Source organism: Alosa pseudoharengus, unplaced genomic scaffold (assembly GCF_046254945.1).
Source record: "Alosa pseudoharengus isolate Yale_2024_CS ecotype anadromous, Long Island Sound unplaced genomic scaffold, YU_APseudo_1.1 YU_APseudo_1.1_scf_5, whole genome shotgun sequence".
NCBI lineage: Eukaryota > Metazoa > Chordata > Actinopteri > Clupeiformes > Clupeidae > Alosa > Alosa pseudoharengus.
The window spans coordinates 30,236,473-30,295,549 of record NW_027468837.1 but is presented as its reverse complement, the minus strand read 5'-3'; the positions used below and the strand labels follow the sequence as shown (position 1 = coordinate 30,295,549).

The following is a 59,077-nucleotide window of genomic DNA, read 5'->3' as shown; positions in this document are numbered from 1 at the left end:
TCAAATGAACAAAGGGATCAAAGAGCAGAAGTGAATGGCTACTGGTAGTGCCCCTCTGTTTACCACACAGCAAGACACTACCGCAGTCTGGAACTGGGATACTGATGGTGTGCTGTGGGGCTCGTTGCTGATGCCACCACAGACAGCAGAAGAATGAGGGCGAATAACATGTGAAAATAACATGCTATAATTTCAAGGGGACTAATATGCAAGGAGTATTATGTCATAATATGTTTAATATTTATGTTTGAAAGAGTGTGTTTGCATGTGTGTGTGTGTGTGTGTGGTCTTTTCTGCAGTGAGCGCTCAGTCCAGATGGCTGTGATTTCACTTCCTGCTGTCTCCAGCATGATTGATCCAGGTACGGGAGTAAGAGTGTGAGATGGACGCTCTCTTTCCTCTGGAGATGCAGAAATAGCCCCCGCCATCCCCCATCTCCTGTCAAGCTCTCCCAGATAACCACCCCCCACCCCCCCCCCAACACCACCACCACCACCCCCTCACTCCCCCATCCCCAGTCAATCTCCCCCAGATACCGCCAGATACCCCCCTCCCCTTGTTCCAGATAACAGATACCATTTACATACAACGTACGTCTATTTATCTAAAGACAAATTCCATAAAAGCTCCACACTGCAGTTTCACCTGTTATCATGAATCCCAGGTGCGCGCCACTTGCTCTATGACCTTGAGAGTGCTAACACGCTCCACCTTCTACTGAGGCTGATTAAACGGCTCTGCCTGACTGGCTCGTTTAGGCCCTTCTGCTTGTCACGCTGCACCTGTGGACGTGTTTGCATGTGGGCGCCTACAACCCAAACCACAGCCACCGCTGGCTTGGTTCAGACAGTGTGAATGAAGACGATTCCACGGTGCGCGGATCGTCCCGTGATGGTCATGGCTAATGTGCGGCTGGTCAAGGGTATCAGGAGAGGCTGAGACGGAATCGATTTTTTTCTTTATTTGTCCTGATGGGGCTCACCGGCCAATTCACCTGTTATTGACCCAAACGCATCTCTCATTTTCTGATCTCACTCCACTTGCTTTATCTTTTACTTACATTTCCCTCTCTCTCTCTCTCTCTCTCTCTCTCTCTCTCTCTCTCTCTCTCGTTTTCTCTATCTATCTATCTCTCTCGTTCTCAATGCTGATGGCATCCCCTCCCTGAGCCCTCCCCCTCTCCCCTCTCGCCTCTGCCTGGGTCCTTCGCTCCGAGGCTGGGACTTGCAGGGCTGGAGTGGGAAATCATTTTCAGGGGGTGAGTGAAATCTATAAATAGAGGATCAGCCAGTGGCAGGCGGATCCTCCCCTGCACCGTGCCGGGAGACTACTGGAGTGTGACCGCGCCACTTCTCCTCCTCCCGCACTGTATCCCTTCATCGCTCCGTCTCCTCCTCTCTCTTCCTCCAGGATGATCTCTTCTCTCTTTCTCTCTCTCTCTCTCTCTCTCTCTCTCTCGCACTCAATTTCCCTTCCCTTGCTTGCTCTCACCATCTCTCGCCGATCTCATCCTCTCTCTCTCTCTTTCTCTCTTATTCTCTCTCTCTCTTCTCTCTTCTTCTTTCTCCTTCTTTCCTCTCTTTCTGTTTAATTTCTCCTTGCTCTCTCCGCTCCCCTCTCCACCTCCGTCTCATTACTCTTTCAGCCCTCCTTCTCTGTGTCTGTCTTTTTCTGCCAGTTTCATCCATTTTCCCCTCAGGGATAAATGCTGGTTAAGGAACAGGGAGCATGTGGTGGTTTCAGCAGCACCGGTCCTCTCTAGGAGAGCCAACATTAGTCATGACCTGTGTACCGACACCCACATACAGTACATCCACTACACACACATCCTCCACTCTAAAAGCACATGTTTAACTCCGCTAAAGACTCCACTACAAAACAAAATGTTCTTTCTTAGTTCTATTTAAAAATGCATTAACTCAACGGCTAATAATCTCACTCTTAACTATAATCAAAAGAGCAAAATTAGACAAGCTTGAACTTCCAATCAGAACAATCCAATCAAAACAGGTAATAAAAAACATACTTACAGTACAGTCAGCCTACAGCCTAAATGTTCTCACGTCGTTAATTATACAGGAAATGGCTGTATATTATACAAGACAAAGGTGAAGTGCTACCTTTGTGAAAATATCTGGCTAATGGCTCTGAGGCAGCCAAATTATTCTGTATTATACATTTTGCCTTCTGCAACCAGTAATGTTTAGAGTACCCATGTTCTTCATTTGGCAAAGAAATGAAGGCCACTGACCATTAAGTGTAGGAATAAAACGAGCCCAAGAATAAAACAACCATTTGACAGGATTGCAATTTGCGCACAGACGTCACATGGTGACAACATACCATTACTGAACTGTAATCACGTGTCAAATCCATCATCAACGAGCAGCAGGTAACGTGGACATTTGTGCTGCACTGTTCAATTTATTACATTCAATTATTAAGTGTGGGTGTGTGTGTGTGTGTGCGTGTGTGCGTGTACGTGTGTTTGTGTACGTGTGTGTGTGTGTGTGTGTGTGTGTGTGTCTGTGTGTGTGTGTGTGTGTGTGTGTGTGTGTGTCTGTGTGTGTGTGTGTGTGTGTGTGTGTGTGTGTGTGTGTGTGTGTGTGTGTGTCTAAGAGTGACGGGAGCATGGGAGCTTTATGTACCGCCTGAATCAGCTGCATTTCAATCTCTGAGAAGAGAACGTTCTGGAAAAGCGAGGAGTGGAGAGAATGGCAATGTTGGGGAAAGTCAATAAATAGAGGTGGATGCAAGCCCAGAAGAGAGAGAAAGAGAGAGAGAGAGAGAGAGAGAGACCAGTGATAGGAGAGGAGAGGAGATGGGAAAAGGAGGGAGAGAAGTGAGAGAGGGGGTAAAGGGTGATGAAAAGAGAGGAGAGATTAAAGAAAGAGAGAAAGGACAAAAAAGGCAAAAGGTAAAAATGAGAATGGAGAAAATTGAAGGGGAAAGTAAAGCAGAGGAGAATGGAAGGGGAGAGATTACAGTCAGAGGTGTGGAGTGTTATTCTTCTGCCTCGACGCTCTCTTTCTCCTTCTCTCTCTATCTCTCTCTCTCTCTATCTCTCCCTCTCTCTCCCTCTCTCTTTCTCCTTCTCTCTCCCTCTTTCTCTCTCTCCCTCTCTCTTTCTCCTTCTCTCTCTCTGTCTCTCTCTCTCTCCCTCTCTCTCTCTCTCCCTCTCTCTTTCTCCTTCTCTCTCCCTCTGTCTTTCTCCTTCTCTCTCTCTCTCTCTCTCGCTGAGTAATCTGAACAGCACACTCATCTCATCTACCTCTGTCCCTGTCACCCAAAGACAAGCTGGAAGTGACAACACTGAAAACCAACAGTAGCCTTTCCCAGTCTTTCTCTCTCTCTCTCACTTCCTCTATCTATCTTTCTCATTCTTTTTCTCCATATCCACATTTTTTTCTATCATCTTACTCAGCTTACCACCTCCTGAGACTTCTCTTTCTCTTACTCTGCTTTCTCTCTCTCTCTCTCACTTCATCCCTCTCTCTTTTTCCTGTTTTCACTTTCACACACAAACTCTCAGTACACCAAAACATATTCACACCTATTCACACACACACCTACTGCCCTCTCCCTTAGGAATGCATTTGGAGCATCTCCCCTGCTGGACTAGACTGTGCCGGGCGCTGGGTCAGTGCCAGGTGGAGCGAGTGAGAGAGTGAGCCGGTCCAGGCAGGGCATCCATTACCCCCAGACACAAGTCCTCTCTAGAGAGCCGCACTGCCCACCCCAGCTCTCCCATTAACACTGCGGTTTACATGCGGTTTGTCTTCTGTTCATCTTTCTCTCCATCTCCCCTCTTACTGTGCCTGTGTGAGTGTGTCTCTACCTGATGGTGTGTGTGTGTGTGTGTGTGTGTGTTTGTGTGTGTGTGTGTGCATGCTTACCTCTGTGAGGTGAGGGTTGGGGTTGAATCCACATTGGTTGCACACTAGGGAGCTGCACTGCGTGCAGGTGTTTCCATGCGGCTGGCCAGTCGTGGGGTCTGTCAGGTCCGCGGTCTTGCAGACAGGACACAGCTTGCTGCTGGGCATGGGGGCGATCTGGGGTACGGAGTATGGCGAGGACGGAGCGCTGCTGCTGCGGTCGGGGGACGCAGACGGAGAGCGCCCCGTCTTACTGCTGCCCACGTCCACCTGGAGGGTCTTTCTGGCTACGTGGCCCTGCTCGGAGGCTGCAGTCTGTGCAGGGGCCTGCTGAGGGGCCCCGGGCCCTGGACCGGCTGGAGATGGAGCACCCGGTTTAGGACCGGCACCAACACTGTGCAGAGAGAGAAAGGACCGTTCAGTCAGAAGACCATAGCACCAACACTGTGCAGAGAGAGAAATGACCGTTCAGTCAGACCATAGCACCAACAGTGTGCAGAGAGAGAAATGACCGTTCAGTCGGAAGACCATAGCACCAACACTGTGCAGAGAGAGAAATGACCGTTCAGTCAGACCATAGCACCAACACTGTGCAGAGAGCGAAAGGACATCTTAGTCAAACCACATCAGTTACGCTAGAGATTGCTAATGAGAGAAATGAGATTCTCTAACATTATGAAGGTGCTATATGGACCCAAAGAACTGGCTCTGAAAAATTGACTGAAAGTTTCTGATTGAAAACCACATTGAATGCTTAGGTAGCCATAGGTGATACTGCTTATATAATTTTAATGTGGTAAACAAGTGCTGATAAAATCCCTGGATAAATATATCTGTTACTGTGCTCATGAACCTTTATGAAGTGCTCCTGGGAAATTCCCATTCATAAATATTTTACTATATCATAAGTCACCAAAATCTCCTACTAGTCTGCACAATATTTAAAAAGTCATCTGTAGGCATACTGAAATATGTAATTCAAAATCTATTAAAATGTCCAATAGTCCAATAATATACATCAAATGATTAAATATCCATATACATTCTTCTATTCCCACACCACTTATTTGTACAAGGCTCAAATAACACAAGATTCCAAGTCTAAATGATTTTCAAGATACCTGAGGTAGGTTTCTGTCAGTCACATACTGCAATGTAATATTCATAACAAATGCCATACATCCAGGACAAACTGTCTGAATTGTGGCCATTTTATCCTAAGGGACACTACACACACCTTGCAACCTTTTTTCCATTGGGCTCATGTTTTCACTGTGGCGATGCACCCACTCAATGCACATTGTTATTAATTTCCATACTTAGAGACGGTATAGTACTGCTGTTGCTATAGGCCCTACCACAGCTCAGCTCTCTGCAGGCCCCCATCTCTCTGCATGCCCCCAGAGAGCCCTCCTGCTGGACACCAGGTGCTTCACTGGAAAGCACCAGTGGAAAAAAAGAATCCTTTTGGCAGCATGATGCTTGGAATTAAAGCCATTCATTCTCTCAATAGTCACAGTCACACAAAAAAAAAAACATGAACGTGAAAACTGACTGGTTCTGTTTTTTTATTTATTTTGCTTTTCTACATTTCACTACGAAATATAACACACCAGTCAGTGTATGGTCCACAAGGCTTTAGTCAAGGAGGCTGTATACTGTAGTGGACTAGCGATGGCATGGGAGAGAAACACATCAGTGGTCCCTATCAGCATCTAGGGTGTGTTGTGCTGTTCAGGAGCACTTAAGCACCCTATATGAAGCCACCAGTGCTCCTTCTGCCCAGATAGTCACTGCAGGCACAAAGAGGGGGCCGTTGCACGGCGCCATTACCTGGTCGCTCTGCGCTTTATTGCATTCTCAAAATGGGCTCCTCCATCGGACACAATCTGTTCTCAGTACAGCCATGACAGTTTGTGCTCTGACTGTGAAGCATACACCCTCTGCTTTGTGAGTGAATGTAGCTATGCAGTATTCACTGGAGACTCAGATAGCTTTATACCGTGGTTCAGTATGGCTATGTGTGTTGTATTGCACTGACTTTATTTCCGAACGATTTGTTTATGTGGCAGGCCCTGTAGTTTTATATTTCTATCTGCTTCCTATTCAGACTCATTTGAGTTGGCATTTATGCTGTGTACCCTCGCTACTGTCGACAATTTGGCTAATTAGCTTGTGTTTACACAGAGCCTGGAGTCTGTACTTCAGTGCTATTTACTCTCTTCGCTTGCGGTCTGAGTTGTTGTTTCACAGGAGTTTCTCCACGCAGCTTCCAACGTTGCTGTTCCCCCTCTCTGCACTCTGCCATTTCTCTTGGTAGGATGCTGAAGCTGTGGTGTGTGTGTGCGTGTGTGTGTGTGTGTGTGTGTGCGTGTGTGTGTGTGTGCGTGTGTGTGTGTGTGTGTGTGTGTGTGTGTGTGTGTGTGTGTGTGTGTGTGAAACTGTGGTGTGCTTTGAGTCCCCATTTGGAAGGCTACTAAAAGGTGGCTAGGTTGAGATAGGTTGAGTCAGCTGCTGTACCCTAATCAACATAACATATCAACCGTCAAATGACCCCCCCTTCCCCCCACCTATCACCCGACTCTGGCCAACACTGTTTCTACTCTCACATTAGCATGTATAGAAAGCCAGGTCACTTTAACATTATATAGGTTGCTCTGGTGCCTTGGTTACATATAAAAAGAGGAAGAGATGTTGTAATGTTGTAATAATATTCTGTAAGTCGCTTTGGACAAAAGCATCTGCTAAATACAACCACCTTGACCATGACCATGTCCATAAGAGATGCGCAGGCACAACTACAGAGACAGCTCAACTAGCTCAGACGAGTAAAAACACACAAAAAATATGTGTATTTGTCCCTTCTGATGTAACAGGCCTTGTTGCTTTGCAGTCATAGGATTGGGGTTCACCTGGCACATGATCAATCCCATCACCCTCAACTTGCCTGCTCTCTCTCTCTTACTCTCTCTCTATCCCTCTCTTTCTCTCTCTTTCCCTCTCTCTTTTCTTCCCTCTTGCTAACTTGGACACGACCGTTAGCGTTAGCCGCAGAGCCCTTCAGCTGGCTACAGCAGTGCCCAACGCAAGCATCTCATGTTCAGACTGACTCAGCAGCCCCGCTGTTAGCGGAGCTAATACAGTCCCACTGACCACGAGGGCAGCAGGCAGAGATGGGTTTCGAGTGAGAATGAGGCTCTGTGATTTGAGACCAGAGTATTTCAGCCCTTCTGACGCGTGACACTAATACAGACAAATAGCTGGACTGTACCATTCTCAGGGTCAGGCACATCATCACCCTGACATCAACCTGCCAGTAAGAACAATGAGATCACCCATCATTGCCACACCAGGACTCTTTCCTGGTGCTCTGTCTGCTCTGACAGGAAGTGTGACTGCTCTTGTTGAGGTGGCTGATTACTGCTCTGTCACTGGGATGGACTTCAGCACCTGGGTGATCATTTCCCTCTCAGTTGTCATGGCAATAGAGAGCTTGTTGACTGAAAGACCAGGCTCCCTACTCAACATGGCCTGAATAGGAAGTCAACTCTTCCCAGAAGGGAATTGATAAATAAGATTACTCTGATCTCCATACCCCACTCCAGGAAGTAATGTGAAAATAGAAGAATACAACAGCTCAATGGCAGATTTGGTAGTCTATCTTAAATAAAGCAAACACAATTCAAGAATTTAGCAACTAAGGGGTGAAAGGAGAATTACAAAAGCAAAAACTGAATTAATTATTTTTATCAATTCTTGAGGAGGACAATGGGGGAGGGGTTACAACCATGACATTGAACTGGGATCTTACAATAAAGGTCAGTTTTGACATTAAAGACATTTGAGTGAAAGTGATAACCTAGACACTCTTCAACGTTATCCAAATCCATCCAACAACGGATCAAAAACGTTCATTGTCAGCCACCCAGATGACCACCTACAAAAAGGAATTCTCAGGACAGGACTAATAGCTGACTATTTATCACTATTTATCATCCTTAACCTTTACCCTGTGTACTGTATATGATATGTGTGTGTGTGTGTGTGTGTGTGTGTGTGTGTGTGTGTGTGTGTGTGTGTGTGTGTGTGAGAGAGAGAGAGAGAGAGAGAGAGAGAGAGAGAGAGAGAGAGAATAATTGTCAGCTCAGATCTGCTCAACACACCACATCTGTATATTTCAGCTGGGACAGTCACACCTACATCCCCATGGTATTCTCTAGCCAAGAGCAGCACTGTTTAATTGTGTGACAATCAAATATGTACGAGTTTTATAAGCGCATGGGAGCGTTTGATAGCAAGGCACTGCTGTGACCATGACAATCGATTGCTGCAGCCCGACTCCGTTCTGGCGAAGCCAGGGGACTGTACACTGGGTCGACTCAGCCTGAAATATGCTACTCGTATGTCGCCCAGTTCTGTGAGATGAAAATATGTTATGCCCCGACATCCACTTATATATCTAGCCCTTAACAGTGTGTATATACAGAGTAAATTAAGTCAAAATCAGAAAACACAAATAAACCAACGAACACATAGAATAGATAGACACATACAAAGATGATTAAGCCAGTTACTGTGACGGTTTTGATTTCTGTCATTGATTTATTCAGTCATTCATTCCTTCTGGTTGCGGTGTTCTCATTATCCACTCGCTTGCCTCTTTAGACCTGTCACTCCCACCTGCCCTGATTTCCTGCCTGGCCTGCTACCTCAGCTGGATTGGGGTCAAGATGGACAAAACCTTGCAAAGTGTATGATTCAACAAAAACGGTGGTGCATTGAACACACATTATTGAAGCAAGCGCTGTGAGAAGGCTATTGTTTGCTTTTCTTTTTCTAAATTGATTTTGAGCTTATTACATCAGTTTCACCATTGCGCTCAAACATGTCGTTCAATCTGGAAACCATAGCGAAATGCCAAATGTTTCAATTTTGTCTGTGTCTTTTGTCTCTCTCTGCTCACCTGTTTCCAATCAGCCCAGTACCCTACAGCCTCCCATTACTCAGTAGTCACATTGTCTTTTGGTGCGATCCATTTGTCCAATGTGCTCATCTTACGAGTAGTACCGGTAAGTTGTCCGAAAAACATGAAGTTATGCAAAATTACGCAACGGCACACCCCGCTAAACTCGTCTGACGAGAAGCGATCTCGTACAAGTCAAAGGACCCCAGTTCACGGTGAGTTCTTACGACAAGGAAGTTACATCATTTCACAAGTTACGAGTTGTCACAAGCGTGTAAGCACGTACAAATGGAACCCACGGTTTGTACCACAGCTTTCCAGCACTATTTCTTTGCCTACTCATTTTCATTCTGGTTGGTGTTTTTGAACCATCATGCACCACTGCATGTACTTTGGATCTTGTCTCTACCATTAACTACTCCTTGTGTTAAATAAAACCCACATTTTTGAACCCTAACTGATCTCTACCAGTGTCTGGACTGTAAAGAGCCTCTCTTTCTCTCTCCCTTTCTTTCCCTCTCTCTCACACACACACACACACACACACACACACACAGACACATCTGAATTTAATGGAGACTGCCAGACCTTGTGTGTAGGTGAGTGTATGTGGCGGAGAAGAGGCATTTTGAGTATTTATGACCACATTATGTAAATGTGTCTGTTTTATTTCCCTGCCGCTAATGATGAACTGAACTAGACCGAGGCATTCAGACAATCCTCTCCCTCGTTTAAATTTTGTCTGTCAGATGTCACACTTTCTCTCTCTATTCTGCCTCCAGCAACTTAAAAGGAGCATTTCAAACATATGCATGCATACTGCATACAGTCAGGGATATGAATACTTCATTAATACATACTGTATATGAATATGAGAGCAACAAACCCAATACAAATGCAGACAGCTAGAAAAGGGCCCTCTCTTCACACCTCATTTCAATCCCAGCAGTTAATCCAAAACACTGGTTAGCATTCATAACTCAAACTAGGACACATTCCACAGAGGACAATGCATGAAGGACCAAGCCTCGGAGTGGTCAACCTTACAGTGCCTGGTCAGTGTGCGAAGCAGCTGTGGTAAAGGAGTCATTCATGATTGGCTATGCCAGCCAAAAGGATGTTTGACCTTAATCCAGCTAGTTTATTCATTCCCCTTTTGTTGTGTAAACGGATAGGAAAACTCATTTTCTGTGACCTTTTTGCAAAAAATGAATTTCCTTAGCTGACAAAACCGGCAAGCACAACAATCATTTTTCAACGAATGTCCAGAACCATTCAGGTAACTGCAACAGAAGAATCGCTGACTGGCTTTACCAGACAAGAACAGGCAGATCTGTAAATATTAAGCAAATTCTTGGTTGTTTCTCTGGACCACTTCTCTTACTGTTGTCTTCTATTTCTTTAAATCATGCTTAATTTCCCCTGCAGCCAGTACAGTCTAATAGGTGCCTATTGTGTATGTGGGAAGGTTGATTTGGCAGCACAACACTCTTCTTTCTTCTTTTTTAAAATACAATAATTAGCTCAAAGATGTTTCATTTCGGCAAACAATCTGCAGCAATAGACTAAGATCTGTTGGCTGTTCTCTTTCTTCTTCGATACATAATCACATTTGAATGATTGTTTCTGTTTGCTTACATCCACACTGTAACCATGGCTACTACACTGGCATCCAAACCTGACCATAATTACTTTTCTTTGTTTCACTTTGTGATTAGTAGATATGGGTAGATGTCGATACCAGCTAAAAATCGCATATATTGAAGGGTGAAATCAGACGGTCTAGAACACTGGGTTGTGCATTACCCTGTAGTGTAAACTAATGCATAAGGTTCCAGGTGGAGATGGGAAACCTGGCTTCAGAAGGTAAAAGTCCTACCATGTATTGGTTCAACTTGTGCATCTAAAGGAGGTGATAGCACTAATTAGCTCATCTACCTAGCTGAAGAGTTGAGCTGATAAGAATGTTTGGTACAAATATGTGGTAGGACTTTGACTTTCTGAAGCCGGGTTTCCCATTTCTGGTCCCAGGGTTTCTGCAGCGGAACAGGCCAGTGTCTGTAGTGTAACAGAGCATCGCTGCTTACTTTTACCCACTGTTCTGTTCTAGTCACAGCTCGCTAACACACTGCTCTGCTGCACAGCTAACTTGTGCATGCACACAGCTAACTTGTGAAGGAGAACAACGAGCCTGCCTGATCAAATGAACATTGAAACCTCGTTCCCAGAGGTTAGCCTCAATGCTGAGTGACAGTGCGACAGAGTGGGCGCTGGGAATTAGCAGCGAGAGAGAGAGACGGTGAGCGGAGGAGTGATGAGGCCATGTGACCCAGCATCAAGGCCCGGGACAGCGGGACCCAACAGGGAGTCCTCTTTGGGCTGACATATGGGGAAAAGGTAGAGATGAGAGAAGTGTGTGTGTGTGTGTGTGTGTGTGTGTGTGTGTGTATGTGTGTGTGTGTGTGTGTGTGTGTGTGTTTAAAGGTAGGGTTTATAAATGGGCAGCACTTACTAGCACACCATAACAAAAAATCACATTTATCAACCTACTGTACCTTCCTTCCAAAACTGCTCTTAATCAATATTAAAATGTTTATCTAAACACCTTCATTCTTTTAGGACACCCACCCTAACCATCCATTCAGTTCTGCTTAATATTTAAAGTGCTCCTGGACCTATCTCCTCTGTTTGTGTTCTGTCTTGTACCACTGTGTGTCATTCATCTGATTCCACCCTCTGCCTGATAAATTGATCCATTAGCGGTTGCCAATTGCGGTGAATAAGAGTATAAAATGCTAGTATAAAAGTCCGGAGGCCACCTTGTCACAGATGTTGTACTAGTTGTACCGTAGCGAGGGGAGATGATGGTGGTGGTGTGTGTGTGTGTGTGTGTGTGTGTGTGTGTGTGTGTGGGTGGGTGGGCTGAGGTGATAAACGGAGCTTCTACCAAGACACCACAGACAGAGAGATCACAGGGCTCCTGCATACATCACCTACTGAGTGCTGAAAAGAGACATCACTTCTCTCTTTCTCTTTCTCTCTCTCTCTCTCACAAACACACACATTCCTTCCCTCTGTCTGAATTTGCACCTGGCCTGTATGCTTTTCCCTCTCTGGCTCACACCATATCTCTCTCCCTCTCTTTCTCTCTCTCTCTCTTGTTTTTCTCTCTCTCTCTCTCTGTCTCTCTGTCTCTCTGTCTCCCTCTTTCTCTCTCTCTCTGTGTCTCCCTTTTGCTCTCTCTCTCTCTGTCTCCCTCTTGTTCTCTCTCCCTCTCTCACTCTGTTTCTCTCTTTCTCTCCATCCACCCACACGTAGCCCGCTCTCTCCAGAACACACGCAGGCACGCGCTCGCTCGTTCACTACCAGCCAGCTTGCCATGGGCCTGTGTGGGCTTCTGCGGTTGGAGGAATACCAACAGCGTGGAAGACGGAGGAGAGAACAGCACCAGCCGACGGGCCCATCTGGACCCTATCCCCCTCACACCAACATCCTGTCACACACACACACGTAGATCACACTGAGACAGAGAGAGAATGTGACAGACAGATGCACATCACAACGTCACAGGAACATGACACACACACACACACGACACACAACACACAGCACAAGTGACCTGGCATAGGTGTAAAAAACATTATATATTATTTATATTTACGTTTACCTGACCACTGTCATAGGGGATGACACAAACAAAAAATACATTTAAGACAACAATTTTGCTCATAATGTTTTCGGAAAGCCTCTTTGTGTTTTCTTCTCAAGCTTGGATGTTGATGAATATGTTCCTGTGCAACATTTTCAAAATAATGCTTGTGTTGCTGACTGTGCTGGAGGATGTACACTGTCTTTCACACATCCACGTTTCAAACACACACATAACATGGGAACAGAAAACAAGGCATTTGAGAATTGTCGTGTTGATAGACAGACTGAACCGAAAATGCTTTACAAAGAGGGGTGAGGTTGGAACACAACAAGGATGCTGAATGTGGTCCAGAAATCGATCACAGGCAGCACATATGTAGTTCCCAAGAGCTGCTGTTGTGCTACCCTGTGCTCTCGCAACCGAACACAGCACATATTGTGCAATTTGAGCCAGAAAATATCAAAACACTATAGATATTTACTGCTTTGTGGTTAGGCTACTGTAATTTGCATTGTGTAGCCTACTCACTCTGCTGAACATTATTATATGTAGCCTATATGGGTTTTTTTTTCACAAGCATTGAGACACCACTGGCTTAAAGACAGCTGAGGCACTGTATAGTAGAATCAACATCAACTCTGACTATTCAGTTCACCACAAGCTGTACTGTAAGCTCCATGGTGAAGAAATAACAAAGACTACGTGAAAAAACATTAGGAGATTATAGAAAAGAAAACCTCAATCAAATGTGACTGCCGAATGCATAATTTATGTGGGTGTGAGTGAGTGTGTGTCTGTGTGCGGGTGATGGCGTGGGAGAAAGGGAGCTAAATATTCCTAGCACGTGAAACAAATGGTTAACATCTTCTGCAGCATTTCAATGAATTGTTCACGAGGTAGGCTTCGCATGTATCTCGGGAACGCTGGTTTTGGAGGCGTGTTTAGCCTACTATTGCATCTGGGCGAATATCGCCATCCATCCCTACACAAGCAATAACATCGACCATTCTGATAGGTGTGGCGGTAGCTGGAGCTCCATCTAAGCGTTACTCCCATTCACGATGGAGGCGTATCCTTCGACAAAACCATGTTTCATGCTACCATTGCGGTGACCATGGCCATGATATGCCTATATAGACTAATGTGTCGTCCACATACTTTTAAAATATTATGTGATGCTACAGCAACCTTTTGAGATTTTCGTCTGACAACGAGGAATTGCTGCCTTTTTTCTCTGATTTGTATCGTTAATTATGTAGCCTAACTGATGACGAATAACGTCAAATATAGCTGAGAAAATAATTGAAAACCACCTAAGGCATAGGCAATGGGCTTATTTACGTGCACTTTCGCAATTCAGTGAGTAAGTAGCCTATCTGTAGTGACAAGGTGGGTGTAGGCTACTACTAAAGGAGAGGAGCACCATGGAAGAAGACTGCATACAGAGTGTTCAACTTTATAAGACAATTAACTTGCAATAGCTAGTTTACACCCTGCAACCTAGATAGCCTATTAGATCTGAGATCAGCCCACCATAAGAAACTTCCTTGCAGGAACACATCTCAAAACCCAGTAGTTTGAGAGGGTGTGACACCTATGTTTTCAACAGTTCCGTGAGGAGTAGCCTACCTTATGAGCATAATGTGTTATTAAGAGAAGAAAAATCACTCATTACTTGTCCTCTGTCATTAGCTGTAGCGTTTTACGTGATGGCCACGTCCATACCCCGAAGGTCTGAATACAGACTAGCATATATTCTGCTATGCTAATGTGGCAACTAAAATACACTATTTTATATGCTTTAAGAAGACAGCATACTGTCCTGTTAAACGAATGCGAGGCTGTTGCAGGGGCTTTCCACATTTTTAAACAAAATGCCAACAGTTGCTCTTGCACAAATGCAACCAATTCAAAGGCTACGAATAGCTAACAGGCTACAGAGTGTTTTGTGAAATATGTCTGTTGAGGACACATACCACAAAATACATGTTATATTCACCAAACTGTAAAGAACCGTCCTAGGAGTACCTGTTAATCCCCGGGCCGGGTCCGCTACCGGTGCCACCGACTGGCGCACCATTGCTGGGCTTGATGAGCTGTCCAGCGCCCGCCGGTGCTGAAATAGAACCCGGAGCCCCCGCTGTAGGAGCGACGGAGCCAGGTTGCCCTGGCTGGCCCTCCCCTTCCATGCTTGCTTCGTTCCCCATGATTGCGGGATACGAAACGGAGGGCAGTGACGATATTTACTGTGAGTTTTGTGTTGTAATAATAAAAACTCAAAAGAGCTCAACGTAGCTCCTCTTCCGCCATCATCGCTTACAATCCAGCATCCTGCACGGAACACGCACGCGCGATGGTGGGAAGGCCGATAGAGCACGCGCGCAGACTCAAGAAGAGGCGAAAGAGGGAGGGGGAGGGGGGCGAGTACGCGCGCGTGTCCCAGATCTCAGTTTCTCTGGTTTTATTCAGAGTGGACTGGTCACGCGCCTGGCTCGAAACTGATAAACTGGGTGTGAATTAGACCTAGCCTGCCAGATCGTCATAAAACTTGAAATGTTCGGTTCACTCATCAATAGCCTATCCTGGTAAATTAAAGGCGTAGTCCGGAATCCTGTACAGTTTTTGTCAAATGTAAGGAATTGAGCAAAAAGAAAATCCTGTGTTCAGCACAGTCTTGGCTCTGTAAATGGGAAACAAACATAGCTGCTCGGACCCAGCCATCAAAAATCCCAGCCAATCAACGTGGACCCTGTATGGCATGGACATTCTGTTCAATTTGTCTACCCAGAAAGTTCTGCAGTAGACTAGATAACATGCACTCCACACTGCGCACTGATACACCTGAGACTAGCTAGCCATCATTAAAATGCGTCTGAAACAGCTTGGACTGCTGCGGAGCACTTTGAAGTAAAAAGTGCACTTGTTTTATCCGCTGGCTTATGCATAGTGATGGAGCGAGATGAGGAGCCTTTGTTGTGATGCCAGTTTTCCTGCGCAGCACATATAAGAGAGACCATCCTCAAGGTCAGAAGAATTTACCTCTAAGCAACTTTCCCCAGCCACCAAGCCCTAGAGGCAGAAACAAGGACTGACTGGATTATTGATCAGAGACGGAAGAGGGTCTCCTATTGTTGAACTTGACACTTGTGTTAAGAGTTGTTTAAGAGCGCAGATTTGCAGCCCTACAGACTAGAAAGGAGATAACTAGACAGATGGATATTACAAAGCACAGACAGAGAGAGAGAGAGCAGCATCCTCACTACTAGCAACTGTACTGAGGAAGTGGCAGGAGGCTGCAGGCAAGATTAGAGGTTCATTCTAGTTCAGGAAGCAAGTCCTCTTTAATAGCCATTATGTTAAGGTCGATATTCTGGACAGGTGAGAACCAGTATGCCTCACTGTGTATTGTATTTAGCTTGAATATTGAAATAAAATTGATTGACTTCATTGGCTGGGTGTCAAGGTGTGTTTGTGAATGTTAAAGGTTATTGTTGGATAGAATGTTTGTGTTTTATGAGATTTGTGGAGATCTTGAAGCAAGAATTACTGAGGAATGGTTTTGGGATTTGCTATGTGTGTGTGTTCATATTGAGTAGAATTGGTACAAAACCTTAGGACTGTTGTTTTCTGGAATATCATGCCTACCATATCCTGAAAAGAGTCAGTCTCACTCTCACAGCAGAATCTGGATTTGTGGAGATCTTGAAGCAAGAATTACTGAGGAATGGTTTTGGGATTTGCTACGTGTGTTCATATTGAGTAGAATTGGTACGAAACCATAGGACTGTTGTTTTCTGAGAATATCATGCCTACCATATTGGTACTGAAAAGAGTCAGTCTCACTCTCACAGCAGAATCTTAACTCCGAGGGAGATGTACTCCACATGCTTAGTGGAGAGTTATACACTCTGTGTTTTGGTTTTTCAGTTATCAGGTCTTCTTTCAGCTTAGGGCCAATGGGTGGTATGTATCAGGAAACCAGCTTCTTTGCAGCCCCAAATCCCCACGAAATCTGGCAGTTCTCCGCGACTAAAACCCATCAGTGTCAGACTTGAATGGACAAAAAGACTTGGGATAGAAAATCGGTAGCAGTAAAATGAGATGCCGCAGAAGCACGGCAAACAAAACCAAAAGAAAATGACATCAGGGAAATGGCTGGGGCATCTATCCGGGCACTGACACATAAAGCAATACAGAATCAATGGAGTTCTGGAATCCTGACAAGAATGCAAACTCAACCCACTGGCATTTGGCACTCAGAAAGAAGGACATTTCAGCAGCAGACAGTAAGTCAAGCACTGGCTCAACGCCTGCGTCCATCTCTAGGCATGCAGCTCCGCAGCAGACTACTTCAGCCACTGGCAGACGAGAGGGGCCCAAACAACAAATACGCCATTTGTTCTGCTGTTTAAACAGTGTGTTGCCAGGATTCAGTTGTACCACAAGCTTGTTGACTTTCGGACAAAGCTGTGTTGTTGAGTTTGGACTGAATGGTCTCTTACTTCCAGGTTTAGTGTTCAGCTGTTCTAATTGAGAGTGCGTATGAGAATGTGTAGGGTCAGCAATGTCACAAGTGTTTGGGTTGTACGATGAAGAAACCTTTGTATCTCACATTTTATTGTTTTAAATTAATTTACTACAACTCAACAGTAGGACATCCTCTGTGTGATTCACATCACATGTATGTATAGTCATCCTGGTGGCAAAATTCACACCAGGATGAAGGATGCCTTTGTATAGACTAGTAGTGTATTACATGATGTTACAGCATGGTTGAGAAAGCGAGAGTTGATTTAAAGACTGTGTGTGTGTGTGTGTAGTAGTAGTAGTGTTAGGCACAAGGGAAATCCTCTGTGTGACAGATGGTGTGGAGTGGTAAGTATATCAACATACACACATACACGCAAACCCAGTCATTGCAAAGCCTAGTGATTCCTGAGTTTGTTTGTTTTTTTTGCTGATCAAGTTTGTGTTTGTGTGTGGGATAGAGTCAACCAGAGCCATTGAATACCCGGCTTTGTCATTATCAAAGGTTAAAAGAGCTACATTAACCATTCCATATCACTTATCAACAGTCATAAAATAATCGCTTATATTCATATTCATTATTATTGTTTCTTCATATGTGCATGAATTTCCACTTAACCCCCGATGTCCTGGAAGATGATAATTCCCTTTTGGAAACCTGTGAGCAGGTGCTCATTTTTAACATACTTCTCCACCTAGTGGACAGCCCACGCTACTGCACCTGCCCTATCTCCTGTCAGTTGTACCCTAATTTGCCCTTGACTGGCCCCCCTTCAGCTCGCTGAGCAGGTAAAACCCAACAAATTGCAGCTTCAACCAGACCAGGTGCAAAGAAAGCACTGCTGTGCTGGGTGGCCCAACCTGCCCACAGCGGTCACCTTCTGTTGAGTTAGGCCACATGGGACGTGTTTTGAGCCTATTCCTTTCAGCGAGAAACAAACAAATGATTAGCTGGAACAACTGGATGCTTTAATTACTTTTTTTCTTTTTATTACTTTGTTACAACACTTAAATTCTCAACAGACAGCCCCAGAGCAAGGAGACAGTAAGGAGCTGACATACAAATACATATGTACAGAAGCCGTGTCTAATCACACACACACACACACACACACACACACACACACACACACACACACACACACACACACACACACACACACACACACACACACACACACACACACACACACACACACACACACACACACACACACACACACACACACACACACACACACACACACACACACACACACACAAAATGGTGAGAGCAAGAGGCAGAAAATCTTGTGGCTTGTAATAAAACACTGATAATGTACACATCAAAAGTTCAAGACTACAACATTCCAGCTCCCTCTCTTTCAAAAACAGCAAGGAGAGCAAGGCTTCCATATTATCAACGTCCACACACTACATCAACACGTCCTGTCTTTAAATCTTAGAAAAATTAAGCACAGCTCAACAATAACATCAACAGGTTTCATAAAAAAAAGCGAAATATTTTCATTGGCATTTCTCTGAATGGGATCCACCATTAGCTACTTCAGAGTTTTGAAGTGGTTTTCTGCAGGGCACCTGTACAGATCGACATTCCCAGCAGCAGCAGGAGCAAGGTTTTAAAGTATAACTGGAAACAGTTCTTCCCATTCTCATTTAAACTGCCTCTAGGAGTTTCTTTCCTTTTCCCCTGCTCTCATCAATGTGATTGGCACAGACAGGACATGCAGAAAACATTCATATAAAAAGTATGGATGACTGTCATAGCATTAACACCTGACTGTAAAAAAAAAGGGAAATAGAATTTCGCTCTGCTCTTCAAATTGTTCACGCTGAAAAATTCACAGATAAGATAATTATTCTATAAAATCAGCCGGTAGGACCACTCATACATTTTGTTGTTTTCTGGTTTCTGCTTTTTTTTTTTTAGCCAATCACAGAGCTGGGATGATAGGCTGCTATATTGAACTGCCCGCAGGTGCTGCGACTGATGAATCACATGGTCCCCATATCACTGAGGAATCTAGGGGGGTCTCTGGTTTCTCCTCAGGCTATTCACTGGCGCTTAGCTTTGTATGGTCGCGAGCGTTTCCTGCGGTCGGGCTTCCGCTGCTTGTGTAACCGGCCAATGCTCACTCCCTGACGCCGGCGCACGGAGATGTTCTGCTCCACAAGGTTGGCCAGCATACCTGCGCACAAGTGGTCAGCACGAATCAGTACAAAGAGGAAAGCAGAAGGGAAAACCAGCAGCCATACCTGACGAAGACCTCTGGTCGAAACATTGTTAATAAACCACTCTGGGAGCTTATAGAACAGTGTGCGGGTATCTTTTTATTTTTCAATTGTCGGCTAAGCCTTATACCCAGCACCTGTTTAAATTTTGCAGATGTGCGTGCACTCCACTCTTTGAAAACCAGCAGCCAATCACAAAAAACAGGGCTCGGTTTTCAACGATGAAATTTAAGGTTGGAGTCAGGTTCTTCACATGCTTCATCTGTGGGGACTGTTCTGCTGTCAATACTGCAGAATTCTCTAATGACTCCGGAAAAGCATTCATAAACACGTCAACAAAGAAAGGTCTACAAAAAGTAGCTAGCTTTGCCACAGGGGGACATCTCGTTTTATTTCGCCATATAACCAAAATGAGGAAAAGGAAAAGTGCCTTGACAATGTCTGAGCCTTTGAGGATTGTTGCCCTATAGGCAGACCAGTTTTGACACCAGAATCAGATATCTCAGAGCTTCCTATACTGAAAATGTTTTTTTTTTTTTTTAAATGATCGGAAAGCGCACATCATATTGTGCACAGTAACAGAAAAGGAACTATTTCAGTTCGGCAGCTTTGGCAAGAAACTCATTTTGGTGATAGCAGCAGCAGCAGCTCCAGAAAAGCCATGGAGGCAGCAGGGATGTGTGCGTGCAAAGCCAGCGAGAGAGCTGACATCACAGGGACAGAGAGAGAGAGAGAGATGGAGAGAGAGCGAGAGCGCAGAGAGCTGGAGTGACAGAGGGAGAGAGTGAGGGGGAGAGAGAGAGAGAGAGAGAGAGAGAGAGAGAGGAAATGGTGAGAGGAGGGTGAGAGATGAGAGAGGGAGCAGATTTTTCGCTCTAATCTCCTCAGCTGTGGGTGTCTCGCACAGTAGGGAGCTGAGGCCCAGGCTTCAGGAGATTAGGGCACTCATAAAAATCCCATTTCAGGGGAGCCATGGGGAAGGGGTGAGGGGGCGTGGGGGGTGGGACTGATAACAGGAAGTCCAAGCTCATTTAACAGCATCTGGACATGACGACGAGAGAGAGAGAGAGAAAGGAAGAGACGGCGACGGACTCTTACCCTCCTGCGCCAGCATGGTGATGAAGGTGCAGATGAACTCGTCGTAGTTGTGTGTCCTCCGCTGGTCATCAATCTGGGGAGGAAGGAACACCTGAGTGTCAATTCTATCGTCATAGTTACCACAATGCTTATTAACATCACACTATTTGTCATCTCAAAAGGTAGACTGAGGAGGCTCTTTACGAAGCCTTCAGTTCGTTTAGCACTGCTCAACTGTATTCAGGACATGTACTGATGGTGAACCCAGTTATACAGCGCTCTCCTGCTGAGTTAGGCCTGCTAGGCCCATATCAATGCTCAACTGGGACACCAGGAGGAAAGACGTTTAAAGATGCTGTGTGGGTTTTTTCAGGATCGCTCACTGAAAAGAAAAGACCAATACATATTACATTATTGTTTATACAAATACTATATTAGGGCCGTCATCACTAATGGATCACTAGTGGAGTACTTCCAATCCAAACGCAATATTCTGATGGAAGTGTGGATACTTCCATCCATACTGGATATTTTTACTCCATTTCTATACATTTTTTATCTGATATGCTAATGAAAGACATCTTCAGCTGAGACCTGCGCTGCTTAATAGGAGGAGATGTCAGCGCGAGAGCATCAGTGCGGCACTTCAGAAGGCCGTTTGTTGTGCTGAAATGAAGTCCCTAGAGAGAGAGAGAGAGAGAGAGAGAGGAGAGAGAGAGAGAGATCTGGGCTCTCGTGAGCACTTGAGCAGAGTCTACACTGCATGGCTGTCTGAGACATCTTGCCTTATATTTCTTCCTCTTCTCAACTTCCTCCCGCAGACACTGCTCGTAGTTGGCAATCTCTGCCTCCACGTACTTCAGCAAGGCCAGCAGCTCCTGTAATGGGGCCAGCAAACCATTAAAACTTGCACAGCCTGCAGACTTCACACGCCAGCGATAACCAAGCTGGAAAAGAACACAAATGCAGGGAGGAAGCAAACACTTTTGTGGACACAAAGTGTGGACACTGTGACAAAAAACCAACAATGAGAGGAGGGCGAATGCATGAACATTAACGTGTGTGTGTGTGTGTGTGTGTGTGTGTGTGTGTGTGTGTGTGTGTGTGTGTGTGTGTGCGTAAACCAAAAATAAACAGGAAATGTCAGGGGAAAAGAAAACAACTTGGCACTTTCCCTTGTAATGGTCTAAAACTAAAACTTTTAATAGTCAGGATATCACCCAACATTCCCAGTTCCAAAGGATGCAAGATATCAAGACCAATACACATTGCTGAGAAGTCAATAAAACCACACACAGCCCCACAGAAGCTGCTAACCACATGATAAAAGTCTATTTAAACCTACATCTACACTGCCGTTTTGCATCACATGCAGGTCTGACACACATCAAAACTAGTATTCAATCCACACACTTACCGTACACTTCCCATGCACTTACCGTACACTTACCGTACATTTCCCATGCACTTACCGTACACCTCCCATGCACTTACCGTACACCTCTGATGCACTTACCGCACACTTCCCATGGACTTACCGTACACCTCCCATGCACTTACCGCACACTTCCCATGCACTTACAGTACACTTTCCTTCTTCCCTGCTTCCCCTTCTACCACTATCTCCTTTGATACATTTAACTAATACTTATACTGCTGCATGCTCATCCTCTAGTAGTACTATGTATTGTTGCAGAATTTATTGTTTCCAAAGGTCTCCTCTGTAGCGTAGTAATATCTATTGTTACCCAAGGTCTCCTCTGTAGCGTAGTAATATCTATTGTTACCCAAGGTCTCCTCTGCATTGTAGCTTGAATGTTATTCCTCTTTTGCAAATGGCTTTGGATGAAAGCGTCTGCTAAAAGAATATGGTCAATGTAATGTAATGTAGTAGCAGCTAGGAAGGCAGACCTCCTCAGAGTGAAACCGTTTGCTAAACGAATACGATAAATGTAATGTAATGGAGTAGCAGCAGCTAGGAATCCAGATCTCCTCAGACTGAAAGCGTCTACTACAAGAATACAGTAAATGTAATGTAATGTAGTAGCACCAGCTAGGACGGAAGACCCCCTCAGAGTGGACGCCACTGGACTGACCTTAGGAGAGTACTTCTCCCCCTGGGGCTTGCTGCTCTCTGGAGAGATGAGAGTGTCTTTGCTGGGCTTGACGTCCGCTGGTTCTGCTCCTTCCTCCTCCTTCACCTCCACCGAGGGTCCCTCCGTCCCCTCCTCCTTTGGGGCAGGGCAGCTGGCCGCCGCCTTCTCACCATTGCCCTTCTCCACAGGGCTCCCCCTCTTGGTGCCCTCAGTCACTGCGTCTGTGGGCACAACACAAAAGCCACCATAGTGGATTTACTCTAATGGGTTTACAACTGAACTGCTTTCCATCAGGGAAATTGCAGCACAATCCAGTTATAGATCAGGTTTGTGCAGATATACTGTGCACAGTCATAAATATATAATGACATCTTAAAATCTATGTCTGTGGTTGTGTGTGTGAGTTTGTCTATATTTATGAGTAAATATCTGAGTATGCATGTATGACATGAGCAGGTTTCCACCCATTTTCAAGGACAAAATTTAAAAACCTTTCCATGACTTTTCAATGACCTTGAGTGAGATGTCCATGACTTTTCACAGCCTATGCGTATATAAGTGCTTACTTTATGCCACAGGGACTGATTATGAAATGTGATTTAAACAATGAGATTGGATAAAATGTGTTTTCTCCTACACCAGACACAACACTAATAGTTGAAAACATTCGGAACAGTGCAGAGGACATTTTTTAAAACACTGTTTCAGTACACTTTCAGACAAAGTAGGGCCTATGCCCTATGCCTAAAACATGTATCCATGATCTGTCGTGAGACTCCTGAATATTACCCTACTTATTATCTACCATCTGCATTAAACATTTAACTGAGAAGGGAAGTGGTCATAGCCAGATCACTCAAACATACTGTGAAAAAACTTGAAATTGAAATTCCATGATTTCTCCAGGCCTTGAAAATGGGATTTTATGATTCCATGACTTTACCAGGTTTTCCATGACCATAGGAACCCTGCATGACTAACAGCAGGAGTCTACCTGAGAGCTAAACAGTCATGTGACGACCTTGATCCTAGAAGTCTACCTCTAAATCCCAGAAATCATTGGTTAGACCTCTGTGAGGGGGGAAACTGTGCTCTTCTCTATCAACATGGAGAGGTATGTACTAGGAGAGCCCTAGTTGTACATGTGAGAGTTAGGGTTGTGCACAATTCGAATTGCAATTCTGTTTCCTGTTTGCTACCTCAATTGAAATGCAAGTGAAATTCCAGAATTGAATTGGAATTTAAGAGCCAGTTTCAATTCAATTCTGGAATTTTGCACAAGCCTGGTGAGAGTGTGCATTTGTTAGCTTATGCTGTATTTGGTCACACACAGATGTAAATAGAGGTCGATGTGTTTGACTGTGGGACTGTGTGTCTGTGTGTGTATAAGTGGGCATGAGTGTCCGTACCTGTGGCGGGCATGGTGTAGATGACCCCGTCCTCCTGCAGGTGGAGCAGAGCGGAGCTGACGTTGGGCCCCAGCTCCCTGACGGCGCGGTTGTGCCTGGCGTCCAGCCGCAGAAGAGCCGCCTCCTCGTCCCCGAAGAGGGCACGGGTCAGCTGGGCGGCCACGGGGCTGGAGGGCCGCGTGGTCGCCTGGGAACGCGCCGGCGAGCGCAGCGGCGAGTTGAAGGCGCTGCCGATCTCCGACGCCGTGTCAGTGCTCTCGTTGCTGGGCGTGGGCGAGGGTTGCGAGCCGGCCGTCACGCACACGCGCCCCTCCGTGCGCACAGACAGCGGGGTGCCGCCCCCGGTGCCGCCCGCTGCGCCCGAGGCGGTCGCCGTCGTGCCGTCCTTCCGCAGTGCCTCCTTCTTGAGCTTCTCCGCCAGCACGCTCGCCAGCTGCCCCTCCATGGCCGCCCCAGCACGACTGACTCCGCCTCGCGTTCGCAGACCTGCCTTCCGCCGGAACCTGACCGAGAGGAAAGACGCCGTGAGTCCGGGGTGACCAGCCGGCGAGCTCACTGACAAACATCTGAGAAGCTCTGAGATGACGAAGGGTATCGGGACAGATTCTATATCTGTAGCACACAGCGCTTGGCCATGCACGTAACTGAACCTGCAACAATTAGCTTCCACTATAATCAATGGAACTGGCTGCACCAGATGTGATAGTGGCACACACTGTCGAAAAAACAATTTTTACGCTCCTTGAATGGAGTGCTTCAATTGCACACCCAGTGTAACCCAGCTGTCAGGAATAAGCTTTCCTCACAATATTCTCTGGTAGAAAAGCAACAAAAGTACTAAGCTTGACCGTCAGACGATATTCACGTAAACCTGGTGCTTAACCTAGACTATGCAACCAGCCTCAAGTGTTTTCAAACACACTTTCTGACCATTCAATTGACTTCTCAAAGACAGAAGTGCATATGTCCAATACGTTGAAATATTTGTACACAATACCCAGTTTTAATTCAACCAGAGAAAATATGCCTAAGCCAGCCTTCTCAGATCAGCTCGTCCTCAGTGGCCTGGCAAATTAATTTACAATCTGCCCAGCCACATGGACAAAATGGGCTTAACAAATCAACTGTACATTCTACACCCAATGATTGTTATTGGCTTGACATCTAAGTATAAAAAGCCTCTGGCCAAATTCGCATTACAAATTAGTTTATAGACAAATTACACATGAACAGCTGGTAGCAAAGATGTGGCTAGAGACATACATACACAAAGAGAAACAGAAACGCAGACACAGACACAGACACCCATAAAGACACACACACACACACACACACACACACAATCTAACCTGCTGGAAGTGCCAGTGGTAGTACATTGTTCCTCCTCTTCATCCTCATAGTCATCTTCATCATCTGAGGATGGGGGCTGAGGAGGTCCAGGTGCCCTGGTGCGACCCATGCCTGCTGCCAGATCCTCCTCCTCCTATCAATCACAGCAAGAGCACCAACACACACTCGAATCAGGCATCCTCAATTACCAAGTCAAAGCTTTCCTTACAACATTTTAGTTTTTGAAGAAAACAGCACCGATCACAAAAAACAAACCGGGAATACAGCCAGCATGTACTGTCCCGCATATACTGCCATTCTGAAGATTATACCATTTTTCTACAACCCCAAATCAGACAGTTGGGATGTTGTGTAAAATGCAAATAAAATCAGAATGTGATCATCTGTAAACCTCGTAAGCTCATATTTATCTGCAAAATAGATGCAGGCAACATATCAAATGCTGAAAATGACATACAGTATGTGACTATATAGTATTTCATGGAAAATATATGTTCATTTTGAATTTGATACCAGCCACATGTTTCAAAAAAACGGTTCCAAGAAAATGCTGGAAAAGTTGTGTAATGATAAATAAAACAAAAGGAGGAATATTTTACAACTAATTAGGGTAACTGGCAACATGATTGGGTATGAAAAATAGCATCCCAGAAAGGCACAGACTTTTAGAAGTAAAGATGTAGAGGTATTCATCACTCTGTGTAAACCTGTGTGGGCAAATTATGACACAATATAATTATAATGCGTCTTACAGTAACTACAGTAACAGTCACCCAACTAACCAATACTGCCACCAAAATAATAGGTCTACATACCCCAAACCTACAAGAACTAAACACTAAGGCCATCGCACGTACTGCTCATTCAATAGCCCTGGACATTACCCACCCACTCAACCGCTACTTCTCACCCCTACCCTCTGGCAGGAGGTTTAGTAGCATAAGGTGCAAAAAAAGCCCGCTTCAGCAGAAGCCTAATCTCCCTAGGAATCCAAACACTCAACAACACAAAGACCCACAGATAAATATATGCAGTGCAAAAAATGTATGTTTTTCCCATGAAAACCCCAATATTTTATGTAAAGGTCTGTGCCAATTGCCTGTGATGTATGTAAGGTGTATGTCAGTATGTCATTCCCATGTATGTGTTCATACAGTATGCGCCTTTCTGTGCCTGTGACCATGAAGGATGAAAAGCTGTATGGAAAATGTGAAAAAGAATTTCCCCAAGGGGACAACTAATAAACTAACTAACTAACTAACTACAGTAACATGAAATTGTTGAATAATATCATTAAAATATTCACAGAATCCTGAGAAATCATTGCAAACAAGGGACAGAGCTGAAAGACAACATTGGATCGGATGGCCGTGGTCTTTTGGACCTCAGATGGCACTGCATCAACACCAGACCTGTTTCCAGAGCCTGTCATTGTATGGGCTCAGGAAAACCTGGTTGAAAATGGAAAACCATTGTCTATGAGCACAATTTGATGCTCAATTCACAAATGCTAGTGTAAACCATGCAAAAGAAGAAATTATATTTAGACGTGATACAGATATCCACCGTCTTATCTGAGTCTGAGCTCATGTAAAGTGGAAAAAGGTCCTGTGGTGAGATCAATCAACATTTGGCATTCTTTTTGGAAATCATGGAATCTGGGCTAAAGAAGAGAACTTATCTAACTTATCCAACTTGTTATAGTGCTCAGTTCAAAACCCAGCATCTATGACAGTGTGGAGGTGCACTAGTGCCTACATCATGGGCATCTTGCACATCTGGCAAGGCACAATCAATGATGAATGATGTATACAGGTTTTGAGCAACATATACTGCCATCCAGGCAATGTCTTTTTCGGGGAAGACCTTGAATGTTTCAGGAAAACATTGGCAAAATGAATTCTGCACATGTTTAAATAGTATTCCTCCATAGAGTCCAGGTGCCTCATGAAATGAAAAACATGATTAAGAATACCACATACTGTTGAGCAACAGAAATCCTATATCGGGCACAAATGGGACAATAGTTAATTCTCAAAACTAGCAACTGGTCTCCTCAGTTCCAACATTTATAGAATGTTGTTAAATGAAGAGGTGAAGTAACACAGTGGTAAACATGCTCCCGCCCCAACTTTTTTTAAAACTGGCATCAAATTCAAAATAAACATATATTTTCCATGAAATAGTCAAACATTTTCATTTTCAACATTTGATATGTTGTCAATGTTCTTTTTGCAGCTAGATATGGGTTTAGGAGAATTGTATATTATAACATTCTGTTTTTATTTGCATTTTACGCAACGTCCCAACCTTTTCTGCCTATTTTTGCCTGACTCCTATCCACCTCTGTGGCTCATCAACACACACACACACACACACACACACACACACACACACACACACACACACACACAGTAATCATATGTATGACACATACTCACACAGTAGACATATGTACGCATGCATGCACATGCACACACACAGGCGCACACACACACACACACACACACACACACACACACACACACACACACTAACTTGGGCTCTAACCTGCATGGGTGACTTGGCGTAGTTGTGGTTGTCCAGGAAGGCGGGGAGCCGCTGGACGATGGGGTTGGGGCTGGCCGCAGGGGGAAGAGGCGCGGCTATTGTAGCGCCCCCTACTGGCAGGGTGGTGGGCTTGCTGGCCCCTCGGACACGGCCGGGAGTAGCTGGAGCTGCAAGAGAGGAGACGCCCACACCGTCTGGAGAATCTGGGGAGAGTGTAAAGTAATGGCATCTTGGTTTGAATGCAGACAGGAATCACGTATGACTGGGTGGCGTCTATTTCCTAGAAGATCCTACATCTTCACAAGCGAATTTCAAAATATGTTTTTCCATCATAAAAATCAGTAAGAGGGCTGCTGCCCAGCATGCATGACCACACACCTAATTGAATCCAGCAACAGTATGTCAACACTTATTGAGATTTATTTCCTCACTTTGGGGCGATGCCCCCATTGTTGTGCCTGGAATATTCATAGGAACCCAAGCACACATGAAGTCATACCACAATCAAGCATGATACATTTTCTTTATGGTAAACATTAAAAGAAATTATACATACTTTTATCACTGCCCATCTATGCTAAGACTATACCTGACTTGGAAGAAAAAGAAACTAACCTGATCTAATGCCACTACTCCTTTTCAGACACTTGCCCACTCCTATGCTGGATTTCCACTGTAGAGTGGAGTGTGCATTACCGATAGTCAGTTTTGGATAGTAAAAGACAGTGTGAGCTTCACACACTCCTCATTCAGGGACTATTTAGTCCTTACAGGACTTTGTGCAGGATTATTTCCGCTACCTGTTGAGGGAGTCTGCTCTGTAGTCCCTGGCTCCTTCTTCACCACCGGCAGAGTGGCCTCTGGAGAGGAGTCCTGCTGCTGCTTACGGTCCTGGGCCAGCTCTGACTGACCCACCCGCATCAACTGGAGGAAGAGTGGGACAGGGGAACAATCAGTGCTAATCATGAAATAACCAACTAGGCTACTCGCTTTTTTAAATTATGAGAACTTTAATATAATATTAGTTTAACAGTTTTTGCTACATTGTGTCAAAGCGTATTAGAATCTTCGAATTGTATCGCAAGTCTGAGTTTAAATGTCCAGGGATATTCCAACTCATGCAATGTCTCTCGGCCAATCAGAAACAAATAAATAGTTCCATAGAACCCAATTGTTGTATAAAGAAACATACAACAACCAAATAGAAATAGAAATACAGACGTAGATGATCAGACTTACATACACTATGTACACACATAAAACACAGTAAAACATTACCATACAGCTAACCTTGTAGTACTAACACATCAATTGACCAAAATCGCATCTGTCTGGAGGATGCTGCAGTATTCTCAGTTTACATAATCATACACTTCACACTACACAAAAATGTCAGCATTTCAGAAATTGGACTACTGCTAAACACCATAAAAATACAGACTCACAGCGTCCAGTCTTGTAAACACAGAGAGACAATAGAGAGAGGGATTTGAGTGACCACAACCTTTCTGACCTGCTGCAGGCCTTCCAGAACCATTTGCCTGTTCCGCTTGAGAAGGTCCAGTTTGGACTCATACTTCATACGCCGGTCCGGCACTACGGCCATCAGGTTGAACCGGATATCGTGGTACGGCTCCCTGAGGAGAACAGACAGACACATGTGATGCAAATTAGCATTACCTATAAATACTATGACACTTGCATCAGATAGCTGTTCTCATGTCTATGTACAGTGTATCTGTCCCTATCAAATAAACTATTATGTGGTCTCAACTACACCTTTCTGAGTCAAGTCAAGTCAGGTTTATTTGTAAAGCACTTTCAAAACAACAACAGTTGATCAAACTGCTATACAATCAAAAGATCACATGATTTAACGTGCCACCCTAGGTCACAGGTTCCTCGGGAGTGAGAGGGCTGAGGGCTGAGGGCTGAGGCTTCAGCCTTACCCTGCTGTGGCCAGTCCGATCCTCTCCATGATCACTCGGCGGGCTTTATCAGTCCACTCCTCCTCCTCTCCCCAAGGACCTAAAGGTGAATTACATAAGAAAGTGAGGGAGAGTTTATTTATTTATTTTATGTGTGTGTGTTTGTTTACATGCACAGGATTGTTCTCTTGTGACAGTCAAATTTCCATTAGGATGAATAAAGTATTTCTTATCTTTGAGATAGAACTTGATTAGATGTTATATTTGATCTCTTACATAATACCACTTTAAGAAATAGTCTATTAATAAGAGGACAGCATTTTTACCATGATCAATAGGATAGGCTTTGAGGCCATCCAGTTCAAACAGCCTGTCCTTGATGGGTACATAGCTGACGAAATGGAACGCTTCCATTGTCCGCACAGCACTGATGCCATTCTGTTTCTCAGGAAGGTGCCTTGGCTCCGGTCTCCATGGAAACAGGGAAGCAACACACATGACACACGGTCCTCAATAGTCATCCAACACAAAGACTGTAATACATAAGTACATGTATGCATCTGCACTACCTAGCATGGCTATTGTGCGCTCTGGCCAGTTCAGGGGCATTTCCGATGGCATAGCCTTTACTCTGCAAGAAGCAAATCATAATTATTTTCTCACTGCAGTCTAGACATCGCAGGTTATTATGACATGATGAATGGATCAAAGAGAAGCACCACCCGAGCCCTCACCTCTGGGCTGAAGCCTTTGGTGAATGCCTTCATCCGGCTGAGGGTGGTTCCCAGCTCCACCCCACTGCAGTTGAGGAGCACGCTCAGTAGCGCATGGGTGGCACACGAGTTTGGGATCAGCTGATCACATGAACAGACAGACCTAATCAATCAATCAATCTCATCACCTCTCTTCATCCCCATCATCATCATCATCATCATCATCCCCAAGATACTTGAATTTAAAGCTTTCTCTGCCTCAACACTTTAACTTTAGTGACAACATTGGCCTGAGTGTTAGTGTTAATTAGTTTTAGATTTAATTTGGCAACACTACTATTTACAAGAGAAATGTGCATTAGTAGATGTGGCTTGTACCTGATGGGCAAAGAACATATCATTGACAATTTCCTCGTCAATGACTGAGGTTTCATCCACCAAGGTGGAAACCTTCCTTCTTGATCGTCGCTCCTCGATCCATTTAAACAGGAAAATGAAGCCATATACAGGACTGCAGCAAAGAGATGACGGCAAGGTCAGATGTCAGAGGTCACCCACTTAGTTTTCTCAGTGAGTTCTCAGACTGTTTGAACCAGTAAGGCAGCAATAACAGCATTGTTTTAATAGCCTACCTTTGACATTTACTCTGTAGATCATATATCTCCTCCACCTGAACACCCTTCACCCCTACAAATGTAAACATGGGATATTTAGTGTCCAGCCTTTCCCAGTTATGTGCGTCGCCTATGTATATCACAATAAAACATTTACTTAGAATTCAGTGACTTCCACTTACCAAAGTCTTCGACCAGGAGTGTAAACAACCCTGAAATTGTAAACGAGATTTGTGTGATTAAACACAAAATATGACGCGCGACAGAGGCCCATGTCACAGCTGAATACAGATGTAGTGTAGGACTTAGTTACAGTAATGGCACAGTCGGCCAAATCTATGTTGCCTACAGTTAGCACGGATAAGCAACTTGCTCTTTTTAATCAGATGTCCAATAAATGTCCCGTCATCTTAATGTATATGAAAACATGGAAGCATGAAAACTTAGCGTAAACTTTTAAGTTTGACATACATGCTAGTTCTTTGATCAAAACTCAAATTCAAACTGCATCATCTAGATAACGTCAGCTATATTGCGGATAGTTGACTGACAAACACCTAAGTTGTAAAACTGTTTCTTTCTTCCAAGTCACGGAAGTGAACATAGCCACAGTCAAAACTCAGGTCATAAACAGCTTATGGTCGGCAATTCATAGGTTTCTGTATCTATGAGCTAACTGGCTAGCAAGATGAGTAATGCAAGTTAAAACAAAAATGTATAGGCTAAGTTAGTGCATAACAATTGCCTTATGATGACGAGTCACACATATGCGTTAAACACCACAGTCATGCTGTCTAAATCGCCAGAAAAGACGGTGGAAGAGCAAAGTTTGTTAAGCCAGCAAACCACAATAACGTTAGCCTAGCTTCAAGACAGCTAAGTTACCATTTGCTAAGGGTAACATTAAACGTTAACGTTAGGCTACATACCGGGGTCACTCTCGAGTTCCAGCCAGCCTTTATTCATTTTAGCAGTTATTGAGTCGTATGACTCTTGGCTATGTTGTATGCCAATCCATGTTATCAAAATAAATTTATGAAATGTGGATATCCAAGTACATTCAGAAATGTGTCAACGCTTACAAATAAACACAAAAGAAATGGATCGCGGGCGCACACAATCAACGTCATTCACATGCGACCTGTAGTTGCCGTGTTAGCCTGTTAGCTTGCTGTATTCAGCATACCACAACACAACACACACACCGAATTGCACCAATATCTAATTATGGGTGAGCTCTTGTTTGTACATGGAAGTATTTTCATTCTAGATTCATATTTATTACAATGACTTTCATGTCCTCGAAATGTGTAAGGACACTGCAGCAGCAGGTATGGCAATAATAATATCAATATTCTTCTGATCGATCATTGCTTCTTGTATTTCCTTGTTATGGATAATGGAATGAAAAACATACATTAAAGTTATACACTCCCTTTTGTGATATTGTCATTAGAGGCGGTTTCTGAGTGGATGCTAGGAGAGATGTTATTGAAATAGGTTGATTTGAAATATACTATATTTAAGCTTCTCAGTGTCTCATGTCTGAAAATAGAACAGAATGATAGATGGATGAACATATGTAACTTGTAGGCCACTGCATTAGATATTCCATGTCCTGCTATTAGAGACATTTCTGCTGCTTTGTAGGCTGCCATGTGTTCCACTTAAATTGTTCCCATTCTGTTTCCCTCGTTCTCCGGAACCCTAAAGTTGTGTGTGACATGTGTGCAGGGGACATTTCTCCCTGATGCCCCTCGAGAAGAAAAAAAAAAAACTGAAGGAAATTAGTGCTTATTTAAAAATTGACTAATGATCAAGATATAATAAGCTTACTCTTCAAAGGGAGTGCAAAAGGTAGGGGTTTTGCATATCATGTTCTAAGTTTAACCAGGTAACGCTACAGCAAATATAATATAGCTACCTAGGCTAATATAACTGGTTTTCGGGGAGCCATCATTCTCCCAACTATGGACAATAGACGGCAGCTAGTTAACAAGGTAGCTATGCTACATAGCCAGTCAGTTAGCAGGACTCTAGAGCTGCATCGATACATCGTACGCAGCTTGCAAACAGCTTACGTCGACTGGCTGATGATTTTTGGCAGAACGTTTCCCTTTATTATTATATAGTGTTTATTTCCTACGGATAGTCCTGCTTTTCGTCTCAAAGACTGCTAACACGATGCTAGTGAGTGATGACATTAGCGATATGCACAATGTAACGTTAAGCTAACGTGTGTTATGTAAAAGACTGAGTCTTTTAATTCCGGATGCAACGTTAACATTAATTTTACGTTCAGCAGTTATGTTAACGTGACACCACTGGCCCATTATATATTGCATCCAATTAAAATAAATGAAAAAGGTTACTGATTATTCTTTTGTTTACCGAAAAGATAATTTATTTCTTTGCCTCCGCCAAGCAGTAACGTTAAGTTAGCCTATCACCTGAGGTCTAATTCATTTGCGCTAACTGGTGATTAACGTTACATAAAGCCAGTTATGAAACAGCTTTACATTACTGTAAACGTGTTCACGATCATTAGCTTATATTTCCCAATTGTCCCTACTCTTTTATATCACTATAAATATTCTAGTCAATAATGCATCAGACAGATGACAAATGTAATCATAATAGTCGAACGGTTTAGTTTGTTAAATAAGCATCATGGATGGAAAAATCAGGCAGTTTCATATTTCTTCAGTTGGGTTACCAATTTAATGTAATATACTTTAGATACTTAGCATCCATGATCTCGAGAAAATACTTGAATGCCAAGAATAGGACGCAGGTGACATGTATACTCTCTGATAAACCACTTTCTCTCTACGTCCACTGTCCCTCTGCTTCTCTGTTTTGTGAAATACCTCAGTGAGGCATATGTATATTTCATGAGTTGTTGTGCAGGAATTAGTAAATATTTAATGATGGACATTCTTTTATTATAAACTCCCATCCACCACTCCGTCTGTGTACAACAGCAATCACTATTTGGTTAGAACTTTAGGAACGAAGTGGTGTAGACTGCACTTTAGATGCACTAAATATATGCATGAGTCTACCTTTAGCAAGGGGCCCTAGTTTTTTGGACCACTATCCTAGATGGCAGGCAGAAACCCTGTCCCTGTCAGCAAAAACAGAAAACTATAAAACTGTGAGAAATTCAGAAAGATGAATCTGTTGGATGAAAACAATACATTTGGTCTCTATATAAAATCCTTATAAATTTTTTTGTCTTTGTTAAATCTGGTCTGGTCCTCATATCCTAACTGAGATGAAGGAGTAAGAGGAGATCCCTTATTCTGCCTGCACGGCTACTTTTTAGTATCATACCTAGCAATGTAGTGAAAGTGATAGCAGGATTGACACATAGGGACTCTTGGAGCACAGGTGATAGAGATGCAGATTAAATAAGTAGACCCACCCACACCCTCTCCTACTGTACCTTTGGAGAAGATGAGTTACTTTGCTACTCATGAAGAACACATCCTCCTCACCGGGTTACATTGACTTTTGTATGCTTGTCCAGTGGTGGGTCCAGTTTTGTCTGACTGACCTGTTCTCTGCAGTGCAGGTTAACCATGGGACGATGCACAGGTAATGCTCTGTGAGCTCCGCAGAACGCCATGTCTGAAGAGGCAATCTCAGGCAGCGACCTGGAGCCTGGCCTCAACAGCGAAGAGGAAGATATGGAGGAAGAAGAAGAGGAGGAGGATGAAGAGGGGGAGGAGGAGGAGGAGGATATGAATAATGATGAGGAAGATGATGAGAATGATGGGGACGATGAGGAAGATTCAGCTGGTAAGTGGAGAGTGACATGCAGAACATAAATAAGACAAGACAGACAGACTTCGTTGGACAAATGTCGTTGTCTAAAAGTCTGTTATAAGTCTGTTGTAATGCTTTTCTTAATAAGCAGTCACCAGTTCTCTCCCTGACTTGCCCACTGTGTCTGTGTGTGCTCATCTCTTCTGTAGAGCGGCCTGGCAGTGCCAAAGTTGAAGATGACCACGCTGGGCAGAGGGACGCCCTGGACACCCCTCCACCTACCTCACCCCACATGGGCTCCCCCTCCAGCGCTCCCGGTCAGTCCCCGTCTCGGCCGTCTTCCAGGGCGGCGTCCCAGCCCTCGTCACAGTCCACGTCGCGACCCTCCTCGCGCCAGGCCTCCCGCCCGCCCTCGGCCTCGAGCTCCCAGGCCCCCTCCAGCCCAGAGAGCCGCTCAGGCACCCCGGTGCCCGGCGGCACCAAGAAGAGAGCTTCCAAGCCTGTGCACATGAGACGCAACATCAGGTAACACACACCACACGTTTAAAACATGATCCGTTAGTGAGGGGAAAAGTTGAACAAGGTATTTTGACCTAGTCATGGACAAATTACTGTACTTTCTAACTTCAAGCCATGGAATCATTGATTACAATAATCTTTTTTTTTGCCAAGATTACTGAATGTTTTACATTTTACATTCTCTTATTTTACATTCTCTTATACTGTAAGCAATTCTATGTGATTCCTAACCCGTAGCACTTTGTCTCACATTCAGTGAATATCTTCTCATTATCTGCTAGCTATACATTCCACTGTAAAAATAAGCGTCAGGGTTATTCACCATTATCACCTGGAGAGAAGAAATACTCTTTTCTGATTGGCTGGTGGGGTGGCTATTTATTTTGAATAACGGGACACCTATGAAGTAGATCTGGTAATCCGCTGCGCGTTGGGGAGTTCTTTGGCTTTCGCCCTCGTCCATTAATACTATAACAGGACACCTTGGCGGCCGTTATCCCTTACGTGTATCCCTCTTGTACATTAATGGTGTTTCCCAGGTCCGGCATCATTATGTTTCTTTCTAGAGTTCATCATTGATCTCACAGTGGCATATCATAACAACAGTGGAAGCACAGTACACCACTAATTTAATTGCTTCTCCTCTTCACTGCGTATCAGAAATCAATAGTGAGTTTGTATACTTCACACCCTTCCTCCCTGTGTCTGTGCTGCCAGGAAGCTGCTGAAGGAGCACCAGCTGGAGGCTGTGACGCAGGCCGCCCAGCAGGAGGAGCTAGAGAGGCGGCGGCGCCTGGAGCAGCTGAGGAAGGACTTCCCCATGGCGGCAGCGCCCTCCGAGCCCCCCAGTGAGCCTCACCTCAACACACACGGCCATGCAGCCTCCACCTCAACACACAGTCACATAGTGAGCCTCTCCTCCACCTAAACGGAGTCATACAGTCAACCTCCCTTCCACCCTCACCAGCACCTAAACACATAGTCACACACCCTCCACCTAAACACATAGTCTCACACCCTCCACCTAAACACATAGTCACACCCTCCACCTAAACACATAGTCACACACCCTCCACCTAAACACATAGTCACACACCCTCCACCTAAACACATAGTCACACACCCTCCACCTAAACACAGTCACACACCCTCCACCTAAACACATAGTCACACACCCTCCACCTAAACACATAGTCGCACACCCTCCACCTAAACACATAGTCACACACCCTCCACCTAAACACATAGTCGCACACCCTCCACCTAAACACATAGTCACACACCCTCCACCTAAGCACATCCACACAACACATAGTTACAGACCCTCCACCTACACACATAGTTACAGACCCTCCACCTAAGCACATAGTTACAGACCCTCCACCTAAACACATAGTCACAGACCCACACTCTCCCACTCTACCCTCCCCAAAGCGGCGCAGCGTCTTGTTTATGACGTTCATGACTCATTCATTCTCAGGTCCTCTTTTGAAACAACGGTCTAAGAACCACCAACTGACTTTCACCACAAATGTAGCAAGCATAAGCCTGTTCTCTAACTTGCTGACTTTCACTGGATTGATTAGGATAAAGCACAGGGTTAGGCAAGCATTGCATTGAGATTTAAAGTTGACATTGTTTGCTTTATGGTGAGACTTAAAGTCTTGTGCATGTGGCTGTTAGGCCAGAGTGATGTAGAAAGCCAGACCTGTGTGTAATTGACATTAGTCCATATGCTCACCGAAGTTTCCTTTGTTAACATTAAGTGCTATACTTCTCTCTTATTATGTTTTGTCATACACTAAATAGATGTAAAGTCTATGTCCACATCTGAAGACACGAATGAAAACATTATGAATGTGTATTCATATTCAGGACAAGAAAAAATCTATATTTGAAAAAATCTTGAATTTTAAATCCACTCTACATGTGAAACAGGTTAGAATTGCACCAGGCCAGCCTTGTCGTTTTTTGACCAGCCTGAAAAGAGGAGGCGTTATGGTTTAGATAGAGATGGTTTAGATAAAGGCGAACTGTGTCATGCTTTGGAACAGGCACAAACACAGACACGTCACCTTAGCGCAGACTCCACCATCACACCCTTGGTTTCGTTACTCTCCCATGAGCCTCTTGGGTAACCTCGTTTTTCCTGTCCTTCTGCCCCCTCCAGATGACAGTGTGTCTCAGAACAGTGAAGCCCCAAGACCAGCGTCTGCCGCCCGAGGGGAGGTCATCTGTCTGGACAGCAGTGGAGACGAGGGCGACGTGCCACCTCCGCCACCATCTCTGCCTCTGCCTCTCCCCATCATCCTCCCCAAGCCTAGAGATGGTGAGATGAGGGCATCTTTATGACACATACACGTTAATTCACCTTAAAGTATGCCTCCTTTCAAAGTCATACTCTTAACAGGCAAGGAGCCCAGAGTCACAGATGTTCATATATATAGTCATGCACAGTTCATTTGTGAAAAGAAAAAGGCTAAGTGTCTAATAAGTTCTATTAAAGTCATGGCATGTATATATCCTCATTGTACGTGTTACAATTTTGCAAGCTTGTAAAAATGCTGTTGCAAGGAATCTGTGTGGCAGTGCGAGAATGCAGCTGTGGATGTCTGGTCAGTTACGAAACAAGAACCTTTTGGAAACATCTGGTGAAAGCTATTTTTTGACCGCACTTGAGGTTCCTCCACTAACGGATACCTCATGGTTTAAAAGGCACAGGAACGTCACAATCTATTTCTCCTTTTCCCTCCGAACCCTCTGGGATATATGTGGTGTCTCCGCAGACGTGATTGAGTTGAGCTCAGGCGACGATGACGCCCTGCAGATCAGCAGTGACTCGGATGACGAGGACAAGGATGACCGCTCGGGGACGCCAGGCGCGGACGAGAGCAGCGGTGCCCACGTGAACGACGCACACAACCAGCCCGACCCCCAGGGCCGCGTGCTGGTCAACATGAACCACCCGCCCGAGGAGGCGGACCTTTACCTGGCACCTCAGCTGGCGCGCGCTGTCAAACCCCACCAGGTATCCCACAACACACACACACACACACACACACACACACACACACACACACACACAGAGTAAGGCAGCTGTGGAACTCATAATTGCCTTCAGTGTTTTCTGTCAAACAAACACTGTGTGTTTTTGTTTGGTGCTATCCTTTTTCATCTTGCTGACTTTTTTTCTTTCTCTTTTAATTATTCACTCCCTTTAATCATTCTCTCTCTCTCTCTCTCTCCTTATGTCCTGCGCTCTCCTCTCCTCTCCTCTCCTCACCTCTCCACTCCCAGATTGGGGGGATCCGGTTTCTGTATGATAACCTGGTGGAGTCTCTGGAGCGCTACAAGGGCAGCAGTGGCTTCGGCTGCATCCTGGCGCATAGCATGGGCCTGGGCAAGACCCTGCAGGTCATCTCCTTCATCGACATCCTGCTGCGCCACACCGGAGCCCACACTGTGCTCGCCATCGTGCCTGTGAGTCAGCACGCCCGTGTGTGTGTGGGTGAATGTGTTGCAGTGTGTTTTTAGTAGCCGTTTTAATGTAGTAATTGTGGTGAGTCATTTGGAATGTAATGGCATAGCATGGCAGGAATTCAAACGCTAGTCAGTTCCCCTAATAACAAAATTTGACTGGGCCACCTCAGCAGTCTGTCTTGTTTACTTCATTTCTTAATTTCTGTCTGACATTTTCTCTTCTCCTTCCTCTCACTGGCATCCTCTCTCCTCCTGATCACTCTGCATGTCTGTCTATACTTTCTTTACATCTCTCTTTCTTGATCCTTTTCTCCCTTGCTCTCTCTCTCTTCCTCCTCCACCTCCACCTCTTCACTGCAGGTGAACACACTACAGAACTGGATGGCAGAGTTTAACCTCTGGCTTCCGACTCCAGAGAGCCTGACCCCTGACAACGACGAAAGCTACATCGCCCCGCGCCCCTTCCGAGTACACATCCTCAATGACGAGCACAAGTATGCATCATCAAGCACTCACACGTGCACACACACAGTGTGAATACATTCCTGTTGTCCTTAATTACCTCCTTAATCACAACAAATAAAGAGAACCCCTGACTTGACACATTAAATGTAAGATTAAGGGGTTTCTCCCTCACATCTGGCATTTTAAGGTAAAATGAATGGCCTCTTAATATACATTCAGGAAAAAAATTTTCAGGGGTAATTTAATGTAAATTTGAGTATATCACATAGCAACCATCCATTTAGAACTAGTAATGGCAATTTGTCCTGCAAGTTTAGAAATTAGTTGATAAGTGGCAAAGTTTGTTCTACAAACAAGACCGTTTTAGTGATTCAAATGTTTAGATTATAACAGCAAATGAACACAGCAATGGACTCCATGGCGTTCAGTTCACAGAAAACAATGCATGTAGGAGGTGGCGTGTCGGGTCTGTACCACCTCAAACGTGCATTACTTCCTGTGAACCGAACGCCGTGTCGTCCATTATCCCTTACATATTTGAATTTATTTACAAAAAACAGGAAGCATAAACATAACAAACCAACCAAGTCTAGCTATTTGGAGTAGAATTAATTTACCTGAAAACAAAGTGTAACACTTTCAACCGCAGAGTTAATTGCAATATTCCTCTGTTAATTTCTTTTACTTACTTGATCACCAAATGCATGTAAAGCATGTTCAATTTAAATGAACAAAAAATATTTTTTATATTTTTGATGACTAATTGTATTCGCCCTTGTTCTCTAAGAACCACCGCTGCTCGGGCAAAGGTGGTGGAGGAATGGAGTCGTGACGGAGGTGTGTTGCTCATGGGCTACGAGATGTACCGCCTGCTGTCCCTCAAAAAGAGCTTTGTGACGGGACGCAAGAGGAAGTCCAAGAAGCCCACCGGGCCCGTCATCATTGACCTGGATGAAGAGGACCGGCAGCAGGAGCTGCTCAAAAGTAAGCACTTACTGAGGGACCAGTTCAAAGTGCTGTTCAAATATATACGGCGATTTGTTTTCCTCTCATCGCTTGTTGCCTTGACAGTTCAAATTATTGTAACTTTGTTGCACAACGTTTTGCGTCGCCAGCAGTTATTTGGCTTGTAATCGCTGAATTACATTAACATTGAATGGTTTCTTTTAGCTAGTCAATTTTCGTTTATAATGTTGATCATGAATATCTGACTAGTATGGGTACTAGAAATGTAAGAATAAGATCCCAAGGTACTCTAATGTAAATATTTTGATTGTATGTCTTTGTTTATTCCACTATAATCATGGAACGTACTGTACTACTCTTGCAGTTACTTAGTCTTTAGACAGGGTTTATGTTATCTTAACTCTTACGTCTGGCGCTGCAGGCATTGAGAAGGCCCTGTCCCGGCCGGGGCCTGACGTGGTGATCTGCGATGAGGGCCACCGCATCAAGAACTGCCACGCCAGCACATCGCAGGCGCTGAAGAACATCCGTTCACGGCGGCGCGTGGTTCTGACAGGCTACCCGCTGCAGAACAACCTGACCGAGTACTGGTGCATGGTGGACTTTGTGCGGCCCGACTTCCTGGGCACGCGGCAGGAGTTCAGCAACATGTTTGAGCGGCCTATTCTGAACGGGCAGTGCATGGACAGCACGCCACAGGACGTCCGGCTCATGCGCTACCGCAGCCATGTGCTCCACAGCCTGTTGGAGGGCTTTGTGCAAAGGTGGGTGCTTGGCCTGGCTTGGCTTTTGTGATTATTGTCATTTCTGGAACTGATGGTTTGCTATCACTCGCATCGAATCTAGTCATACTATTTAAAATATGTAAATATTATATTTTGTATATTTTGGACATTTCGTTATTATTGGTGGAAGCTCCAAATAGGCCCGTTGGGCTTTCTGCCTCTCCCTACAGTGCAATGCATTGCTTACTTTTAATCTTACTCGTCTAATGTATTCTACATTTGTGCAAATGTAATAAAACCTAAAACCTTCCACTTCGCCATTTTAATGACAGGGATAAGACACTGAGAATTGAATTTTGGTTTTGGAGTTGACAAAAGCACCACTCACCAGTTCTATTTTTGGTTTTGAATAAACATGGATGGCTGCTTAGAGCTCCATCCTCACAGGGCATCAGAACTGAAACAGTACCCGTGTAACAAATTCCCCTCAGCTGCCTTTGACATGAATTGCAATACTAGAAAGATTACACATGAATAATCATGTCCATATCCAAATCGGAACACTAATGCCCACAGGCACATTCAAATCTGCATTCAAACTCCAACTCTCACTCAGCTACCAATGATATAAATATTTTTTTTCTCCTGCTTTGTTCCCCAGCATCAAGTCAAGTATCTCAGCATATTCCCCTTTCTTGTCATTCAAAATCAACTAGTTCAGTGGTTCCCAAACTTTTAACAGGCATGTACCCCCTGAGACACCACCAATTGTTAACAAGTTTTTTTTAAATTGTTTTATTAATACAGAATAGTGAATAGGATCATAAACACATGATAAAAAGCTCATCAATAGTCAACATATGATAGGCCTACAAATGTGCGGAATAAAATTATTTTAAATAGATCTGCACCTAATCTCACACACAATTGTCTTGTTGTCTCGAGGGAAGAGTCTCTGTCTCCATCACTGTCCATGTTAATGGTTTGGCTAGCATCAGACCTCTCGTCAAGAGTTAGGATTTGCTATGATAGTGTCTTGATCTGAAAAGCTTGTCCCGACAGCAGGTGACTCCTTTGAAGTTGTCGTTCTGGGTATGGCCTGAACCCGTTTAGCCCGTTTAGCCATTTATCCATCGATTGAAATAATTTTTTTGTCTAATAGACGCAACTGGGATGATTTCTGACAGGATTTTTTTTTCCATTTGCGCACGACAAATAATATATATCTGTCGTCATGTCGTTATTATGACGCAGAGCTGTAATCAGCGCTGCAGCAGGCTGCAAAGATAATCATAAAAGCTCTACTTTTACCCTCTCTGTCTCCACTCTCGAATATTTTGTTAATGCGGAGAAAATACGTTTTTAATGTGCAGTGCAAATGCGGAAGTTAAGTTACCAACGTGGGATAGAGAAAACATTTGAAAAGGCATATGACTTAGATCTTTTTTCGCGTACCGCTGAAATCAGTCCACGTACCCCTGGGGGTACGCGTACCCCAGTTTGACAACCGATTTTATTTGCCCATACCAAATATCCATTATGCTGACCTTTTGACCTATCTCTTTGTGTGTGTTTGCGGTCCAGGCGAGGCCATGATGTGCTGAGGACCCAGCTGCCAGATAAAGAGGAGCATGTGATCCTGGTGCGCCTGGGCCCCCTGCAGAGGGCGCTCTACACGGAGTTCATGAGGCGCTTCAGGGACGCGGGCAACAGCGGCTGGCTGGGCCTCAACCCCCTAAAGGCCTTTTGCGTCTGCTGCAAGGTGAGCCCGGACTTAGGAATGTTACGGAAACTTCTGGTTCTTTTTTTTTTTTGTCCACGGAATGCTTGTTAGGCATATGGAAAATTCTGGTCCTTTCTTTTGGTCCACCGAATGCCAGTTATGGTTACATGATTTAGCAGACGCTTTTATCCAAAGCAACTTACGAATAAAACAATACAATAGTTAAAATTGTAAAAACGCAGTTAGGCATTTTGCGGAAATTTCTGGTCCTTTGTTTTGGTCCACGGAATGCCAGTTAGGCAATATGAAGTTCGCTGTATGAACTTGAGTAGTTAGACATTACTTTCAAAGTGTCCCACCAGAATGTTCCACATTTTCAAACTCAGTTTCCTTTTGCAGCAGTCATGCATTTTTTATGATTTCCCAAAACAAAGTGCCCCTGAGCTCCTTTGCTGCAGTTTTACCAACTTGGTCTTACTGCTGTTCTCTATCCGTAGATATGGAACCATCCAGATGTTTTGTATGAAGCTCTACAGAAGGAGAGTCTTGCTAATGAGCAGGACCTGGACTTGGATGACCTCACTTCCCCTGGTAACGCCCGCTGTGCTGCCCCTGGCATAAAGGGCAAGTCCGGTGACTCTGCCCAAGGCAAAGGGAACTTGCCCGTACTGGGTGTGAACCCTATACAGGAGAGAGCGAATCAGGTCGTCACCTATGAATGGGTAAGGCCCCTGCCTCACTTGGACCGGTTGAGAAGGTGTTAAAGCTGACTGGGGGGCAGGTTAGCATTTACAGTTGTCAGAACATTCAAATTGCTCAACCAGTTCCAGAGTGTTCAGGAATATTATTATTGCCATTTGTTGTGCATTAAGCTGAAACAATGCCAATAAGTGCAGAAAGTGCAAAATTCAAATGCAGTATTTCATACATGACAATGTTTTGTTATGCTAATGGGTAATGTATATTAAAGACATTACAAAGGTATACTGACTTACAACTACATGAAGACCTCATGAGAAAACATCACAGGTCACTAATCTTTTGTCTTTCGTACCCTGTAGGCAAAGGACATCATGACTCATTACCAGCCAGGTATTCTGGAAAACTCTGCAAAGATGGTGCTGCTCTTTCATTTGATTGACGAGTGTGTAAGCAGAGGAGACAAGATTCTGGTCTTCAGGTGAGACCATGGTTTCTGTGTGAGTTTATGGGTTTGCTACTGTGTGACTAGACTAGACGAGATACTTTTGACTGTCATATAGCACTCACACACAAACAGTAGGCATGAACAAGGAGTGAGTGCAGTAGACTTTTTGATCCAATCCAAACTCATCTGGAGGTGCCAAATGTGCTGTTGGCTACAGCAAAATATTACATCACAAAGTAAAATTTATATGTCTAGGTTTAGGGCTTGTGTAACTTTCCTGTAAATGTACTGTGATGTTTAATATTGTGTACAGTGGCCATGTTTAATGTTTGGTATTGTGTTTGCATGTGGGCACCAGTCAGAGCTTGTCTACACTCACTGTCATTGAGAACTTCCTGTCTAAGAGACTGATGCCAGCGTCCAGAATTAGGCCTGACAGTTCCACTCAGAACTGGGTCCGCAATGTCAACTATTACCGTAAGTTTTCCCAGACCGGACTGCAAGGCAAATGACACTAATTATGATTCTCTGTTGGTTGCAATGCGATACGTTTTAGAATATTTGGTAAGATGTGATAATGTTGCTGCCTACAGAAGAGTTATATTTATTCTGTCCTGAGGTTATGGTTGTATTAATTTCAAATATACACAGGAGAGGTGATGAGATCAGGGGGATTTGGCTACAGTGCAAAAGTGTGCTTGCTCAAGGGCAGTTCACCAAAAGCAACAGGCAGTGGAAGATCCAAGGATTCCAACAGTACCTCATTTTTGAAAAACAGACATACGGAACAAAATATCCGTGCATTAACGCAAGATCCAAAATGCTAAAACGCATGTTTGCTAAATGCAGTGCCCCTAAAGACACCAATCAACAGCAGAGCCTTAACATTACCATATGACAACAACAACAACAACAACAACAACAAAAACAACAAACCAAATGAGCAAACACAATATCACGAACAAAACAGCCTTAACGCGCAAAAGTAGGCTTTGCTACCCTTTGATGAAGGTTCTAAAGCCCTATTGGGATTAGTTTTATGTGGAGACGTGGGGTAAAGTAATTATCACCAGGGGTTTTAGTCCCGTCCGAATGCGACATGTCAGTAGAAATTACGGCGACTTTTACCTTCTGTTAAAACGGTCCGGAAATAATACCTCGGTTAATATTAATCCCGTGCGTATACAACCCTCTGTAAAAATGTATGTAGATGTTCCACCATATCCTGTTTAAACATAGTTCTACGTGTTATTTTGTTAGCATGGAGGAGCTTGAAGAAACACTTGGTAATAAATAATGCAAGGCAACCACAGGGTGATTACTTTGCCTGGTAAGGTAAAGTGTAGGCTATCAATGTAATCAACAAGGTGAATTTGTGATATATTTTTAGCTGTAGCCTATAGAATACCCGAATCTCACCACAAGCATTTCATTGTAGCCTAGAGTTGTCCTTGATATTGAGCATATGACAAATAGACTTGAACTTGACATTGAACTAATGAGTAAACATTACTCAGGCCATGATGCATGTATGAATGCGATATCAGGAAGCAACGTAGATGACGGCAGTTTATAAGTAGAGTTACCCCTCCCACTTCTGGTAGAATACAGAAATGTCTCAATCCTGTGCGAATTGGTCATTTATAACTACAGAGGTCCTGTGGTAAGATTACTTTACCCCACGTCTCCACGTAAAACTAATCCCCTCTGAATAGGGCTAAAGCAACGCTAGTAATCCAGTTGCCCAAAGAAAGAACCAAAGCAAAAGCAAACAACATCTACATCATCTACCATCTAGTAATGGGGTGGTGGTAGTGTAATGGCTGGGTAAGGAGCTGGGTTCTTATTTTCTGTTAGGACTGGATGTGTGTGTGTGTGTGTGTGTGTAAGCATGCTCTCTCTTATTTTCTGTTAGGACTGGATGGAAGTGTGTGTGTGTGTGTGTGTGTAATGTAAATGTGGTAAGCATGCTCTCTCATTTTCTGTTAGGATTGGATGGAAGCACCTCCACTTCAGAGAGGGAGAGACTCATCAACCAGTTCAATGACCCAACAAACGACATGGCTTGGGTTTTCCTCCTCTCCACTAGGTAGTGTGCAGTGCACAGCACACATACACACACACACACTTATAAGTGAACACATCAGCATTTTATTGTAATGTTAGTAAAACATGGTCAGTGCAGTGTACTGTAACATGGGCCCCATATGGTGTGTGTGTGTGTGTGTGACGTGTAGAGCGGGCTGTCTGGGAGTGAACCTAATTGGGGCGAACCGCGTGGTGGTCTTCGACGCTTCCTGGAACCCCTGCCACGACGCACAGGCTGTGTGCCGAGTGTATCGCTACGGGCAACACAAGCCTTGCCATATCTACCGTCTGGTGTGCGACTTCACCCTGGAAAAGAAGATCTACGACCGACAGGTCTCCAAACAGGGCATGTCCGGTGAGCAATGAGCAGCGTGTAGCATCTGTGATGTGGTGTGCTGTGGTGGTGTGTGTTTCTTTCCATGTGTGAGTTCATGTCTGGCATATCAAAAATTCTCATCACTGGACTATGTCTGTTATTGTGTGTGTGTGTGTGTGTGTGTGTGCGTGTGCCTGAATTTATCGGTGTGTGCGTGTCCGTGCCACAGACCGTGTAGTGGACGACCTGAACCCCGTGCTTAACTTCACCCGGCGCGAGGTGGAGTCTCTGCTCCATTTTGTGGAGGAGGAGCCTGACTCCACCCAGAGCATTCTTCAGCACGAAGAAGACATGGAGACGGTCATCAGAGACACTTGTCTGCGCTTCCCACAGTACATCACCAAGGTACACACATACACACACACACACACACAGGCACAGGCACAACTACTTAAAGCACTCATACAGACTCTCAGGTGGGATCCGCCAGGTGCGCAACTGAATGCGGAGCGTTAAATATTTTCAAATGTACTCTAACTCTAACGTCTGGTGTAGCTAGTTCAGTTGATTACAGTGGAAGCTAATTGTTGCCGCATACGCTCCGTGAACGGAACGCTTCGGTTAGGTGGCTGGTGTAGCCTGCCTGTCAGAAAGGAGTCCAAATCCACTGGCATCCATCTTTGCCTCTGACCTCTGACCTCTGACCCCGTGTTCCTGTCGTCCCCTAGCCCCCCTTCCAGCATGAGTCCCTGCTGATGGACCGGAAGGACATGAAGCTGACCAAGGCGGAGAAGCGTGCGGCCAAGAAGAGTTACGAGGACGAGAAGCGTGCGTCCGTGGCCTACTCGCGGCCCTCCTACGCACACTACTACCCCACCAGCGGCCAGACCCTCAGCAACATCCCAGCCTTCAGTCAACACAACTGGTGCACACTCTCTCTCAATCATACACACACACACACACACACACACACACACACACACACACACACTGAACACAACTGGTGCACAGAACTATACCACTCACTCTCTCATACACACACACACAAAAACACACACACAAGTACACATCCACTTGATCAGAAAAAAAAACACACAGTTTTATAAATATCCTCCAAACACATGCACATACAGTATATGCATTTGTGTAAAGTGTTCTTGCAAGCATGAAAAACATCCAACACATACTGTATACGCAACTACAGTCACCACAAACTGTCGTGTGACCCTATACTTCCCCTTCAACAGCCTCTCTCTCTTCCACTATCTCATGGTGACACCCCTTGGCTTTACTTTCCTCTGCACGATCATCCTGTGGTTGTTTCTAATGTATTAAAGATATTATGTTTTGCTACGCTAAGGAAACCTATTGCTGTAGCTTGATTGTTTTTCCTTATTTGTAAGAATTTGGATAAAAGTGTCAGCTAAATTATTAAATGTAAATTTATCATAATCATGACCTTTGACCTCCTCGTTTCTTCAGGCGCCCCATGATTCACTCGGATGAGAAGCCGGTGGCGAGTGTGCGGCCAGTTCAGTCCACGCCGATACCCATGATGCCTCGGCAGGTCTCGCTCGGAATTCCCGGCTCCAGCTCAGGGGTCAACTTCCCTGTCAACTACCTGCAGAAGGCCGGCGTGTACGTACAGCGAATCATCACGACCACCGGTAAGAACAACCGTCACTAGGCAACCAAATTAGTCATGGTGAGCGCTACACATCCTTCTGTGTATCTGAAGCATACAACAGACTTGCAATACGTGATCATTTTTGAACACGCTTTGAGTGCCATCTTAATCTCTGTTTATCCTGTGTAATTTGAACACGCTTTGAGTGTCGTCTTAATCTTTGTTTATTGTGTAATTCAAAATGGACATTAACAACACGTAGACATGGTGATTATTAGTAAAAGATTGTAGGTTTTTCCAGATTGGTAATACTATGTGACCTCTGCCTGCATCCATAGATATTGTGATCCCGGGGGCCAACAGCACTACTGACGTGCAGGCCAGAATTGGTGCTGGAGAGAGCATTCACATCATCAAAGGCTCCAAAGGTACAAAGGCACCTCACTTCATACAGCTGCTCCATCCACTACTTTACCAGAACTCACATGCAGACTGGGAAGCACTGAGTTATTACCCTTTATTACACGGCTCTTCATAATGCTGAAGAATGCTCCATTCACTTGAATGGGCCTTCCCAACGTTCGGCGGTCTGCTAATTCTCAATAACAGACCGTTGCTAAGGATAACAGACCGCTGTCAAGGTAAATGGGCTTTGTGCTTCTAAATTCACGTCTGTCATATCAATACGGAAGGATTGGAACTTCATTCAAAAGTGAAAGCAGACGGTTGATCAGTTGTGTTCTAAAGAATGTTTGATTCAAGTTCAGCGTGTGTTGTTGCAAACTATTTGTTTCTCAGCAAAAGCCACGATGAAACGGTAACAAATAGGCTACAGCCTAGGCTATGTAGGCTAAAGAGTCATATCGTGGGGAGTTTATTGTGTCGTTTTGGCAAGTAGCCGTGTAATAAGCGCAATAATGTATAGAACACCGGTCATTATCGGGAAATAGGTCCCTTCAGGGCGGAACAAGACCGGTTCGCCCTGTCGGGACCTATTTCCCGATAATGACCGGCGTTCTATACATTATCCCTTACTCATTGACTAGACTTAAGTAGACATGGCATTATAGATGATTTATAGAATATATGAAGAGTTTAGTTCCTCCATTTTAATGATCTTTTTATAGAATTTTTTCAGTAGAACTATAATTTTGGTATTGTTACTTGTGTGTGTGTGTGATTTTTTTAATAATACAATATGTACACTGCTCAAGTAGCACTTTGAAAACACATCAGATCTCAATGGGAAAAAACATCATGGTGGATATTTATACTGATATGGACTGGGTAATGTGTTAGGAACGAAAGGATGCCACATCGTTTTTTGGAAATGAAAATGATCAACCGAAATGTTTTGCCTAAATTTCATCGCAGCAACTCAAAATACTACTCAGTAGTTTGTATGGTCCCCACATGCTCTCAAAATAGTACTAGTACAATGTAGTGAGTGATCTTCTCCCAGATGTGGACATGGCGATCAATGAGCTCCTTGACAGTCTGTGGTACAACCGGGCGGTGTTGGATGGACCAAAACAATGTCCCAGAGGTGTTCTATTGGATTTAAGTCAGGGGAGTATGGGGGGACAGTCAATGGGATCAATTCCCTCATCCTCCAGGACCTGCCTGCACCAAAGACTGTATATATACAGTCTACAGCCTGCACACTCTCGCCACATGTGGCCGGCCATTGTTGTGCACCAGGAGGAACCCAGGGCCCACTGCACCAGCACACAGTCAGACAATGGGTCTGAAAATGTCATCGCGATACCTAAGAGTTTTGAGGCTGCCGTCGTCTTGCCCGGAGCATAGTAACTCATTCCTTCATACCACCTGTGTGCTGGACAGCGGGCTTGTAAAACTGCTCTCAGCTGCAAACTGAGTGGGTCCTCTGCCCTTAGGTACCTACATCAGGACCAGTGATGGTCGCATCTTCGCCATCCGCTCCTCGGGGAAGAGCAGGACTTCAGAGGACGTCTCCAGCTCGTCCAGAGGTACAGGGCCGGACGCCTCATGATGACCCATGTTGCATGTCTAATATTTAACATGTGTAGTGACGAGAATTCCTCCCAACATATGTGACCACGCGCCAATGACGTAAATGTGCAGGGAATATGTCACTTCCTTAAGGCAGGAACGACTAATACTTATAATGTATGCACTCTCATCCTCAATATTGATTGAGGCAGTATTAATTCCTACCTAATGTCTCCTCTGACCTGTAGCCTCAATGCTATTTTTCTTTTTCTTTTTTAAGGGGAATTCTGGCAATTTTTCACATAGATCTCCGTTTCTTGAGGTCACCAGTCACTCTTGGGGCATAAACATGGGGGCTCATGAACTTTTACAGTAGCGCTGTAGCTGCCTGGTTGCTTTAGCTGTTGGCTGCAGCAACTTGAGCTAGGTAAAACCGATTGTTTTCATTTTTTTTACGTACTGGCAGTACTCGATGACCTCGAGGAATGGGAGATCTATGTGAAAAATGTCTGGAATTTCCCTTTAAATTGCTTAGGATCAAAGCGTCTGCTAAATAAGTACATGTGAATATAAATGGAATGTCTTCACAGCAATGTCAGTATACTATGGAATGCCACAGGCCGTCACAGGCAGGCAGTGGGAGGGAAGATCCTCTTGGGAGTATGATCCTGGGTCAGTCCTTTATGTTTAAAGGAACATGCCACCGTTTTATGCATAATATCCGATATCACGCAACACATGAGTACCTTGTCTCACTCGCCACAGCACAGACCATCACTGCGCCCAAGTAGCTGTGCTTCGCCCCAATGTAGTCCCAAGTCAACACCTGCCTAGGAAATTGCCTTGTCTTAATCTGCATTGCCATTTGTACTCGTTGTGAATACGCAGGCCACAAGAAGTAAGTTAACCCTTAAAGGAGTACCGTCACACCGGTGTGATGGGAATGTTGAGAAATGAACGTTCTAAAGAATATCTGGGTTCATTGAATTCAACATAGAATTTTAGAACCTTCAATTGTTGCGGAACTTAGAATGTTCAAAAACCTGCACCTTTAAGGGTTAAGAAGTTAGGGATTTTTTGTTGTTGTTGTTCACTTGGTTCACTTTTACTCACGACATGCCATTCGGCGATGAGAGATTCCATTCACTATGCTATGCTAAGCTAGCAGAGGCGCTGACGGACTAAGACAACGCATGCGCGGAGACAAAAATGCTTTTGCTCACTTATCTAACTCTAGGGGAGACGGTGCCCAATTTCATAAAACGGTGCTGTGTTCCTTTAATGTTCCTAACCTGATTCTTAAAAGTAATTTTGCTGTATAGAATTGACTGATGTGACGCGTGTCCTCCAGCTTCCCAGGGTGCCTCGCTGCGTTCTGTGAGTAATGGCGGAAAGCAGCCCTCCCCGTCTCCCCCAGACAGCCCCGAGATTCTGCGCGAACTCCATCGCTACGAGGAGACTGTCGCCATGGGAGGTGAACTGTCCCCTGCAGACAGGGGGGAGACGTCTGGTGATGTCCGGCAGCAACAGGGACAGCAGCAGCAGCAGCAGCATGGGCAGACAGCAGATGCCTACAGCCGGACGGACGAAGGAGACTTGCGCGGCAACAAGAGGAAGTGGTTCCAAAGACAGCACGGGGGCAAGCGCTCCCTGGGGGCGTCCGAGTTTCCCAGCTTCCCCATGAGTGGCGGTGGTGGAGCCAGCTCTGTGACCTTCCCCTCCATGGGGCTCAACCCCCAGCTTCTGGGGACAGGTCACATGTCCCACCCGCTGCTGGGGGGCGGCGCGGAGAGCAGGTCCCAGTTCGGAGACACACTGGGCGACCTGCACTCCATGTTCCCCCCTCTGCCCTCGGCGTCCTCAGGGCCTGACGCCGTGGGCCTGGGCACCACAGGAAACGGACCTCTGCCCAGTTCCTCGGCCTTGGCCTCCACCTCGTCCTCCTCCTCCTCTTCCTCCTCCGCCCTGCCGTCCACCTCCTTGCCTCCCTTCCTGCTCAACCCCAGCATGGCTAGCATGCTGTCCGGCAGCTTCCCTCTGCCGTACAGCCAGTCGCTCTTCCCCAGCTCCAGCTCGCTCATGCCCACCGCCAGCTCCTCCTCATCCTCCGCCACCCCCGGCTTCCTGTCCCACTACCCCTCGCCCACCTCCACTCTCCTGGGAGCCGCCCTGGCCAGGCAGGACCCCCCGCACCCTGGCATGGGGGCCGAGAACGGGGGCAGCAGCTCGGACGACGATGTCATTGAAGTAATGGGTCAGTGAATCCAATCCAGTAGAAATAATTGGACACACACACACATGCACACATAAAGTATATAAACCCAACTGGGGACCAGCAAGACAAGGAACACTGAAATGCACACAGACTCCTTCATCCAAATGCTGACCAAGGAGGTCAGCAGATACTGGGGGCGGCGGTTTAAGGGTTGAAGAAATTCTACACACTCTAAGGGACCAGTTGTTAACCTACTAAGGGTTTTTTTCCACGTAGCCCTTTCTTCCAGCTCCTTCCCGTTCTGGTCTTCGACGGACTTTGAAAAACGCGCTGCCCCCGGCGACCACCTGCTACGGTGGTCCACCAATCCCATATCCGTGTTTCTGAACCCTTATTCTCTGACATGACTTTAGCACCATGAGTCATTGGTGGGTAGGTACTGTAGCATTGCCTGCTGATATGGAGAGTAAGGTATGACATCCATTATGTTTTTATTCACATTTTGGAGTAAGTAAAAAGTGAGTGAGCGGTATAAGACTCATGTGGAATCATGGTCAAGTATGTAAAAATTGACTTGTTTAAAAAATGCTTAATCAAAGAATGTACTTTCATGTTAGCCTTCATTGACATTTCAGTTAGGGATTAATGTCCTGATAACATCTTTTGGTTTAAGCATCAGCCTTAACTGGGACACTGTGTTCTGATTTTGTAGTCTGCAGTTGTGTAGCAGCGAATTCTGTCCCTCTTAAACTTAACTGACATTACCATGAATGTCTAGACTGTTATTATTTCTTTGTACTGTTTGTTTTCAGGTGTTGAAGATATTGTGGGAAATTGTTTTCCAGTCAAGTAATGATGCACTTCATGCAATCGTTAGGAAATTAGCAGCTCCCCAACTTAGCACCCCATCATTAAGAGTCTGCCAGTTAAGTGATTTCTCTTGTTACATCAAGCCCCTCTCATAAGCTGCTTTCCATAAAATATACTCAGTAATTCAGTACAAATCATTACATTGACATTCAAAACTTTTCTTTTCTACGTATTGATGCTATTCGTTTTTAACATATGACCAGTGACAGCATGTTTTTTGGGTTGTCTCTGGGCACGAAAATACCCAAGTTATTTATTTAAAATTGTGGAAAGTTAATTAATTTGTATTTTCTATTATTTTTGTACGTTATAGTCAGATTTTGTTAAAGATCCCTCTTTGTCTTAACAAGTCCAAGAGATATCAGCAACAAGGAGCTCCATGACCATTCAGAAACCCAACTACACTAGTATGACAGCACAGATGGCTAATACAGTTTGTACGGAATTAGTCCATTCAAAACGGAAATAGATTTGGGTAACTCTGAAAGCATCGTCACGTTTTCTGAGATTTGTGCACTGTGTTACGAGTGTAGGCAGTAAGCCACATTGTGATGCTGTCCGAGCTGTATAGTGTGACCTTTTACTGGGCACTAGTGTGGTCTGAGTGTGCTCCTCTGTGGAAGCGAGTCTTAAGACCAGCAATCTGTGAGTTGCCTCATTTCATCATGTCACAGAGGAAGTGGGAGAGAGTGGAAGAGCCCGGGGTGAGTCATGCCTCACTTGTTACTGCAAAGAGGAGACATCCAAAACAATGTTTTAACAGAATAAATCCTACTCTGCTGTATTCAAGTTCAGTTGCCTGTGTCAAATTTGTTAAGTCAGAATACCCGTCCCTAGAAGTGGAAATTGTCAGAGGCGCGACAAAATCATACCATCAAGATATCTGGGCAACAATATGATATTGCAACCGCAGTAAGTTCGTTGTTGACTGAATTTCTTTCCAATTTTCCGCTATGACACATGAGAATAACTACGGTGTTGTGCTATCTTGTAGACTTCAGAAACAATGTCATCAGAGGAAATGCAAGAATCAAAATAAAGATCATAGTATTAAATAAATAAATATCCATTCAATACTCAGCATTGCTGCATCACAAAAAATGACCAGCCACAGAGAAATGTTTCAGGGAAGTGCCTTTCATGTGAATGTAGCTGCTTCTATCAGAATCTTTTGGATGACTGCCATGAGATAGAGTTTTCTTCTGTTTAAACATTACTCTCTGTTTGGACTTACAATTAGCTGATGCCATTTATTTTTTAATAGAAAACACTATGAAAAATGAACCCGTTTCATCAAATTGTACAAATAGATAGACACACATCAGTAACTTCAGTCTGAGCAATTTTCAGTACATTAGAAATCAAAATGTCTTAACAATGACACTGTTTCAATTAGACAGCTTTGTATTAAAATGCATATTGAAAATAAATTATTTTTTTTATGATTTTATGCATGCTCAATACAGGATTGCCTCATCTGTGGAATGTAAAGTTGCACAAGGAAAAAATTACACAGAAGAAATCTCTCTTGTCAAAATTAGCAAAAATGACAATACCTTAGTTGAAAAAAGCCCTTGCTCTTGTGAAGACCACACGGTATAATTCCCTTTTCAAAAGTAATACTGCAGCTGACCAACAGGTCATCCTTTCAGTCAGGACTTCATCTGTTTCCTGGCCAGATAAGCATTAGTGACCTGGCTCATGATCACCAGTGCACTCAAAGAGGGACAGAGCACTGCCAGGTACCAGGCATGTCCATTCACCGTGCCTGTAAACCATGCTGACCAGAGACCTAAGAGCAGACTGCCACTTCCGAGCAGGTACGTCAGGAGGCCTGTCACCGCATGGTAGCGCTTCAGCTTCGCCAACGACCAGCCCTTGGCCAATTTGATGTAGATCAAAGGTAGGGCGGCAAGGGACTGGAGTCCCACAATCACTATGGTTACAAGGCCCAGGAGTCCATGCCACGACGTGAAGTGGGGTTTGCCATTCAAGTGTTTATTGTAGGAGATGGCACCTAGGCCCAGGCAGGCACAGGTGACGCACAGGCATTGCAGTACCCAATGGAGACGGCCTTTGGTCTTATGGGAAAGTTTCCGGACAGGAGAAGAGTGTGGAGAGAAGAGCAGCACGGCTTCAGTCATGAAGAAGGAAAACTGGCAGGAGACGAAAAAGGATGAGTTCAAGTGCTTGGAGGTTCACTTAGGACAGATCACATCACATCAGAGGACAGCAGTTCAGACATGATCAAATACACTGTGTAACATGTCTTTTCAGGTTAGATATAAGTTTAACCCTGTGTCTGGTGTTACTCACCGCCAGTGTCATGAGAAAGGGATGCCAGGAGAACAGACCTAGCGAAAACAGCAGGGAAACACTAAGTGACTTTGACAATTAAAAGTTAATTGCCCTCAACTTTTTTTGGCATAGGGGCAATTCCATGCAAAACTGTCACATCCATAACGCCAACTAAATACCATGGCATTGTGCTGGCGTTATGGATGTGACAGTTTTGCGTGGAATTGCCCATAGCTGTCTATGCCAGACATACTCCTGTGTAGGCCACGGGTACAGTGTTGAAGTATAAGGGCCACTACATTTCTGTTCTTAGTCCATTAAGGCCTTTGATTTTAAGCCTGTGATGTGTGAATGCATATCAAACCAGAATGCACAAGAGATAATAATTCCGTAAAATTGACCCCTATTGTGGGACCTTTAACTCTTGACAACTTGCACAACTCATCAAGAGCAGCCTAGGCTAACTCCCCGCCGTGCAGTGCATTGCTACTTACTCGATCCCGGACTGGACAGCAACGCCACAAACACAGTGAACACCGTGGATACAACATGAGTGAGAGACGCGAATAAAAACCTTGTGACCCCGTAAATCCAAGGCTCCGACTGCACCGACTGTGTCATTGCGCTCGACAGAAATGGGGTTAGATAGCAAAGGCTACTGTAGTTCAACGATTGGGGAAAAGGCCGGTAGCCTCATTTAAACTCACGGAACTAGAGACAGCAGTGACGCAGAATATGAGCGATTTTTACTTATGATACTGTCGCTATTACTTTAACATAAACTAGTTTCATTATTGTGAGGGAATTATCTGATCCCTATATTTCGTAAAAAGTCAAATTGCTGCGCATCGTCACTTCGTCACAACGCGTTGCGTTTCCGATTCTCCGACGTGACTCCTGATGACGTGGGCTGATGCTGGTGAGTTGGGATTAGGCTACAGAGCATTGGGCATGTCCTGCGCAATAGACTGGAGAGCGCAACCCAGTGGTTATATTGTGTACTGTGTAAAAGAGATCGGGTCTCCAAGGTCCACTAACATTTTTTCGGAGAGACTTATCACTATACCACACAAGGATGCTATCTCATTTTCACTCAGTAAATAACAAGATAATAAACAAGTGCGCATGAAAGTATCAACAATACGCACAATTTCAGAAATTGGGAATTGTAGCCGAATACTACGGAATTGTGGATAAAAAATAAAAGCCTACCCCTATGTCGTTTTCTTGATACTGTTGAATGGTTAGCCTAAAATTAAGCCTAAAGATTAATGCAGGTGTAGGCCTAACGGTTAGAGAGTGCATGCATGCATGTCATGCAGAAGAACCATGCTCAGCGTCCAGATGGTGTTTTTCCTGAATTCACTTTGGATACATTTGCATTTGCTGTCCCTTAACAAATATTTTTGGTCTCCATAAATTCTGTTTGATGCCGTGACACAGATAAGAGAGAGAGTATAAGTAGCCTAATATTAGACATTATGTGTAGGGTAAGCCCTACAAGCTTGGAAGTCCAAGTTGTGAGTAATTCAGGAATGGAGTAGTGAGGCCTTGTGGCAGATAGCTCACATGTAGCCTACAAAGAGGCCAAGAGAATGACTATGAGATCTAGCCTACCTACATTGATCCTCATAACAACAACAATAATAATAATGGTGTTGCTAGCCTAGTTGTTGTTTATTTCAGTTAATTATTTGTTTCAATTAAGTTTGTAGGCCTGATCTGACCGCAAAATCAACTTCCTTATACAATTATATTAATGGATAAAAAATAATGGAGAGAAAAGAAATGTGACCAAAGCACATCAATATATCTGTTGGTTCTTTAACACCAGAGCAGCCTGGAGGGATACATCACCAGCCTCTCAGCTGTGCTCAGTGATGTGAATGGAACTGGGTTGAGAGCCAACTCTGGCTGGCAGAGCTGTCAAAAGGCCTGCAGAGGCCTCCCCTGAGTAAAGCCTGCTTTACGCAGAGAGCAGATTACATTTGCTCTGGAATATGGAACTGCAGAACACAGAAGGAGAATGCACTGAATTCTGGCGTTGACCATTCTGACCCCATGTCACCTATTTTTTGGGGCACGAAAAAAACACATACATACTTTTTGTCTGCTTTTTGTGTGCTTTTACCGCCCTTTTAAAGACCCACCTCTTTTCACTTGCCTTTGGCTAGTGTCTCCCTTTATGCCCCAGTGTTTAGTTTTAATAGTTCTTTTTTCTGCATTTCTTAATTTATTTTAACCTTTTTGTTTTGTGCCTTCCTGTTTTTATTTATTGCACTTTATTGTGAAGCACTTTGGTGCGGCTAAGCCATCTGTAAATGCGCTTTATAAATAAAATTGACATTGAAATTGACATTGACATTGTCTGTGATTGCTCGTTGGTGGAATGTTTTACCTGGTGTTCGCTGTGGTTTATAGTTTAGTCTGTGATAGTTTTTTTTAGAAAGCATTTAAAGACTCATCTGTTTACTTCTTATATAATTCATTAATTCGATTATTACGATGGTTTGTATTATGTTTATTGTCATTATGGTTATTTACTATTGTTACTGTTAAATTATGTAGTGTTTTGCAAGCATTATTACTTAATGTAAGCTATTTTACATTTGACTTTTCTTTAAACTACTTTTTTATGATAATATATTGTAACCAGTGTGTGTGTGTGTGTGTGTGTGTGGTGTGTGCCTTTTTGTCAAATGTTGTGATGCTTATCTTCTAATCCAAATAATGAATTTAAATGTGTGTGTGTGTGTGTGTGTGTGTGTGTGTGTGTGCGTGCGCACGGGAGCAGGATGCTTACGACACTGATGTGTAATCTTGTCAGAAAGTCATGTGACAGGTTTCTTTTTTCACTCCTGTGTTTGCTGAAAGTCAGTATACTCAGAAATAGTCTGATATTGAACCTGTTTTATTGCAACTAGACCAGAAGACAGTGTAAGCATATAGATAGACAAATGCCCCAGAGTAAGTAGAATAATTGGGGAATGCACTGACCGTACAAAATCAGACCCTCAAAACCAATTAAAACATTTTTTTCCCCAGTAGGAATTCCTCCCTTCCTTGTGACCCGAGGCACTCTGCCAGACAGACGATGTTACACAGAGCTACTGTTATCTGTGGCTGTTGTGTTGACTTCCAGGCTAAGTCTTTCCTTTGATTACCATTACATTACATTTAGCAGACACTTCTTGACCAATAAAAAGGCAACATCTGCCAGGAAGGCATGAAGCACAGTGTTAAGAAGGGCGAACAGGTGGTAGGGTGGAGCAATAAATGTTGAGGTTTTGAAAGATGCAGAGATAGGCTACTACACAACTTCAGTGGGGTTTCAATTAGTGCCAAGATGATAGAGTATCTCTTACTTTTGCCTAGATTCTCTATAGTGACATGACCTTATATTTATTCATCGACAATCTTCTTCCCTCTCAGTTTCACTCTAGTCGCTATATAACTGCTTATGCAAATCTTCCACTTTCCACTTTAAAATGTTAACAATAGTGTTAAAAATTAACAAAAGCATAGTCAGTCTACTCAAAATTATTTACCTGCTGTTGTTATTGTTCACTATCCCAAGAATGTTGATGTTGAGATCTTTGTTGTTGTACATGCTTATGTCCTCCATATGACTTTCTTAAATCTGAACATGTCTACTTAACATGGTCGGACAACATGGGTCCACTTGAGTCACAAGTGATTGCTAGACAGGTTCAATCTTTAGAGGATAAAACCATTTTTTGAAGATTTCTCTGGCCACAGAGTAATTTTGAAATAATTTCAATTATCGTTGCCCTTCAACCCATTTTGATTGCTTTTAATTTGTATGGATTCACTGTTTCTGCGGGATTTGGCCCAGTGAGGAGGCTGTAGCAAGAGAGCTGGAAGCATTTTCCTGCATGAAATAGGA

The 59,077-nt window shown here is 44.3% G+C and overlaps 4 protein-coding genes across 9 annotated transcripts in view; 1 reads left to right on the top strand and 3 right to left on the bottom strand.

The window, feature by feature from the left end:
• The window catches only part of bsnb (bassoon (presynaptic cytomatrix protein) b), a 106,127-nt gene extending 91,430 nt beyond the window's left edge, over positions 1-14,697 (bottom strand). Inside the window, exons 1-4 of the mRNA XM_076269214.1 lie at positions 14,519-14,697; positions 12,506-12,512; positions 12,205-12,331; positions 3,897-4,231 (exon numbers count right to left, since the gene is read on the bottom strand). Coding sequence (XP_076125329.1) covers positions 3,897-4,231; positions 12,205-12,331; positions 12,506-12,512; positions 14,519-14,697 — 648 coding nt within the window. The remainder of the gene's footprint in view (positions 1-3,896; positions 4,232-12,204; positions 12,332-12,505; positions 12,513-14,518) is intronic.
• Positions 14,698-17,979: 3,282 nt separating this feature from the next.
• Positions 17,980-32,094, bottom strand: bap1 (BRCA1 associated deubiquitinase 1). 3 transcript variants are annotated; one of them, XM_076267736.1, is made up of 17 exons: positions 31,916-32,094; positions 31,169-31,198; positions 31,005-31,059; positions 30,751-30,883; positions 30,394-30,513; positions 30,229-30,290; positions 29,986-30,128; positions 29,681-29,759; positions 29,245-29,368; positions 28,532-28,655; positions 27,732-27,934; positions 25,181-25,314; positions 23,832-24,334; positions 22,423-22,643; positions 21,112-21,204; positions 20,348-20,420; positions 17,980-19,206 (listed from the first exon to the last, which is right to left on the bottom strand). In XM_076267736.1, exons 1-17 carry the CDS (start codon positions 31,950-31,952, stop codon positions 19,073-19,075), a joined length of 2,268 nt encoding a protein of 755 aa, XP_076123851.1. In that variant the 5' UTR covers positions 31,953-32,094; the 3' UTR covers positions 17,980-19,072. The 3 variants fall into 3 exon arrangements, 2 of the variants coding, with proteins under 2 accessions (XP_076123851.1, XP_076123850.1); XM_076267735.1 differs by having other exon boundaries at positions 17,981-19,206; positions 29,236-29,368; XR_012982955.1 differs by having other exon boundaries at positions 19,138-19,206; positions 20,348-20,708; positions 20,921-21,204; positions 29,236-29,368.
• An 88-nt stretch (positions 32,095-32,182) lies between these two features.
• Positions 32,183-53,661, top strand: rad54l2 (RAD54 like 2). Of its 4 annotated transcripts, none has more exons than XM_076269276.1 (22): positions 32,183-32,317; positions 34,559-34,790; positions 34,967-35,282; positions 35,994-36,124; positions 37,447-37,605; positions 38,063-38,304; positions 38,574-38,756; positions 39,117-39,250; positions 40,009-40,205; positions 40,609-40,951; positions 42,497-42,674; positions 43,133-43,357; positions 43,697-43,815; positions 44,141-44,259; positions 45,772-45,871; positions 46,020-46,225; positions 46,416-46,591; positions 46,915-47,111; positions 47,669-47,853; positions 48,152-48,241; positions 49,712-49,804; positions 51,139-53,661. In XM_076269276.1, exons 2-22 carry the CDS (start codon positions 34,616-34,618, stop codon positions 52,047-52,049), a joined length of 4,479 nt encoding a protein of 1,492 aa, XP_076125391.1. In that variant the 5' UTR covers positions 32,183-32,317; positions 34,559-34,615; the 3' UTR covers positions 52,050-53,661. The 4 variants fall into 4 exon arrangements, with proteins under 4 accessions (XP_076125391.1, XP_076125392.1, XP_076125390.1 ...); XM_076269277.1 differs by lacking the exon at positions 32,183-32,317 and adding an exon at positions 32,725-32,843 and having other exon boundaries at positions 34,564-34,790; XM_076269275.1 differs by lacking the exon at positions 32,183-32,317 and adding an exon at positions 32,725-32,843.
• Positions 53,662-54,113: 452 nt separating this feature from the next.
• Positions 54,114-56,052, bottom strand: cyb561d2 (cytochrome b561 family, member D2). Its single transcript, XM_076269280.1, has 3 exons — positions 55,665-56,052; positions 55,189-55,226; positions 54,114-55,028 (listed from the first exon to the last, which is right to left on the bottom strand). The coding sequence occupies exons 1-3, from the start codon at positions 55,789-55,791 to the stop codon at positions 54,525-54,527; spliced, it is 669 nt and encodes a 222-aa protein (XP_076125395.1). The 5' UTR covers positions 55,792-56,052; the 3' UTR covers positions 54,114-54,524.
• Between the last annotated feature and the right edge of the window lie 3,025 nt (positions 56,053-59,077).

Excerpts from the sequence above, each read along its gene's own strand:
- bap1 (XM_076267735.1), bottom strand. The coding sequence starts at position 31,952 with ATGAATAAAGGCTGGCTGGAACTCGAGAGTGACCCCG. Across the intron at positions 30,884-31,004 it reads CTACAGAGTAAATGTCAAAG|TCCTGTATATGGCTTCATTT; the intron begins GTAGGCTATTAA and ends TCTTTGCTGCAG. Across the intron at positions 29,369-29,680 it reads ATCGGACTGGCCACAGCAGG|GGAGCCGTACCACGATATCC; the intron begins GTAAGGCTGAAG and ends TGTTCTCCTCAG.
- rad54l2 (XM_076269276.1), top strand. The coding sequence starts at position 34,616 with ATGTCTGAAGAGGCAATCTCAGGCAGCGACCTGGAGCCTGGCCTCAAC. Across the intron at positions 43,358-43,696 it reads AGGTCGTCACCTATGAATGG|GCAAAGGACATCATGACTCA; the intron begins GTAAGGCCCCTG and ends CGTACCCTGTAG. Across the intron at positions 45,872-46,019 it reads GTTTTCCTCCTCTCCACTAG|AGCGGGCTGTCTGGGAGTGA; the intron begins GTAGTGTGCAGT and ends TGTGACGTGTAG.
- cyb561d2 (XM_076269280.1), bottom strand. The coding sequence starts at position 55,791 with ATGACACAGTCGGTGCAGTCGGAGCCTTGGATTTACGGGGTCACAAGG. Across the intron at positions 55,227-55,664 it reads GCTGTCCAGTCCGGGATCGA|GTCTGTTCTCCTGGCATCCC; the intron begins GTAAGTAGCAAT and ends TGTTTTCGCTAG. Across the intron at positions 55,029-55,188 it reads CCTTTCTCATGACACTGGCG|TTTTCCTTCTTCATGACTGA; the intron begins GTGAGTAACACC and ends GTCTCCTGCCAG.